Raw genomic sequence first — 72,089 nt, forward strand, 5'->3', positions numbered from 1 at the left:
AGACTTAGTTTTGTAAACTATAAAAAAAAACAGGCCTATTTTTTGTAAATAGCCCAAAATTAAATAAATACTTTAGTTGAAGATTCGTTTCTTCTCTTTTTTTTTATCGGTAAAAATAATTTTATATATAAAAATATTACATACAATAAGAATTTGTGCGCAACTCTCATACAAGCTAAGACTAACATAACTTACATAAATTTTAATTGAACACCCACCAACTATTTAATGGCCTAACAAGAAAATACCCACATGGAAGACCTAAACTAAATAGAAACCCTAACCCTAAAACAGAGCTAAAATTGAAAATGCATTCCGTCACCTGAGCCATGGATCCGCTGCTTCTAAAAAGCCCCAAATATGGTCCAAAATCCACAATAGCAAGCGCATCTTCTCAACCAAGCAACCATTAAGAAATCGCCGCTACTTTTTCTCCTTTTGAACAAGTACCTTTGGACGAAGAAATCAATCGTTTTCTGAATCTCACTTCAATCGCTTTCTTAAAAATCTTGATTCTGCCGGTAAGTATACTTTCCTGTTAGTGAATAACAACCCAGATTATGCATACAGACAATTTCATTATTTAGAATTTTATGATGATGAGAAGTCTTCTTCAGAGAAACCCACTCATCGAGTTACGAGAATGAGATTGAACCCTGATCCGTTTAGGTATTACAATTTTACCGGATCTTGTAATGGTTTAGTTTGTTTAAACGGAGGCCATGATAATGAGTGGGTCATTTATGAACCAGTTTTGATTGTATACAGAAAAACAAAAGATTTGATTTGCAAAAAAAACAAGAACAGAATCAGTATCACTTCAACAAAGAAAACGATTCTATCCAATACCATGATGAACTCTTTTATGTAAAAGAAGAGGAATCCCCAAGATGTCATCATATAAAGGCTTAAAAGAACAGACTGTCGTCACCCATTGTGGTAGAAGATTTGAAGTTGAAACCGATTTATTCTTGATCTTGAACGAAACAACAACTTAGAGACACCTCCAACGTCATATGCACCACCATATTCAAACCTCACAACGATCAACCACCATTGAAATCGCTCAAGAAGAGTTAGGAAAGTTTTACACAAGGTTTTGACTGATAATGATGTAGAAAAAATAGACAAATAAAGATGAAAAAGAAAAGGCATAACAGAATTAAGCTTGGGAGTTGGGATGGAAAGAAACCAACCATAGAAACCCTTATGAACCTAGATCTAAAGATGAAGCTTCAGAACCTAAGTGTAGAACCCCAAAACAAAAACAAAAATAAACATGGGGAACATTGGAGATAAATCCGAGATTGAATTCGGTCCATAAGGACCAAATTTGAGCTCAAAGAAAGGAGGCGGTGAAAAGACGAGGGTACCCAAATACACAATAATCTTTTATTTTCAACCTATAAGTCCTCTAACCGAAAGTGATCGTCTATAGACAGAGTCGAGATAATACAACAAATCGGTATTCACACTTCGTGTGATTGTCTATGGATACAAGATCGAGATAATACAACAACAAGATAACTTGTGTGATTGACTATGAATACAAGATTGAGACAATACGACAACGAAGTATGTTACTTGATAATAGGTTCGGACTTAACCAAACTCTATAGGATCACTATCAAGTAATACGGAGTTAACATAAAGCGCAATTTACTTTAAATTATATAAACAAATATAATTCCAAAAAACAAAAGTGAATCACACAGCAAGATTTTGTTAACGAGGAAAACTGCAAGTGCAGAAAAACCCCGGGACCTAGTCAAGAATTAAGCCGCTATACAAAATCTACACCAACTTCGTATAGCTGAGACCAAGCAACTACCCCTAGTTCACTTAGTTTCTATCCCTGCGCTTCCGACTTCAATGAGTGCATGCACTGGAACAATTCCTTTGGATCGTATTGCAAACAGTAAAGGAAAAACAAATCTGTTTGGTAACAACTCTTTCAATTCTTTCAAGATAAAGAAATCTCAAGTCATGCGCAAAGGCTCTTTCATTTAATCTAATAAATTCCTTTGCCTGGTTAGATCAATCTATCCAATAACTACCAAAGTAATTAAGTTTAGATTCGCAATCAATCAATATAGATTCCACCAAGAAACTATAAAGTGATGCCGATCTCACATAAAAAATCAATCCAATTCTAGTTGGATCCCAGCCGATCAAGGTTTGTGCACACACAAAGATATGAGAACTAATAAGAAATATTCTTCGTCTTCAAATCTTCTTTAATCTTCAATAAAAACCTGCACAACACAAACTTGAATCTCTTGTGATCAATCACACACATGACAGAGTCTATTAACAATGGATTATCACAAGATGTATTTAGATCTACAAACAGTTCTAAAGATCACGTCGATACTTCGATATAGTTTGAGTGAATCTTATATCAGAAGAGAAGATTCTCAAGAATAAAAAAACTAGGTGCAATCAAACTTTCAATAACCGTTAGTCAATCAAATCAATCGAAAACTAATAACACTGAAATTATCCAGTTTCCCACCAATGGTACTCGTAGAGCTTCTTGATCACACAGAAGTTTTTAAACGAGCGGTCGTAAGAGATTTCACCTAATTAGGATACTTTCCTCTCCGAATAGACGGCTCCACCAGAAACAACAAGATTGAAGTTTGTCTGGCTCTTGGGATAGTTTGCTAGAAATGCAAACTTAGGTATTTATAGACCAATGATGTTTGGACACCAAGGAATTTCCAAAACCGAAAATATTCTCAAAATATGCAATGAATAGCAAAATTCGGTTTTCCTAATTTCAATAAATGCTTGTCCAAAATTTCTGAAATCTCTCAATAGAAAATCTTTAATTAGTAAATGCACATTACTGATTTTAATTCTCTAGAGATATGCATTTAGTTGCTGGTAATTAAAGCATATAAAACTAAAAAACCTTAATTAAAAGATTCTCAATTTATTTCGGCATATGATCTCCTTGAGTACTAAGGAATATCTTTAAACAATAAATAATAATAATTATTGTACGTGTTCAAAGTATGCTGACATCTCTTCACTGTAAATCCTTATTCATATTTACATGGATTTACATTCTTGGAATCGGTTATACCACACTTCCAAACGAGTTTAGAATTGGTTCACTTGTATTCGAAGAATGCTATGTGATTAATCAAATATCAAATTCACATACATGGATTCAATCGGTTCTACCAATCACTAGGACCGGTTATACCTCAATATGGAAATACTTGTGATCGGTCACACAAGTTACCAGGACCGGTTACATCAGTTATCAGGATCGGTTACATCAATTACCCAGACCGTTACCATATTCGCATGGTATTGCTTGTGATCGGTCACACCAGTTACCAGGATCGGTAACACCAATTACCAGGATCGGTTACACCAGTTACCAGGACCAATTATCAATTACAAGGATCGATTACACAATACTCTGTGATCCGTCACACCAATTACTAAGATCGGTCACACCAATTACAAATATCGATCATACCATCTCATGGTGATTACTTAGGATCGGTTACACCAATTAATAAAAACTCGTCATACCAAATCATAATTCAGGCATTGTGATTAGTTATACCAAGATATATAACAAATTTATGATCGATTCTACCATCTAACAGATATTGTTAATCCAAAGAATTGCAATGAATAGCCGCACCAATAAGCCTAATAATATCCCTTTTGATTCATAAAACAAGTTCATGAATGTAGTTCCTTTAAACAAATGTAAAAAATTGTTTCCTATGATGAAATATTCACCATAAACCATTCACATAATCATAACAGCATATACAAGATTATATCGATGTCATATCTACGAAGTTCAAAAGATAAGCGTTATACTTCGTAGTCTAATTCCCTAATACTATGATCATACAAATATGACCATGTCACATCACTAGAGTATTATACAATATGTACAGTATATACAGATTCGTAGTTATGTTTTCAATATAGCACGACTTGAAAGATACGTTAGGAATGAAACAGTTCAAGTCAATATTACTAACCTCAAGAGGAAGGATGATGTTGTCGTTGTAGTTCGCTTCTTCTTCACATTCTTCATGTCTTTGGAGTAATACTTGTATGTCTCAACATTCCTATACTTTTTAGTTTAAACTAAGTTGACTCTAGTATATAATCAAGCGACTTTGGATGAGTTTTGATACACTAAAATATGACAACCAAACTTGACATACCAATGCTTGGTGAGTTCAACCGAGCTATGCTCTAACAGGAGGAAAGGGGAAGACAAGAGAGGGAGTATGTTAAAAATTCTCAACTTCCTCACTTCCTGCTGATTTCCTTGGGGTGGGAGTATGTTAAACGAAAATTGTTTAGTTCAGCAGTATTACTACTGCGGTGGGCGTTTGCAGTGGCAGGATTACTGTGTCACACGACGAAACCAACCCTGTGGAAGGGTATCCAATTTCGCCCCCTTGATTTTTAAAATGTTCTTTTTTCTTTTTTTGATGTAAAAGGTAAAAATTTATTGAGATAAAAGAAAAAAGTACACACAACATGCCCATATCAAGTACCACAATTGTCCTGGGCCCAATCAACTAATATTCTATCAATTCAGGCCTCCCAGTTTCTAACTGAATCTGATTGGAAGATAAGTCTTTTGGTTCATAATATATGGCTCTCTTTTATTTTTATTTTTTCTTTCCATGTAATGGTCCTTCTATTTCTCTCTAACCAAATAGCCCATGTAATAGCAAAGATAAATGTTTTTAGCAATAATCTTGTATTGATTTAGATCTATATTCTTCAAATTGAGCTCTGACATTGGTTTTATGTATCCAACTTGCATCCATTCTTGAGAAAAAGTATCTCCAAGTGGATTGGGAGAAGTTGTAGTTGATGAGGAGGTAATCCAGAGTTTCAACTTCACAATTGCATACACTTCACATAGCGTTGCCAACCAACATACTCTTTTGAGTAGATTATTAATCGTGCATATTGGATTGTGAATAGAAAACCATACCAACAGTTGTGCTTTAGAAGTGATATATTTTTTTTCCAGATATACTAAGAAGAAGTGCTTCTTGTTTGAAAATTTTGCATATGCCATTTGTAACCCCCCTTGGTAGAGTATCCTGTTGCTGAAGAGAATGATATGATATCCTCTCTGTCAATTAAAGTTAAAGGAAGTCCAATTACATTGAGTATGGTATTCAGTTCAGTTAAAACCTATGGAGAAGGACTCTCTCTTGGTTTGATTCTCCAAGAACCCCGATGTATTAAATCAGCTACTTTGGCTTTCTTTTGGTTTGTAGCTTTATAAGCTTTCCTGTGAGTTTCTTTGAACAGAATGGCTCCTTTCCATGCATATTGCCAGGACTTGACCTCTGTCTCTCTTCTAATAGAGAACTTGGAGTTCCATTGCACAATACCTCTACATTATGTATACCTTTTTAGAAACCTCCCTTATGAGTAGATTGGTAATCTTTAGGCCGAATATCATCCTCGTAGATCCAGCTTTTTGTTATATCACCTTTCTCCACAAGCTTTGTTTACCCTGTATGTACTTCTATTGAACGAGAACTATTAGAACCGACAAGATTATTACGCGATTTTAAGGCCGGGTTTTTTGGGTAAGCATACAAAACATTTTCTGGGTATGAATACTACATATGGGGTAGTTTTGGAGGCTTTTTTCCAATATTTGAACTGTTTCAATACGATGCATATAAGCTTGCAATTAGAAAAGAATACATGATCAAACAATTAATTAGCTAACATTTCACTTGTTATATATATTTTGTTGTTATGAAACACTATTAAGTGTTATGCAATCTTTTATGTGATATAGAAGAAAAGAAAATGGTTAGATCTTTTTTGTTGTAGTGTATTTTTTTGTTTGCAACCCCTCTCTTGGAATCCAGGCTCCCCCCCCCCCCCGAATGTATGCATGTTGGAGGCAATGTCCATAATTAGTTTTATTCTTTTTTTTCTTAATACATATGATAAAAGAACAAGTTATTGACTATAGGTTTCTATGTCGATTTTGCAATGGTTGTTGTTGTATTTTCAGAATAGCCTTGTACGTTAAGCTGACTGTGAAATTAGTAAAAGATCACCTGGTTCTATCTTCATGCTCGATTTTTTGTTTATGTTGTTGACTGAAGGTGGATTGCAACCTACTTCCATCCCAATGCTTGGTGTGAGGGTCTATAAGCTCATCCACTTTCATATTGACGTTGTTGTTGGAGTTGGTTCCTAAATTTTACATCTTTAGGAGTTATACCTCATATCCATTTGTAGTTAAAAGCTTCAACCGTTTTTTTATTTCCAATATGTCAAATATAAAACTAGCCCATTCAAGACCGCAACATATCTTGTTCAAGATCCAAATACCTTTGCGCGTAATTTCATCAAGCAGAAGATTACTGTCTTTGTAGTATCTTGATTTTTAGGACTTGAACCCGCATTGCTTCATTTTTATTAATCATTCTCCAAACAAGATTTATAAACATGGATTCATTGAGAATTCTAATATTTTAAATCACAAACCTCCCTTCTCTTTGGTAAGCATATATATTTCTAACCTTTGAAATAAAGACCTTTACTTGAGTTTTTTATTCCACCTGCAATTTTTCTTTAGATATTTTCAAACTTGTTAATAGATTGTTGTGTTGGGTTTCACATCTTATTGACCAAACACACCAGGTGTGTCCCTAGCCAATAGGGAGGAGGGGGGTAATTAGTAACAACCTAGTTAGGTTGTATATTTCATATTGAAACATCCAGGAGGGTCATCTTCTCAAGTCGCGAGAAAGAGTTATAGAGAGAAAGTGAGAGTAGGAGAGAAAAAGGGTGAAGCCACCATTATTTTTGGTCATATTTGAGTTGATCTTGAAGAGGAATGAGAAGGGTTCTTGTCTATAAGGTCCGTTTGGTTGTTGTGGTGAAGATTGATTGATCAATTTCCACATCTCTTCAAAGGAGGGAAATCTTGGGTTTGTTCAAACTCTAGTAGTAAGTATCTCTTACTCTTGCTATTGTCAATTGATAGTGAATCACATCTATTTAGGTGAAAGAATTGTGATTGATCCACCCTAGTAGTGAGTGTAATTAGGAAAATTTGATATCCAAGTGTTATATATACCTTGAATTGTCGTTATCCCAAAATTGGGAAAATTCTGTGTAACCCATTATTCATTATAATGGAAGATTTTCCCGTGGTTTTTTACCCTTCACCTTGGAGGGGGTTTTCCACGTAATCCTTAATGTTGTGTGATTGTTTTCTATATTGTTGTAGATGTGTATTTTCTGTATTTGTGTTTTCATCGCTTGTGTAGTTTTTCGTGTTGCGCAAAGCGGCTCGGATTTGTAAGTCTCTCCCAACATGTTGAGGCATTTTAAAACAACTCATATGTAATAGAGACATAGTACCAAGAGCTGCATGAATTTGAGATTCTCTTTCCTGCTTGGTTGATATTTACCTAACCGTTATTGGAGTTTGTTTTGCATCTTGTTATAAGTTTGCTGAAAAACTTTATTCTTATCTCTGCCAATGAAAAAGATGATGCCAATAAGGTTTTTTTTCTTTCTCTAATGGCATAACTTTTACACCTATGATTCTTTTAACATCTTTGTTAGCTTCTTCATTAAGATTTTTACTGAAATGTATATTGGATTTTACTAAGGATAACCATCTGACCATAGGATTTAGTAAATCGTTGAATGATTTTGATAAGGTTATTGAGAGAATTTTCTGAGGTTGAACTGAAAAGGATGCAATCATCTACGATGCTTGTGTTACATCATGCATGTCAAAACTCAATAACATATTGATAGTGTGTTGATATATTTTTAGTTTCTGCATTAGTATTAGCTAATTATAAAAGTGTGTTTTATATGTTAAAAATACAATGTCTCGTGTTGCAATTTTTCTTTTTTGCATATATTAATATTTGCAAATGAATGTCTTTATATATATAAGTATTGTTCTTCAACATATTTTTTTTTTGTTGCATATGAACACTTTCCTCCACATATGAAACGGTATTGAAAAACGAAAAAGAAACAAATAAAAATAAAAATGGTGGTATTGGTGGGTTAAACCTATGATTAATAAATCAAGTAGTTCTGAATAAATGGTGTTAGAACTTTGGTGGGAAATCGCAGTTGTCGTTCAAAATTTTACCGAATTCGTTAATTTTGAGTCTATATATTCACAATGTCAAATTGCAAAAAAGATCAAGCTTTAGTTAAGTAATTGGTGCAGAAAGAACCCCCACTTTATATTGTTAATGAATATCCATATCCCAAGAAAAGTTTCAAAAGGTATACTATTCTTTTGGGAGTTCCTAATTCAAGAAAACTAAGCCCTAAAGTCTTGGGGTTTCGTTTTTAGGTTTTACACTCGAGACTTGCATTCAGAGAAAAGACCAATAATGGTAGGTCGATCGTCTCAGTTTTTTTTATTACGATATAAGGATTGTTAGACCACTGCTCGGTTGAACCTGCAAGTATTGGCATATCAAGCTTGTTGTCAGTGTTAGATAACCAAAATTATGTCTTGATTTATTGTCTAGTAAAGTCAGTCTCTGACTAGAATTATACTTAGGTAGTAGAGTTTCAGAAATCACCAAATACCCTTGTAGACTGAAGATCACGAAGACATCAACGAGAAGTTCATCGAAAAATGTATGTGAAGAATGACTATCCTAGTTACTCATTGTTTTTACATATCTATCTTCTGAGATAAGGTCGTATAACTTCAGTAAATGAGATACAAAGAAGAAGTTTCGAGTTCAAAGTTATACTTGATTAATTTCGAAAGATGGATTTAGATAACGCATGTTCCAAGTACTAATCGCATTTGAGGTTAAAAAAACTTATTTGTTCAATAAAATATGCTTGCACAAGAGGTACCTTAAACTCAAAATTGCCTTGAAATTCGCGACCACTCTTGGAAATCCGCGAATTTTTTAATTTTAGATCTTTTCTATTTACATCCAAAATTGCCTAGAGTTTGCAAATCATCTTTCGGAGTTCACAAACTGAGCATTCAAGGAGTTTCATGTCTGACATATCAAAATTACCTAGAGTTCACGAACTATGCAATTCAAGATGTTTTCTGTTGACATGTATAGTAGTTGTAATATAGAAATGATGTTGTGACCACTCTTTGTAGTATCTAGACTCATCATTATCTAAGTAGAACTAGCAGCCAATATTCTTGCCCATTTTAACTCTTTCGTTGAACTGCAGGCAGCGATAAAGTCAGAATTGGGAAACAATCCTATTATCATTGTCATGTGATTCTCAAAGTGTATTTATGTATATTTTCATAATAAGTTGCTAAATTTATCTTTATTTGTCCATTACATATCTGATTTTTCCTCAACCCTAACATTGCCAGTCATCGACTCATTGGAAGGTGTACTAATTTCGACTTTCAACAAATAGATCTATAAGACGACCAACACTTAAGTGATTTGTACCATTTAAGTAGCTAGGCTCGTAAGGAAATGATGGAAGAATCTACAAGGCTGATCTACCTTACGTAATTGGATTTCATTATTGTGCTTTAGCTCTTTATAACCATTTCCTATTTTCAGTGTTTCCAAATACAGAAAACTATTTTTTTGAAATACAAACCAAACATCCTCTAAATTTCTTAGATGTTCTTGTATTAATATCAACAAAAATATAATAGTCATATCCACGACCATTTTGCAAAATATAATGTCACTAAACTCACCAAAATAGATGCATATCTCTGATTGTATTGTCAAGTTATCGGACCGTGATATTCACAATTTGAAGCATAACTTATCTACATCTTTTTGTAGCATATTAATAAAGTCACTGAGTGATGATACTAGTAACCTGAATTCGAAACTCATCAGTACCAAATTCGAAACTCGCATTTTACTTACACTACAAATGCATTAGCAACCGAATAATACAAATGATCTGAGTTTAAACTTATCGACACCAAATTATTTATCGATCAAAAAAAAAACTTAAAAAATAACTTTAATAATCATGAAAAATGTAAATACCGAAAATTGAATAAAAAAAAAACTAAGAGCTTGTTCGTTTGCAGCTGACTCGGCGTCTAGATCTGAGTCAATCCCTGACTCGGGCCAAGTCAGCAGTCGGACCGTTTGTTTTGCATTTTGATTCAGATCTGACTCGACCTCTGACTCAGACATAATCTCTGACTCAAACCCATTTGAGTCAGGTAATAAAATACCCCTGACTCAGGGGATCAAACCACTGATTCACGTTTATTAAGTCAGATCTGACTCAAAACAAACATATCGAGTCAGATCCAAATGAATAAGGTGATTTCAGTCAGATCCAGACGACTCAGATAAGTCAGGAGTAAACACACATGGTGTAAATAATTTTACCAACACATATCCGATTTTCCTCGATCCTAACTTTGCCGGTCATCTACTCGTCGGAAGGTGTACTAATTTCAGACTTTCAACAAATAGATCTATAAGACCACCATTTAAGTAGCTAGGCTGGTAAAGAAATGATGGAAGAATCTTTATTGTGCTTTATTAGCTCTTTATAAACCACTTGTCAACAACAATTGTTTTTTTTTTTGACTAAGAAAAAGAATACAAGTTGTTTTAGATGTTAGAAAGATTCCCAAGATAAAAACTAATGAGAGCTTTGATTAGGTTTTATAAGAATATAGGGGGTTGTTGTTACTTTTCCTCTGTCAACTCGACTAATCGGCTCTTCATTATAATTCTTGAAGGAGCATTTACATCTTCTCTGATAACGGATTAACTGAATACTACTAGAAAACATTGTGACTAGTTTGACCATTAGTTTATGCACCGAATTTCAGATTAACATTTATGCACTAATGGAGTTCTCAAAATTATGCCATGATTAGTCCGATCCAAGTCGGTCAACCGAGTCTTGGACGATTCAACTAGAGAATGGCGCACATCCAAATTAAATGATTTTTGTGGTGCAAAAATCCATCAAGAACATTCTGCGCTAAATCCATTTATGATCCAAGGACACGAATGTTAATACTAATAGTTTTGTTATATTCTCCTAACGTGTACAATAATTGCATGCCTAGTCTCTATGCTTATTGCACGTCGTCTCGTCTCTATGAATTAATTAATGGATATGACAACTTGTAATCCCATGTCAAAGTATAATACAGTTCCAACAACTAAAACCATATGATTAAAGACAAAACGAGATTAGTATATTGCATTTTCTTTTTCAAGAAATGACATCAGAAAAAGAGAGGGAGTCCTTTCAACCTGAAAAAGCAAAATGATAACAAAATAAAGAGACTTCCGTTTGAAATATGCAAAAGAAGAAAATGACATTTCATTCGGTAAAAATGAGAGACACTATGCCGTATCTTAGACGTGGTATATGGTTTTCTTTCTTTCTTTTGTCTTCGTTGCATTTCTCCTTTTTGTGTGTCCATCATTTCTCCGGGCTCAACAGTTAGAGCTGTTACAGAAATTACCAAATTATATAGTGTTTATCAAATTTGTCGTAGAAAAAATGGTTGAAAAGGAAACTGATAAACTTATAAAATTTGATAACCCTAGGTAGAAGTCTTACAAGTTTGCCATGCCATGTCTTTGTTAAAGAAACAACATTGCACGCTTTAGAGCAAGGGCTATGGAGTGAGGTCCTCACTCAATATGAATGAATATAACTAGATTTGATCAAATTAGATGCTATTATGGAGTGAGAGTACACACTTATTCATCAATAATCATTCATGCACTCTCTGGAACGAATGAGTGGGAGAAAGGGGAGAGACTAAGCGGCTGATTATTGGTCGTTTGGGAAAAAACCATATTGAGCGGCAGAAAATCTGCCTCCCAAACCTATTTCTAGAGTTTTATTAATTTAAAACTCTTGAACGCAGGACCCATAATTAGGTTTTGTTATTAAAAAAAAATGCTACCAGCAAGCATATGTTTAGCCGTTTTGGGAGAAAAATTCTCTCCAAACGGATAAAGATTAGCCGTTTAGTGTATAAAACGAAACTCTCGTAGTCAGAAAACTGTTTTTCACTCAGTCTCTGACTCAGTTTAGTAGGGAATGAGTGTAGCCCTTGCTCTTAGTCATGCTGATCCACACACGAACAACTGTCTTTGGTTGTAATTTTCCGCAGTAGGTATTTCTCTTTGTTTTCTTGTTTCCTGTCATTTTTCTTGTCACCATATTAACAAAGTCAAATCCATCCGTTAAAACAACAAATAAGGAGTTAACAGCTATTTGTCTAAATTCTAATGACAACCACTATCTCTTTCTTTCCCAAAACATCATCTTCTTCCTTAACCTTTTCTTTCTTTTTGTCTTCATTTTGTTGAAATTCTATGGACATGTTTAAAGATAGGGTATGCTATTCACAAACTAAAATGTCAATCCTACTACTAGACACTGGTATTAGATAGGTGGCATATTCTCGTTAGAAACCCCAAAAATGACCAAGTAGTTCGACAATCACCTCACAAATAGGAGGCCAGTTGTCCAATTCTTTCCAATAAGGAGGTCCATAGTCTTCGAGATTTATAAAGGGAATACCGGTCGTATTAGGAGTTAATACCACTTCATATAGGAAAAAATGAATATTAAGCAATCCTGATCGTTGGATTGATGAGATGGTATCAACCCCTAGTAGCATTGGTATCCCATATAAATCATGCATAGTCTTACTCTCTTCTAGAGATTAGTCAGGTTTTTTAGAAGGCTTGGATCCCTTAGCCAGTCAATTCCTCTCGATGGGCATGTCTATGGTCTTAACCTCTTCCAGGGATTAGTCAGGTGCTCTAAGAGGCCGGGATATCCTGGCCTGTCAATACATACAGGATAAAATTCTATAATTCATCTTTTAGGAATTAGTCATGTGCTCTAAGAGGCATGAATACCGTGGCCTTCCAAAAAAAAAAGAAAAATAAATAAAATTTTCGTCGATAAATAACATAATTACAAGCTCATACAAGAGCCAGAAAATACAGGTGGCATTCGATAACATTTGCATGAGACAGCGATGCCAAAACACCAACACAGTTTGTTGATCTCTTTCAACACTCTTCTATTCAAATCAATATTCCCTCTGTTTTAGAAAAAGAGATATTTTGATTTTTTCAATTTGACCTATTTTTAGGCAAAAATGAAAAAATAAACGTATCTCTTTTCGAAAAGGAGTATTACATACGTTGGAGTTTACTGTTCAAAAGTAAAACGCATACTTAGCCTAGTTCGAGGAATGAAACAAAAACAACGTGGTCCTGGAAACAAAAGCTAAGGATTGCCACGTTATTTCAGGCGCGACAACTATTCTGATGCCGCTGTACATTCTTTTATTTATCCTCTTTTCTTTATTTATTTCAGTACCAACTTTTTGACGAGAAAGTCATATATTCGGCCGATTATACCGCTGACAAGCCAACGATAACCTATTTATATCATCAGCACCGTTCATTTTTTGAAGTACTCTTTTTATTTGCGGCTTTCCGTAAACAACGCGATAAATAGAATCTTGACTGTCTGTCACGATTGTTTGGCTTTCAAAAATCTACCTTCACATGCTACACCTGGTGTTGGCTTTCAAAAATCTACCTTCAAAAATCTATCTTCCATTTTTAACCTAATATAACAATCAAATCACGTAACATAATGATAGGTTTGAGTTTAAACATCACTTATAGTCTTCTTTTCGCCGGTAGAGTCAACAATTTTTTTGAAAAATCAAACTTGAAGATTTTTACATGGCTTTGGCCGATGGAAGATGCCGAAGAAGAAGAGAAGATTAAGAGTTGTTTAGTATTTTAATTTTAGGGTCAATGAAATTAAAAATGCGTTTATTTTTAAGATTTAATTAGTTCAAGGTTATTAAAGTAAAATCACCTTTTTTTAACCTCCTCTTAGTAAGGACACTAGGTCCCCTTAAAATTGGGTATACCCCAATTAATCTGGATATACCCTAATCAAGCCATGTGAAAAATCACAAGGCCTAAACAATATCACCTAATACAATCATAACATTATTGGGTTATACTGTTGGTGATGATATAAGTTTGAAACCCGTCCATGGCATATTCTTTACCAATAAAAAGAAAAAGAAAGTTAAAAGGCATATTAAAACTATTTAAGAGGTTTGGTTGAGTTAATTTTAATCCAAAATAATTCGAACTTGTTCTGTTATTTATAGCACGTTCCCGACAGCAGAAATCAATCTATGAAATTAAAATTAGATACAAAAATGTTTTGCTTCGTAAAAAGTTAAATATCTTACTTTTAGAATCATTTTGAAAATGACATCGCCAAATTATTTCTCAGTGTACATCCATACACCTTATTACAGATCTGATGGAAATGCATGGTTAGTAGTCTGTTTTGATGCTATAAGTAATAAATGTTTTTGTTCCAATTCAGAAGCAAAATGTTTTTTGCTTCACACAAAAATGATTTTTTTTGTTTCTAAATATATTCTGAAATTGTGTACTCAAACTAATTTCTGATTTTCTGCTTCCAGAAGTCATAAACCAACTTCTGGAATGACATCCAAGCTGCCCATAGATGTCATATTGTGATTGCATTTCTATTGTCCGGTTGATCTTACCAAGTCTAATACAAAAACTTCCGAATTATCAATGTTAAAGTTTTGAGGCTCAGACTATCTTTTTTCCGGCAGTAACAATTTTTCATCGACCGTAAAATAAACACAAAATTGGTTAAAAAGACCAAAATCAACAATTTCTGGGTGAAAAGGACACTTAGATTTTGATGCTGTTTAAATGGACAAAAATGTAAAAATAGCCAGGATATGAACAATTTCTCCTACCCACTTTTAAATAATTTTTCTTATTTTTAATTTACATCAGGATGCATCCAGTTTCATCCTTGCTATTTTTTAAGTTTAAGTCGGGATGAATCCAGTTTCATCCTTGCTATTTTTTTGTGTCCATTTCACCCATAATAATTTTTACTCGTCCATTTGAACCATGATTTTAAAAATATTTGGACAAATCACCCATTTTCCGTAAAATAAACAAGAAACCAATTAATTTACCCCGAAGCCCCAACAGTATATGCCGATAATTACTACTGTACAAGACCAACCAACAAAATCAGAAGGGGGTCAAGAAAATCAGCATCTTGTTTTCATTTTTTACAACCCAACACAACACCTATGAAGAATATGTCAACGCCGCCATTATTAAACCCCCCCCCCCCCCCCCACCCACCCACAAAAAATAATTTAATTTCCAGTCACACTTTACTCACACCTCCCCACAAACAGCTCATTCATATAATCTCCTCCTGACTGAGTAAAATAAATCATATAATCTCCTCCTCCTCCATTATGGCAGGCAGAGCCTACAAAATTCATCATAGAATAACTGTCTGCACAAACTAACGTGCGCCATGGGCGACGGCAGCAACAACGACTCCGACGACAGAGTCACGGTTGCTAGGAAATTCCGATTACTCGTCGAGAAAGCAGATCGGAAATTCGTTCGAGTTCGTGATATACCAATAAACCCTAATAAATTCCCAAACCATTATTACCGTAAAGTGTTCAAAGTATATACACAGTTATGGAGATTTCAACAGGAGAATCGGGCGAAACTGGTTGAATCGGGTTTACAGAGATGGGAGATTGGTGAAATTGCGTCGAGGATTGGACAGCTTTACTTTAATCAGTATATGAGGAGTAGTGAGACGAGGTTTTTGCTAGAGTGTTATGTTTTTTATGAAGCTATTTTGAATAGAGCTTATTTTGATGATCAGAGTAAAGGAGTGATGAGGAGTGTGATGAAGAAGAAGGATTTGAGTTTGAAGTATAAGGAATTGAGGTTTTTTGCTAGGTATTTAGTTGTTGCTTTGATTTTGAATCGGGTGGATACTGTTAAGCTTCTGGTTGAGAGGTTTAAGGCTCTTGTTGATGACTGCAAATCTACTTTCAAGGTAATTCTTCTTCTTTTCCTTCCCGGAATTGGTGTGATAATGGTAAAGTCATCTGAATTTTTTTGTTGTTTTTTTTTTTTCATTTTCATAATTGCATAATTAGTAGTCAAATTTGATTGAGAATTTTGGGGAGTTTGGAATTGGGGATTTTGGGAATTTGGTGACAATTAAAGGTTGAATTTGGGGTTAATTTGTTCAATTTATGTTTTGCAGAATTAGATTGATTATGATTACTTTTTTATTACTGAAATTTGCGACGGTAGACAGAAGTGTAAGAAGCAGAAGCATATTTGGTTTTCGTGGATTGGTTCTAAAGAGCCTCAACTGATAAAGTTTTCTTACAGTAGGTTTAACAGCAAAGGAATGTCCCAATCAGAGATTTTATAAACTTTACTACCTACATCTTTAAGCAGCAAATTGAAATTCTATGTATTTACCATTTATCTGAGATGTAAAATGCCATGTGAGTCTGGCGCCGTGCTTACTGCAGTACCCAGAGTTCTAATAACCATTGACAGTACGTAGCAAACCACATTAGTCAGTACATAAGGGGGATATGCACATGACCAGTGTGCGATGGTTTTCTGTTTAGGTTCTTTAATATAATTTGTTCCATTTGTTGTATTAGTTGTTCAGTTTCTCTAAATGTGAGGTAGTGGATTCAATCCCTGTGTGACTGTCTTAGTAATGATGTTTTTTTCCTCCCAGGAGACTAATTTCAGAGAATGGAAACTAGTTTTGCAAGAAATTGTCCGCTTTTTGAAGGTTGATACTACTTTTATGGATGCCAAGCCTTTGAGATACTGTGCTAAATTTGACACTTATCCAGCCTCACTATCACATGTTGCTCGTTTTCATGCAAAGAGGATGCTAAAGTTAAATGATGCATTACTGACGAGTTATCATCGTAATGAGGTACTAATTTATGCTTACGCTGAATGTTAATGAACGACACATCAAGAAAAGAAAAATACTTATTGTTGTATGGATGAAACATTTCGTTTGTGCAGTAGAAAAGTTAACCGTTGACATTACATTTTCCACTTTCAGGTGAAGTTTACAGAACTTACCCTTGACACTTTCAGAATGCTGCAATGTTTAGAGTGGGAGCCTAGTGGAGCTTTCTTTCAGATGCGTACAACAGAACCAGACAATCATGTTAACTCAAACGGTCAGACTGAAGCCTCTGGTCTGATAGACATAAATCTTGCTATGGACATGACTGATCCAACTTTGCCATTGAATCCAAGGAAGGCAATTCTTTATCGCCCAACAGCAACACATCTGGTCTCTGTATGTTTCGCAAAACTTAGATTTGGTTTAGTATTCTGGTTGATGGGTTTGTGCCTACAGCCCGCTTTGTGCTAGACATCAATATTTTACTTCACCTCCTCATTGAACAGTTTGAACTTCCAATAGGAATCATCGGAACTTAGGGATTCCCTCCATATAATTCACCCATTTCACTAAAAGACTGAATCAATTTGTGTGATAGGATATCAAGTTTAAGTTTTATTTCTAGTTCTCCACTCACTTATCCGGAACAAACCCAAAGCGTTTTCTTCTTGTGAAACACATTTCTGTACCTATCCCAATCTTGAAAGTAATCATAGTGTTGTCCTACTGACAGTTCTTTAGGTGCATCAATTTACTTGGAAATAGCAAACAAAACAAACATCTATTTTATTCCTTCTGAGATTTCAGTTCTTATTGGAGTTCATTTTAAGATTTGATGCTCTATGGACAGGTCATTGCGACAATTTGCGAGGAGTTACCTCCAGATAGTGTTTTTCTAATTTACATATCAGCGTCAGGTTTGTTTTGCTTTCTCAGTATCCAATTTCACAATCTCTTAAAGTATTCGAGCAAGTTTTGTTGACTCCTTGGATGAGCTTCTTGTAGGAAAAACTGGAAAAACTACTACTTCTCACATTCAGACTGTTGGAGCTTCACGAAACTCGCTAAACAACAAAGTTGACTCTCAGTCCTTCCGTGGAAGTGATGAGGGAGACTCCTACGACTCTGGTGAAGATTACCTGTGGTTAGGTCCAAAAGGAAGTGCTGGTATGATTCCTATACTGTGTGTATGATTTTTTTTTCAAAACACGAAGTGCTTGGCTTTAGAGTATTTTCCCATGTTTCGTCTGGGTCATGCTAAGAAGAGACATTCCAAGATGAAACAAATCCTGAAGCTACATGTCTCATTTTCTTGCTTTTAATGTGCTTTTATGAAGATGATTTTTAATTTTCAGGTTCAAACAACCTCTATCCTGGTGATTTGATTCCATTTACTCGGCGGCCACTTTTCGTAGTAGTGGATAGTGATAATAGCCATGCATTCAAGGCAGGTTTGTTAAAACTTATTTTATTATTTTTTAGACTAGTTTGGCTGATTGTACATATTGATACATTATAAGCTTAAATAGGTTTTCTGACTTTTGCGAAATTAGACATGTTTTCCTTTCTATGCATCCAACTTGTACTTCGTCTTCTGTTGCCTTGTTGAAGATGTTATCATGTTTTTCCTGCATAATCTCTCATCTAATAGACCTATTCGAGAGGGATTAGTGATTTGATACTTGAAACTCCTTTTGGTGTTATCATGTTGTTACAAGTAAATGTGAGATTAAAATTTGAAATGCACCTTTATCTACAACTCATGGCAACTACTGTCCCAGCCACTGGGGAAAAACTAGGGGAAAAAAAGAGGGAGAAAGATGAGTTCACTAGGCAAATGTCGTTACTTCGAAGATCTCGATCACGACTTCTTTTCATATTTCTTGCATGTTCCTGATTCATTTTCCACAAAGATAAAATTTTGAAGGATTCTGAAAACCATAGAATATATATACGAATGTGTAAGTAACGAATCTCACGGATCCGACCTTTTCATTTATCGTGGTGATAATTTTCCAGGCTCTACATGGGGCAGAACGGGGAGAAACGGCTGCACTACTTCTGTCTCCCCGAAAACCGGCATTCTGGGGTTCATCGTCTGCTGGTGATCCTTCGAAGAATGGGAGTCAGTTTACATTGTTCTTGACTGCTCCTTTACAAGCGTTCTGCCAATTGGTTGGCCTCTCCTGTTTAGACATTGATAAGGTTAGAGCCTGGTGAACTCTCAAAGTTGTTACCCATTATTGTCTCCTGTTAGATCTGGAGTACTCATGTGATGTGGCATGTGTGGGTGATTGCAGGAGATCTACAGCCAGGCTGATGAGATACTCTCCTCTACATTCTCCGAGTGGGAAATAAAGCTCTGTAAGCCATATAGCCTGGATTTGGTTTGGGCTCAAGTGTTACCCGATCCTTTTCTGAGGAGGCTTATTCTTAGGTAAAAAAAAATTCACCCTTTAGAATCTTGCATATCAAAATTGTGGTCGATTAGCATGGTACGCACGACTGAGTATCATTAATTCTGTTTTAACATTGGTAGAGGAATCCTGTCCTACTAGGAGCCCATCCCAACTCTTTTTCGTATCCGGTTAGGTTCATATAGGGAAGTTTGGTAATGCCCTTTTCCCTAGTCAGTGAAGGGATATAAATTGGTCATTATCATGTACTTTAATGAACCAAATTTCCTTAACAGTTTCAGATAACCTAATTTTACTTGATGATACTCTTCAGGTTTATATTCTGTCGATCTTCCCTGTACCTATTTTGCCTTCGGGAAGACGGTGAAGAATATCTGCCCGATTGCCTACCCAAGCTTCCGGATGACGTTTCTCCAAGTTCTGAATACATGCAATCTAATATACTTCAACTTGCAGAATGCCTGGGGGTGACCAACCATTTTAACTTTGATATATGCTGATGTGTATTATACTCCGCAAGGGTGAGATTAGGAAGATTGTATAGATAAGATGGTGGTCCTTCAGAATCCTGTTTTTCTCGACTCAGTCTATTGATCCTGGTTCACGAAGCAAGTCTCATTATTCGCTTCTCGGAAGGCTCCAAATCGGGAACATAATCAGTGTACTTTGTGAGATATTCTTAGTTTTTCTCTTTCTTCTATTCTTATTTTTCTGGTTCCATGCTAGTTTGCTGGTAGATGGTTTATGTCGAAGCTATGATCTGCGTGTTAGTTACCTCTTAAGGAGCTTCTGCTGTATAATTAATCTGATTGCGACTGTACCGGGAAGGTAACCGCTGGTTGTAACAAAAATAGAGCTAATTTTATTTATTTTTATGTATACCCTTGTAAAAGAACTCAAATAATAATATAATGAAAAGTAATGAATTTTTTGTTGCCCAGTTTTCGCTATCACAGATGAAATTCAGTTCCCACATGTTTTTATAGGTCGGTGTTCTCGATCTTACTTTAGATTGTATTGTATCTTTTGGCTTTAATTGGACAACTCACAGGTATCATCACCGGGACAAGTTACTCCGGGTTCCACACGGTATGACAGTCAATGTCAAGTATGAAATGGAACACCTGTAATAGAAACAATCAATTTGCATATACAAGCATAGAGTAGACAAGTATAACATAAATGTCCCTCTGTTTCAGGAAAAGTGATGCTTTCACTTTCCCAAATTGGAAAAGAGCATCACTTTTTCTAGAGCAACATGTTATCTAACGCTAGATTGCAGAACAGCAAAACACTCAGAAACAACTTGCAAATAACATTGTGCACTTGCTCTAAGAGCAAGGGGGACTCAAACATCCAACCTCAAGTATATATGAGACTGAGGCCAGTGGCGTTACATTGTTGGCCTACCATCTATCAGTTTCGTCGAGCACGTCCATGCCGCATCTTTTGTAGTTCAGGATCATTTTCAATGTGGTCAAGTATTAGAAGTCTTGGTCCAGGAGGGAGTCCCACTTCTTTAAGTATACTTCCTGTAAGCAAAGGCATAGTAATGTCTGTTAACAAGCCTTTCTCAAAGTTTTTCTCGTAATTCTCAAGGCCAAGGTTCGATAACATGCATTTTGTTCTGGTATACTCCCCTGGCAACTGAGATTTTTTCTACCTAGCTGAAATATAACACCTCCAATAAGCGCACCGACGACCCCAAGTACAGCTTCATTAAGGATATCCCATTCGCGTAACCAATTTACCAGCGGCTCCAGCACCAAAACCTGCTGCCATTCGAGTGTAGACATCGTCTTTCCCTCTAATATTTCCCATAATAAAATATATACTGGAATGGGTGCCTAGCACAGCAGCAAACATACGAGCTTCTACCATGGAACTAGCAAATTTAGCCTTAATGGCAAGTGAACGCTTTGGAAAGACATGCGCAGCAACCTGAGCTACGCCTCCGACTAGACCACCGAGAGCAGCTCCGTGGATTGCAATGGCAGTAGTAACAACAGTAGCTTGAACAGGAAAAGGTTGTTTGGAAAACCAATTACAGATTGTTTGAAGCTGATTTATCACCATTTGATTATTATTGTCATGTTTACTAAAAACCCTAATAATAATCACTAAACTCTTCTTTCTTTCTGCCCTAGCGACAATATTGATCTCCGGAGGGCAGTGGTTTTTTGTTTCTTTTCTTTCATTCATCAAATGTTTGGGTCACCAAGTTGTTTTTGGGCCACAAAGCCCATTTCAAATCGCTAAACGGTATTAAGGCCATTGGCATATTTTAGGTTAAAAATCATGGGAAGCAGGCGATGTTATATAACCACGTGGCTAATTGAGGTCAGCCAAGGGGGTGTAGCTCATATGGTAGAGCGCTCGCTTCGCATGCGAGAGGCACGGGGTTCGATTCCCCGCACCTCCATTTTTTTTTTGTGGTAATTGAATATCTATCCCTAGTTTTGATAGGCTTCATAAATATCCCTATCATCAATATTTACATCCCTCCATCTTTAAGAAGAATATGATTTTATCAATAATCCCACAAATGCCCTCTATTCATTACTAAAGTTTATTCAACTCTCGTTACTTTTCAGTTTCAGATCTGAAACTTTCTCTCTTCTCCTCGTCATCACCTCCGCCATCACCGTCTTCTATACCCCTTTTCCGCCGGACTGAATAATGATGATGGTGACCACCACCACTACCATCGTTTCAGAGTCAAAGAAAAGATTTTAAAGAGAAGAGATTTAAGATACCACCATCGTTTCAGAGTGAAAGAAAAGATTTTAAAAAGAAGGTATTTAAGAGAGAGTGAGATCTTCAATTGAAAATCAAACCAAACCATCATCTTCATCCTCACCACCTTGGCCGCTGACAACTGATTATTAATTTTGTTCAATTGATTTTTGGTGAGACTCGCGATATGTTTCAGTGATTTGCAGTTTTTTTTTAATTTTCTTCAATTGATTTTTGGTCTGAATAGAATATATGTTTTAATAGATAGCAGATATAATCAACAGATTCAAAAAAAGTTCACGTTTTCTTTATTACTCCTTGATGTTACTGATTTTGGATCACAAATTTCATAGGTAGGAATAGATCTAGTGATCGATTTGATGTCTCACAATCTACAAACAAATAAGAAAGCATCTTTAAACGTAATTTGTATTTTATATGGTTCATAGTATTTTCATGATGTTTGTAAAGGTTATGCTGGTTTGTTTGTTCATTGTTATGGTTATTCGGTTGAATTGTGAAGTGAGTGGCCATATTCATTGTGAAAAAAGATCTCTGGACTTCGATTTTTATGGGATCAACTATGGTTGTTAATCCATTTATGGGCAACTCTTGTTGTTGACCCAATTTTTTACGGGATCAACTACTGTTGTTGATCCGATCAACTCCTGTAGTTGACCTCGTTTCCTTGGATTAGTATAATTATGCTTGTACTTTAAATGCTTGGATTTTATAGATGTAAATTCTTCAAATGTTGAATTTATGGTGCAATGGTAGCATGATTGACTCCATGTCAGATGATACGTGTTCGACTAACGCCAAATTCACTCCATTTACATGGATCAACTACTGTTGTTGATCCCTTAAATTGGATCAACAAAGAAAGTTGTTCCTTTTTTTTATCAACTATTGTTGTTGATACCCTAAATTGGATCAACTTCTACTGTTGATTCTATTTTTATTTGGATCAACTACTGTTGTTGATACAAAAATATCCGAACCAGTGGCGGCGTCGGTGGAGGTGGTGGCGGCGGTGACGGGTGGTGGTGGCAATGGCAGCGACGGTGACCGACTATTGGTGGCGGCGGAAGAGGACTAGTGGCGGTGTGGCGGCGACGGTGGACTATTGGTGGTGGCGGTAGCGGACTAGTGGTGGTGGCGGACAGGTGGTGGTGTAACGGTGGTGGTGACAGAGTGGTGATGGAATGTTAGTTGTGGTGGAGGTTGGTAGGTGATGGTCATTGAATGGTGGTGGTGGTGATGCTAGTGGTTCTGGAATTTTGGTGGTGGTGCGGGGAAGTGGTAGAGGAAGAAATTTGTTCCATTTTGAAATAAAGAAACATATTATATGGGTGAGGGTATTAAGGTAATCTAATTTTAAATAGATAAGGTTATTAAAAAGTAAGGATATATTTATTGTTGTATAAGGATATATTTGTAGGGTGTTAAAACTAGGGACATATAATTAATATACCTTTTTTTTATTATATGTAAGTAGATGTCTTGAAACACTACCGGAGCTTTCTGATTTTATGAACACCGCCTTTCTGTTGTTTTATTTTATTTTTCCTTCCAAGTTTTACAAAGAAAGGATTTTAGAATAATATCACTTTGTAACTTTAATTATAGGGTTATTTTGTTTTTGGTACTCAAGTTTTGTCCAATTTTTGAGTTTGGTCTAACATTTGTCCAGCTTGGTGTTTGGTACTTGGAAAACACGTTGAACCGCATTGACTCTGTTATATATTGAATTCTGTTAAAGTAATTAATAAATAATTTTAAAAAAATGGTAAAATGTAAATATTAAATGAGTTTACCATAATACCCTTCACTTTGCTAATATTTACATTAGATACGACGGCTTTAATAAACCCATTAGCCTACGGTCATGATCTAATATATTTTTCAACTACCAATAAACACACATCTCTCAACAGAAGCACTTCAATCATCTTCCCAAATCCCAGATGTCACAACCGTCAAGACCAAATATTACTGCTTCCTTGTTCCGTCCATCAACGCCACCGTCTGATTCAAAATACACAGAATTCATCTCCCAACTCCTTGCCAGAATCGAGCAAATACCATAACATACTGGTGACTCCTCTTCTTACAGTTTTTTCCATCCGTTTCTCCCAACTCCGGCCTACATATAAAGACTCTTCATCTTCGTTATTGCACTATGAACCAATCCCAGTTCAGACACATTCATATACGTACAACACCCACATTGCCTCTCTTGTTCTATGACCTTCTCTGCGCACTTCGAAAACTAATCACCATACCAGCTCCGGTCACTGCTCGTTTTAACACTCCCTGAACTTGAAGCCACCACCACTGGCATAAACACTTACTCCTTCTAACTTCCCTGGTATTCAAAGTGCATTGTCCTCTTCTCGTGTGCTAACTAAATGCAACCACTTCACACAAAACTCGACGACAACCAACACCATCTTCTTTGCATTTGTTCATTGGCAGCAACAACTCTTCACGATTTTCAGTATGTCCAAATCTCTTAAGTCAACTCCATTCTTTTGTCCGTCCCAGCCACTACCGATTGCACCAGTTCGTATATAATCCATCACTGCCAACTAATAATTCATCCAGCAAGTAAGAAAATCAACACACCACCATTCATACGAGAACTGTCAAATTCAATTGATGATGATGTTCATTGTTTCTCAGTTAAAAAATATCATTTAAACCCATTCGATATACCAGCAACACCACCACTGACTTTAATTGAATCATCTATCAGAAACAAACACTTTCAACCTAATATGTTTAATTAACTCAATACCCATATTTAATCTCATCCCCAAGAACCCTAATTTTTGTAATTTCGTCCCTAAGAACCCTAATTTCTATTTGGATAAGAACATATAGATGAATTCTGTGAACCTATAGTTTCTTCCTGGGTTTACAATAAACATACTAATTCAAAATCAAATAAACCTTACTTCTATTCTCTCTGATTTACCTTTTTCCCAAACTACCTGAGTTCAATCGATCTCGTCGCCATCATCAGTTGTTCGATATTCATCAACATGAATATCTTTACTCTCGGCTTGACTAATCTATTCTAGGCTTCAAAAAAAAAAACTCTCAGCATAATTCAACTCTCTGAATCGTCAGAGAGAAAGAAAGAAGAGAAAGGAAAGAAGATGAGTCGAGTGCTACTCCCTTTTGGTTTAAACGAAGGGTATAATAGTAAATTCAGTCAATTAATAATTTTTTTATTCATTTTAATAAATGTTAAGCAGAAGTCAAGAGTCAACGTGGGTCAACGTTATTTTCAAGTACCAAACACCAAGTTAAATGTTAGACCAAACTCAAAAGTTGGACAAAACCTGAGTACGAAAAACAAAATAACCCTTAATTATAAGATTATATCTGAAATTCTTGTGAATAGAATGAAACAACTTTTGATAGAACAATTTCAAATTTTCAAGCGACCTATGTGCCAAACATGCATATCTCTAATAATGTGATTGTCGGACATGAAATTGTTCAAACCATGAAGAGGAAGAAAGACTAAATGGGCATCATGGGCCTTAAACTTGACATGTCTAAGGCCTTTGATAAGATATAATGATATTTTTCATTAGTGTTCTAAAGCACTTCGGGTTTTTCAATGCCTTGTAAGAAAATAATAAACCTAGTAGAGGTACAAGTATTTCTAGCAATCTGATGTCTTTGATTGATGCTCTTAGTGCTTGTTCAGGTCAAGACATATTTTTTTTAAAAAAATATGCTTATTTAGTCAAGTCAAGAAAATATATGCTTGTTCGGGTCACCCTGAACTTGTTGTCTCTCTCATCAAATTCGTTAAAATCAAGAAAATTAACCTTAAAGATAGATATTTGGGTACTCCTCCTTTTATTGATACATCTAGGACTAAGTCTTTTGAACATTTACTTATTGAGTTTGGCAAAAGAGTCGTCGGATGGAAAGGAAAACAAGTTACTCAAGCTGATAGATCCATTTTGGTTGGCCAACATGTTCTGAAATCATCTTCAATCTATATCACGAATACATTATTTATCCCCGAAGAGATCATCCAAAAAATGGATATACATGAGGAAGTGGAACAATTTCAATATTCATGAAGTATCAAGGGGTCTTGATTCTAAAAATCTGAAAAGATTAATCACGCTTTGCTTTTTAAGTTGGCTTCGAATCTTGTTCACTCTCCCAATGACCTTTAGGTTGGATTCTTAAATGCGGATGTTTCAAAAATATTCATCCATTGCATTACAAGAACTCATAAAATTCATATTATGTTTGGAGAAGCATCTCTGTAAGTCTCTAGACATCACAAAAGATAATGCCACTAGAGAGTTTAGGAATGGCAAAACATAGATGCATTCAATGATAACTGACTTCATAAATTTTGACACTAAGAATTGAAAAGCGGATCTTATTGGTTATTTCTTCACAACTGAAAATACCCTGAACATCCTTAACACTAGGTTTCTTCTAGTTGGAGAAGACAGATTTATCCGGCCTCACTCCAATAAAGGCACTTTTTCTGTTAAGGCTTCTTACAAGCTCTTAAAAGGTGAAACTTATCATATTCATAACCCCGTTGTGTTAGAGCACTGCTCGGTCAAACTCGCAAGCGTTGCTATCTCAAGCTTGTTTGTCAATGTTAGTGATCAAAACTATAAGTCTTGATTTATAGTCTAGTTATAGTGATGCATCGGACTAGGATATATTGTGTAGTTGAGCATTAGACTTCACGACATTCATTATCTGAAGATGAAGAACTACTAAAGAGATCTTGTGGAACTTCATAAACAAAAGGTATGTGGAGACCAAAACTTATCTATCACTTGGAAAGTCTATTTCTACTCGATCTCCTATATTGAGACAAAAGTCGTATTACTATATAGTATTCGATTATGCACATTTGAGATTTCAAGCTGAGTTTAACTCGCTTACATATTTCTCGAAATATGTGTTGGTAAGCTTTCGCTTCAACCAAGTTCATTTTATATTCTTGACGAAAGTCAAAAGATGATCATGTGAAAATCACCGAGTAACATCTTACACGGTTTGTGTGATACAATCATTTGGTGTAGACTTGGAATGTTTCGTAATGATTATTTCAATAACTTGAAAATTTCTTTGATGCTAATAGTTCGTGAAAAAAACTATGGTCATCCTCTAATAGTTCGTGAAATAGAGTTTAGAATACTTAACCATCATTGGATTATGAACATAGTATGTGTTCTTTCATATATGTGATCCATGTCCGGAACTATAGTATGCATACCCGTATGCGTACCTGTTAGTTGTGAAATTCCGGGAGCCTAAATACACATACCCGTACGCGTACTGGCGAAGGGTTTGGATCGGGGAATTTCTGTTGTGTTTGGAAGTATGCGCACCTGTTTGCATACTGGGAAACCCAAACTCATTCCGGCTACTTAAGTATGCGTACCCGTTTGCGTACTTGAGTGGTTAAAGTTCTAAAACCGGCTTCTATTATCTTGATTGATTATTATCTTTGCTAATATTTTCTTGAGATTTATCTCCGATAGGTAAGATTAAAAGTAGTCAGAAACATCTTCGTCTCATCGTTTGTGATTCCACAATATCTTGTTTCGCTACCATACGATTAAGATTATTGTGAGATGATTGATAATACTAGGTTGTTCTTCGGGAATATGAGTCCGGTTTATCAATTGGTTCATGTGCACCTTGATTTATCAAAAGACGGAACAAAACTCATAGGTATTTCTGTGGGAGACAGATTTATCTATTCCACTAGACTTTTATGTGTGAGACATATTTGTTTATCAAGTTTTCGACTTTGGGTAGTAGCAACTCTTGGTTGTGGGTGAGATCAGCTAAGGGAATCAAGTGCATCGAATCCTGCTGGGATTCAGAGACGTAAGGAGCGCAACTGTACCTTGGTCAGTGTGAGAATGATTAGAGCTCAACTACATTCTAGTCCGAAGTTCATTGGTAGTAGGCTAGTGTCTGTATCAGCTTAATACAATGTGGTGTTCAAAGCTGGACTAGGTCCCGAGGTTTTTTCTGCATTTGCGGTTTTCCTCGTTAACAAAATTCTGGTGTCTGTGTTATTTCTTTTCCGTATTATATTTTGTTATATAATTGAAATATCACAGGTTGTGCGTTGAATTGATCAATTGGTAAATCCAACCTTTGGTTGTTGATTGAAATTGATTGATCCTTGAACATTGGTCTTTGGTACCGTTCGAGTTACTTCTCTTATATTCAATTTGGCTCGCAAATTCCTACTTGTTGATTGCAGATTGAATTGAGAGATAGAGATATCAAACTCTTTGATATACTTTTATCTAGATTGAGTTTTACTGTCAAGTTGATTCTCTTGAAAGTATATTGGAGTTTGTCTATTCAGATTGCCAAACGAAATATTGGGTGTGGTTGTTGTACCCCCCGATTTTTCAATTGGTATCGGAGCAGGCAAACACTATAAACCTAATATGTTTGTGTTTGACTGATCCTTAAAGTTTTTTCTCATGGGAAATTTCTTTGGGAAACTTGCCCTTGGCGTCTGTAACGCACTCCATAATTCTTTAAAGATTGTTCGGAGACTATTATGGACCAGAACTTTGGTTTCTCGTGATAATCTCATTCCATCTAAGACTTTGCAAAACTTAGATGATGTGAAACAATCTAGAGGAAAAAATAAAAGTTCTTATAAGAAAGGAAGGTTGAGAAAAAGTTGTCTATGCTCAAGGATATGGAATTTCACTAGATTAACTCTTAATCTATTTGAGGAATACTCTCGTGATGGATCAATTTACAAAGATCTATTTAGAGCATTTGAAAACGTTTTTAGATTCTTAGAAAAACTTAATTCGATTAAGAATAAGAATTATTCTGATAAAATTTCTGTACCTATCAAATCATGTATATTCATGATATACGAACTACGCTTACTACCAACTCATGTGAGATCGATAAAAAGATGTCTGATGAGTTCGGTGTAGGTTCTAATTGTCGGAAAAAGTCTTTTCTTGCTCGTAAGAAAATAAATTCAAAAAATTCTATTAACCCCGAGTATCATCATTATTTTGATTATACTACCGGTATAGTTCACAAATATCAACCGGAAAAGTTGCATGAGAATCTCTTTGCACAAGTCGCCTCTTGGTAACAAGCTTGGCTCTACCCCATTTGTATATCACTTGAGATGAGGCAAGTAACAGTTGAGTTTTTTTCTTGTGCTTGGGTTAATTTGTTTGTTCTTTTGTTTTTTTTTTCTCTTCTTTCCAAGGGAAATTAAGGTGTTGAAATTCTTCCTACTTTCCTTTACTGCACGGTAGTGATCCTCTCAGTGTGCGAACCTTGGATTAAGAAATATTGTTTTTTTTTGTGGGTCACGGTTCAGGAACGGGTCCAAGCCCATCAGCTGGTATATAAAGGTAGTAGTACGCGTACCCTTCTTCTACCTCCCTTCTTGTCCGCGTTCATGAACTTTTCAAGGGTTCATGATTTTCTCCATTAAATCACCTTTGGAGATCAAAAAATAAAATGGTTTTCAATAAACATACCAAGTAAGTCTTCTCCTTCTCTAATCTCTCTCAATTTCTAGATCTCATGAGGAATTTCAAGGTTTCAAAAGAGGTTTCAAAAAACTTGGGTTCTTCATCTTCTTCTATCATGAATATATCAAAATTCCATTAGGATTATATTTGTCAATGATTCTTGTACAAGATGTTTGAAAGGATTTCATCTAATGAGTTTATTCTAGAAAAGAAATTGGATTTTGTTAGTAGTCATAAAGAAGATTTGGTATGTTTTGAAAAATTTAATCTTGGGAATGTCTTTGATGGTCTTGGTGAAGGTTTTGACACTCTTACAAGAATTAATCTTCTATGCTAACATTCATGATGTTAATGACGAAACCATGGAATTGAAGACCATGATAAATAGCTAGAGATAGGATTCTTGTTAACAGAGTGTTGATTTCAAGGATTACCAAAGTTCCCTCAGGGAGTTTTCGCCTTCCAAGACCTAGTCGTGAAAGACCATCTTATGAAACCATTTCCAATGGTCTTTGTGGTAACAGTGTTGATTGGAATGAAGGAAAATTTCCTACTAATCATCTTAGTCTTGCCTTGATGTCTTTTGGAAAACTTGGTATATCTAATCTTTGTCCCTCCAAGGTTGAGAATTCTCGTTGGAGTCGTGAGTTTGCGGAGTTGGTCGATTTCCTTGAGTTGGGAACTCAAAGTCTCGACATTTGTGGATTTATCATTTATCAAATGTTGTCGATGACGTCTTCCGACAAGAATTTAGGCTATCCTTGCTTGATTGAGCGAATTTGTGACAAGTGACCAACGATCTTCTGAGAAAGGGCAAGCTTATGAGTTTGTTATTATGTAAATGAAAATGAGATTTCCTTTAACTAACTGGACATAATCATAACAAAATCAATGAAGCATTCAATGGAAATTTAGTTCCTAACTTCTCATGTGCTGCTATCTAATGACCTTCGCATACAATGTCTGGCATAATTGGAACTTTATAATAAAACATTTCGGCAGTTTATCTAAGAAACAAACGGATAACCCCAGTAGCTAGAGTGCAACAGTGCATCCTAATTCACTCATTCGTTAGGTATATTGCATTTTATCATATTTAACATACAACCACTTGGATGAGTGGGTACAAGAAAACTTAAATATCGAATCCAGTGTTTCATCGCTAAAACTAAAGGATAATACTTAATACTACTCATCTAGTCAGTACAACCAATGAAATGCTATATTTCATCAACACCAGACACAATATACACAGGCATTCATTTGAGATTAGACCAAAACCCCTTTGTGTACTTCCTTCAATGTGTCTCATTTCCAAGCATACTTCGACACAGGCCAGTTTCAAAACATGATGCATACGGAGCTCAGATTGAATTGACATGTAAGTCTTTGATATACTTTTCTATAGATTGAGTTTGACTGTTTAGTTGATTCTTTCGAAAATATATTGGAGTTTGTCTATTTAGATTGCCGAACGAAATATTGGGTGTGGTTGTTAGACCCCCACTTTTTCACGTTGCATCTCAGACTACTTACAAAGCCGGTTGGAACCTACATGTTTTACCAAAAGTCCATCTTTTTATTTGGAAATATGCTACCTACTAGGTTTAAGCTGAACCAATTTGGTAGAACCCCTATAAACCGCGATAAATTAGTAACCATGATAAATTAATAGATTTCACCGGTCCCGAACCGATCGAGGACAACGTGCTAAACTAATATTTCGTTTAATCTATAAATTAATTAGAAAATTAGACTTTCTCTAGGTCCCTTACGATATATAAATTAATAACTCCCTAATTTACAAAAAAAAATAGTTTTACATTTATGTTAGCTTGGTAAAGAGTGATTCAATTGTGACCAAGTTTTCTCGTAAATTGATGTTATATTGAACATCATCTTGGATTTTTCTTCACATTAAAAAGTTTTGTGGTTTAGTCGTGTGGTGATGCAATAAAACGTTATTCAATGACTTCACAGCTTAGATAACTACTTATGTGAAGGTGGCTCTATAACTACAATTTCATCTTCGCTTCCATGTTATTATTGTACTTGCTTCCCATGATACTCTTAATTATCTCCTTGTCAGTTAAAAATTCGAAATATTATTCTTTTGAAGGTAGTTCAAAAGGTATTTAACGTCCATTCCAGTGCGTTAATTCAGTCCTTTGATTAAATTTTGTAGTTCTTTGGTGCCTTCATTATTTAACATTTCACTTGAATTGGTTGACGCAGTGTCATCCACTGAACGAACACATATTTTCCAATGCAGAATGGCAAGGTTTATCGTGTCTAAAACATTTATATTCTCGTGATTTATTTCTTTTGCTTCATAACCCTCCAAATACTACGATATAACCATCGACGATAATGCATCTACAAAGCTCTTATAATATATGGGTCTCAAAGGCTGAATCTTTGATGTAGTGGTTGGTGGAAAGAATATTATATTTTTATACATTAACATATAAATTAATTATTATTATTTTATCCATGATTTGGTATCGCGATAAATTGATAAGTTTTACCGGTCCCAACACCATTATTTTATATACGTTATATATACATAAATTTCGAAGAACCATGCTTCTTATGTGATAAAAATGCCCTTGAAACCACAAAGCAGCTGGTATTACATTGTCCTTGCGCCAGTGCTGTCTGGTCTTCTTTTTCTATGAACCAAGGTATTCTTAAGTGATTCTGACTCTAATAACTCTATCAAGGACTGGATTATCAAGTGGTCGAATATAAACCATAATTCCCATTCTTAACGGATTGTCTTCACAACAGCATAGTGCATAACGGATGCACCGAGATGTCGAAGAAAGAAAAAATAATGGTGAGCTAGTCGCTCGACGATTAATTTGTTTGAATCAGATTTGTAAGTTCGATACCGAACCAAAATTATTTGAATCGGACTTGAACTCATGTTGGGTTTTGTTGAATGTCGATAAATATGTCTGTCCGTGTCTCTGCATTTTTGACACAACTTGTCTCATCTTGTACATAATGGTGAGCTAGTCGCTCGAGGATTCATTTCCCGGATGTCTAATTTGTTTGAATCGGATTTGTAAGTGTGATACCGAGCCAAAGTTATTTGAATCGGACTTGAACCCAGTTTGATGATGTTGGGTTTTGTTGAACGTCGATACATATGTTTTGTCATCAGGAAAAATAATGTCGGTATATGCATGAAGATATTTCTAAAATAACATTACCCCAAGACTCAAGTTATAACACCTCGCAAATATCGTTGGAAGGAGACTAGGACATTTCCACTAAACGTCACACCACGGTCAAGATTGACGTGTTAATTTGGTGAACCGGAATATAGGATTTCTGGTTGACGTTTTCTCATAACAAGAATGACTGAAACTTGTGGATTCGACTATTTTTGTTGTGTTGAATCTTGATTTTGGTGATCGTTTTCTATTATATCATACATACACCTACTATCTATTTTAGCCTAGTCAATGAATTTGTTTCTTCATAATTTTCTAAATATGCATGAAGAGATTAGTCTTCCAAACTATGACCTAGTGTGTTAAGCCTACTAGCAACAGTTTTTTGGAATTGTTCCCTACTACTAAAAGGAGTAACATGCTGTCCAGGGCAATCTCTAGATGTTTTGTTTCTTTTCGGTGGTAATTCATCAATTGTTTCGGCGACCAAGATGTTTTTGGGCCACAAAGCCCATTTAGGTCATGGATTTTTTTTAGGCAACCGGATATTTAGAGGCAGGTGGCTAACTCAGGTCGGTAATGGGGGTGTAGCTCATATGGTAGAGCGCTCGCTTCGCATGCGAGAGGCACGGGGTTCGATTCCCCGCACCTCCATCTTAAAGCTTTTTGATTTATGAGCCACATCTTTCGGTCTCTTATTCCTTATTGTAATTAGAAAGATTTAGATTTTTCCAAAGAAAATCTTAATCTCCTCGGAGTAAATGTCTTGAATACTATTAAAAGACCAAAGTTTTTTTTATTTTATGAGCCACACCTTTCAGTCTCTTATTCCTTTTTGTAATTAGAGAGATTTCAGAACACATATATCGGGTTTTCGAGTCATTGATGTGATCTTTTTTAAGACGCGTAAGAACTAATCTAATTAGAGAGATTTAGATTTTTCCAAAGAAAATCTTAATCTCCTCGGAGTAAATGTCTTGAATACTATTAAAAGACCAAAGTTTTTTTACTTTATGAGCCACACCTTTCGGTCTCTTATTCCTTATTGTAATTAGAGAGATTTCAGAACACATATGTCGGGTTTTCGAGTCATTGATGTGATCTTTTTTAAGACGCGTAAGAACTACAAGTATTTTTGTTTTATTAAATAGTTTGGCTTGTAATACATATAAACCTAGTAGAGGTGTCAGGAAAGGAGATCCCTTAATGTTCATCTTACGTATGGAATATTTTTCGAGATTTCTCGTTCAAGTTCAAGCTAAACATGTCATCCATGGTATCAAAGTCACCAAAGATCCTCCAAGCGTCTCATACTTACTCTTTGCTAACGACCACTTTTTTTTATAACCAAAGCTTCATATTTTTCAATCTTATTTACGATTAAGTAATGAGTTCCATTTTTGTTCAGGTCCAGCTTTAAATTTTGAAAAATATGGACGCTTATTTAGTAAAAATGTTCACCCTGAACTTGATATCTCTCTCATCAGATTCCTGAAAGTCAAGAAATTTACCTTAAGATAGATACTTGGGAATCCCCCTTTTTATTGATAAACATATGACTAAGTTTTTTGACCATTTACTTAGTGAGTTCAACAAAATAATCGTCAAATGGAAAGGAAAACAACTTACTCAAGATGGTAAATCCACTATGGAACAACATGTTCTGAAATCATCTCCAACTTATCACATGAACGAATTCTTAATCCCTGATGAGACCATCCAAAAACTGGATATACATGAGAAATTGGAACAAAATTAGTTCTTATAAAGTATCAAGGGTGTTTTAAAAAATTGAAAAAATTAATCATGCTTTGCTTCCTAAGTTATCTTGGAGTCTTGTTCACTCTCCCAATAGCCTTTGGATTATCATTCTTAAATGCAAATGTTTCAAAAATACTCATCCATTCAATTACAAGAACCCGTATGATTCATTTTATATTTAGTGAAGCATCTGTATAGGCCTAGGACTCTAGACATCATAAAAGAAAATCCCACTTGGAAGGTTAGGAATAGGAAAAACATAGATGCATTCAGTGATAACTGATACCCATTCGTGTAAACCAATTAAAATATACACTTCCTAATTCAATTAGTTTTCTTTAAATTGTTTGAAGATGATTTACCATTTGATTATTATTGTTTATTTTAGGTATCCTCATCACCTCTCGTCCTCCTTTTTTGTCGATCCATCATCCTTCACTACTGCAACCCTTATAATTATCACTTAACTCTTTTTTCTATTTTCCCTAGTAGTGGTAGATAATATTGATCTCCAGAACTAAGGAACTAATAAATTTCTCTGTTGAGAACATTTCGTAGCCAGGTTGAACATCTTTCCTCAAATCTCTATATGGATAACTTGTCTTACTGGTATCTCATCGACTTTGATCGATTATCATATTATGCAAAATGATGCAGCTGAACTTTTCTTTTTGATTAAACGAACGATATGGTCCACATATTATATGGATTTTTTTTTTCAGTATTCGAAATGCTCTTTCGACATCTTTATACACTTCATCTTTTTCTGGTTAAAATACCTTTATTATGGTTAATCTCGTATTTGGGTATCTCAATGTATGCTTGAACTACAACTGACCATCCTGGTGTTTGTGGGTGAAAACAGTTTCTGCTGATTTTGGTAAATTTGTGTATGGGTGAGAAACGAGTCTAAACCCTAAACAATGTACTGCACGGGAGTATTTTTGATTCGAGAGATCAATCTGTACAAACCTGGCCTAAACCAAGAAATGGCCATTCCAGGCTTGCTTCGGTTACAAAGTGAAGGAGAAAGGTTGGTCTTAGGGAGGGAAGCGAAGAAAGTGTTGAGACCAGAACAGTTGATTCTGAAGGTGTGGTTTTTTTACGACTTGTATCAGAAAGTAGAGATGGATAGCAGAATGGAAAGCTACCAGGTGATTTCAGGTGATTTCTGAATACTATGTTGTTCTCCGACCAACAAACTTGTTGTTTGGTAGAAATAGGTGAGACCTATTTATACAAGTCGCAACAAAACGTACGCTGGTCTCGTAGGAAGTGGAAACGATTGAGTGATGGAAGAGTAACGTGTAACGTTGGGATTTATGCTTCCATAATGAAGGAGTGGATACACTCATGCCATTACTCCTTGCCATTACTAACCACCCTGCTTTATGACACTTTATTGTAACGGGCGTTTTGCACGCCGCACGTTGTAAACCGCCAGACCAATATCCTGATGAGTATCCCCCAGTTTGTGACATGTTTTGATGTCTCGAGTGTTTTCATGGAAACACATGTAGCATTTTTCTACGTGTGACAAGTTAAGGACCGAGAGGCTTGCCGCAGGAAAATAGCATGTAATGCTATTTGGCTCGTCCTCGGCTGGTCGCCTGCAACTTTCCACAAGCCTTCCAGCTCGGCGGCGAACTTGGATGACTGAGATTGCATCTCAGGAGGAAGGGTAGACGTTAATTATGGCTACCTTCTATGGGCGCCTAGTGATGGCACAGTGACGCTTTTGTGGCATGCAAGCGGCATTGCGACATGGCTGGCATGGCTTGTGCATGCCAGTGGCACGGTGGTGCAAGTGGCGCCTGGCGTAGCCATGGCCACGGGATTTAGGCGGCTGGCCGCTTGCAACTTGCCACAAGCCTGCAGTCTGGGTGGCGAACTTGGATGGCTGAGATTGCATCTCAGGAGGAAGGGTAGCCGTTGATTACTGCTACCTTCCATGGGCGCCTAGTGATGGCGCAGTGGCGCTTTTGTGACATACCAGCGGCATTGTGGCATGGCTGGCATGGCTCGTGCATGCCAGTGGGACGGTGGTGCAAGTGGCGTCTGCCGTAGCCATGGGCACTGGATCTAGGCGGTTGGTCGCCTGCAACTTGCCACAAGCCTGTCAGTTTAGTAGAAAAATTGGATGGCTGAGATTGCATCTGGCTACCTTCTGTAAGCAGTGGAGCCTTTAACGCGCGCCAGTGGTTTTGCAGCATGGCTGGCACGGTTCGTGCATGCCATTGGCACGGTGGCGCCTGGCGTAGATATGGCCATTGGCACATTGGTGTGGAAATTCTGTCTAAATTAGGGTTTGGAATGTCGAAACCCTAATTAACATATATGGTATGCCGCATGAGGTAAGTGGCCGCGTCTGGCATGTTTTCGCATGCACGTTTGGCATGTGCGCCTTGTATGCGCGTCTGGCATGTTTTCGCATGCGCGTTTGGCATGTGCGCCTTGTATGCGCGTCTGGCATGTTTTTGGCATGTGTGTTTGTCATGTGCGCCTTGTATTTTGTCTGGCATGTTTTTGGCATGCGTGTCTGGCATGTGTGCCTTGTATACGCGTCTGGCATGTTTTTGGCATGCGTGTCTGGCATGTGCGCCTGGTATGCGCGTCCTGCATGTTTTGGCATGACCAAAAGTTGGTATTTGGTGTCGTGACCAAGTTAGGGTTTTGGCGGCATGGCAAAGGATTTGGTGTCATGGCCAAAATTAGGGTTTGGCGGCATGGCTGGCATGGCTCGTGCATGCCAGTGGTGCAGTGATGCGAGTGGCGCCTGGCGTATCCATGGCCACTGGTCGCCTGAAAGTTGCCACAAGTCTGTCAGTTAGGTGGAAAACTTGGATGGCTGATTATAACTACCTTCTATTTTGTGTTAACTCATGAAATTTCGTAATCAGAAAATTCAGATGTGGGACCCTCACTAAAATCGTTGTAGAATTCTCGTATGAAATCGGATTTCGACGGTCCGCCCCTTCATTGTTATAGGAAAAAAATTTCCTATATCCTCCCTCAGGAATATCTAGGTTTTGAGATCGTTTAGGAGGTGAAAACAGACCGATAGTAAAACTCAGGAAGAATTCAGGAGGGATTCTGTCAGTTTTCAGCCATGACCTAGCTCGCCTTTTATGTTGTGTCTTTTAACTCGTTGCTCGGATTGATTTTAATTTTTAGTATGTTATGCTAGACATCCATACGAAACTTTTGGAATGTAGCTCATACTAAAATTGTTACCAAACGTTCCCAGTTGTTTATACAATCTTTGTGAAGCCGATTTGGCATGGTGACCACTTGACGCAATTTCCACCTCTTTCAGTATTGTGGAAGGTCTAGAGCAACCTGATTGGTCGATAAAAGGAGGGGCCGGCCAAGCACGGGCATGGCCACCTTTTGGTGTGCGTGGCAAGTTTAATGCGACCTGATTGGTCGATGGGAAATAGGGCTGCAAGTATGGGCCCAGCCACAACTCATTGGGAGTGTGGCGGGTTTAAAACGGCCTGATTGGTCGACGAGGAATAAGGGACGGTTGGGTAGTATGGAGGGTGGCCAAGTGGCGCACGCTTTCCTCGTTGTTTCTCCTACTCCGCGGCTCTGTTTATTCTTTTCTTTCTGACTGAGTATTTTGTGCAAGGGACTTAACCTTGGTACTTGGAGGTCTGTGCTACTCTGCTGCGAGTGAACACAAATCTGTCATGCCATACCAATATTAAGGGTTCCTCCAGGGAACATAAGCACAAGAAAATTACTCAGCAGGCTCCGGGATTTGTGAGTAATGCAGCTAGGAGCTTATACACTCGTTAGGCTCTATACTAGTGAACAATTCATCTAGGAGGTTGAGTTTCAATATAATATTAAGAGAGACATAGGCATATATTCTCCAAATTCCCTGTGGAATATATTAATATCAATGTCTACTACATCTGATGTCGATTCAGGTAGATAGACTTTTACAAATTTAGCCCTGAACTAAAAACCACCATCAACATTAAGTCCTTTTCTTAGCTCGTAAGAGTGGCATTGTTGCGGGGTAAGCATAATGTGGTGACATACAAGGATAAAAATCAAAAGGGAAAGTCATGAAGAGATTGCCAGGAAGAATTTGGCTAACCTTTGGTAGGAGTCATGAGGAATCCGTGATCCTTGCATTGGCGGTTTTGCGTAATTTCGGCTTGGCCATAGGGTGTTGGCGTTCTGGAGAGTTGGCTTGACCACGGAGTGCTGGGACCATAGAGCATTGCAGGTTGAGGGACTGGTGTTCCTCGTGCTGGTGCGCTTCTATCAAGTCTTCAAGAACTTCGTTCCAAGAGATATCCTTTGAACCATCTTCTGAATCTTGGACTATTGCATGGAACGGGATGCTGTGAGCAGTCCCCGGTTATACTTCTGTTAGATCCGATCGCGTGGCCGGATATGTGAATGTGTCTCGGTGGCTTTCTTTTGGAGTCTTTGATGGTTGCCGGGATGGACTGCAATGAGAAGTCCCCAGTCGCACTTCTCTTTAGTTTCTGAAGTTGCTTTCTCCGAGCATACTTGGGATCCGCCACAGACTCGTAAAGTGTTGCAGGCGCCTTTTATACAGAGGGGTGATGATATTCTTACGCTGCACCCTTGAAGAGTAGATGACCTTGTCGTGGTTATGACCTTTCGGTTGACCCTTTCTTTTGAGATTTGACAGTGAAGGGATCCCGTGTAGATCCTCAATCCCCAAGTGTGGTTTACATGTTTCTATATTGTATGGTCGGTGAGTTTACCATGATAAATATATCGTCATCCTGCATCCGTAATGGTGACTTTGTTATTTCTTTCATGTGAAACTAAAAATGGAAGAGTACGGATTACCTTTGTAGTGGTTGTTGTTATGGTAAACCTCTGGCTGGTATCAACAAACGAGAAGCAATAGTTCTTGGCAGTAGATGTGATCCGAAGAGACTACATTGTCGTGGAAACAAAATAGGTTGGCAGGAATTGCATGGGAGTCCATTGAAGCAAAGGGATTTGCTGGATGCGTAAGCGAGTAAACTGTCCACGCCCACGAGCTTTTTAGAGAAAAAGTTGCCACAACTACGAACCTTAGTTGGTTGTGATCACGATCCTTGACATGGAGGAGTGGCGACTTTTGGAGAGAACGTTGAAGCGGCTTCTGGAGAGAATGTTGAAGCGGATACTTTTGAGTTGTGTCCATGTCCGTATGAGTCTTGTAAAGAACTTCCTGTCTCTCATCAAATCGATAATGGTATTGGGAAAGATTGGTTTCCTCTGGCTCCTCCAGCCTCGCGTCCTTAAGAAGAAGTAGTAGCATCCCTGGTAATGATTGGAGGCGTCATGCTCAAAGAAATATTAGGATTAGCGGCGGCTCTGGCTCCTGGACGCGAGAAGTCCCCAGTCGTCATTTATTGTCTATGTAACATCTTTATGCCGATCCGCGAAAATACAGAGGATCTCCAGTCCCCAGGCGCAATACCCCTGAATCTATCTTTTCTTGGAAGATGCGTTTTAGAGAATTGCATTCACTAGTAGGATGATTGAAGAACCTGTGGTAATGCTAATACTTGGGATTTTCCATTTGTTCTTCAGTTGGTAGGCGCCTAGCAGGCGGTAGTTTGATGTCATCGACTTGAATCCATACTTCCAGTAGTTCGATTATCTTCTCGATCGGGAACGGGAAGTTTGGAGAAGCATATCCGATTTCTTGTTGTCGCGTAGGAACCTTAGCCGCGACCTTCTTTGGTGAATCCATCTGATGCGCTAGTGCTGCACGTTTGGGTTGTTGTTCCGCTGCTGAAGTTTTTCTCTTTCTTCCTTCATTAGCGATTGACTGGAGGCTGGATATTTTATTAGGAAGACTCCTGCTTTCTTGAACATCTTTACGAGCTTCTTCATTCCGGAGCGGTTCGGATCGACTGAGTAAAAAAGCAACAGATCTCTTAACAGCTTCTGATGCAATATGGGAATTGATATCTTCCAGGAAGTATGCACATAATGAAATCACCTTTTCATTGCGAGGACTCTGATGAGAACGTGATAAATCCCACGAGTCTCGTTTCTGATCTTGAGGAAACATCTTTTGATCTTTAGGAGCAGAAAAGTTAGCTTGGTGGATACCTTTCCATTTAGCGTGACCATAGGCTTCATCCTCCCCACTAGGAGTAGGAATATGAATCTTGGAAAAGGGACTACCACCATCATCATTGATCCAAAATGAATGGTTGATAGTGTTTCCTACTGAATGAATACGCGTTGTTTCCTTTGACAGTTGATCAGTGAGCGCTTTCAGAAGCGTAAATCTCCGTCCTGCGTCTTGACAATAGTAGCTTGATTCTCGACAATATCATTCAGAATTTTCATCAAATCATGAACAGTTGTTAAATATCGAGACTCCATAGCGTCGACAATGGTTTTGAATGAAAGAACGGATTCAGGAATAATATGTGGAGTATTTTCGGTGCTAGGAGAAGTAAAATTGGGATTGAGGGTTTCTGAAGCATTCCTAAGATCAACCATCTTGAGAAATTTAGGAAATTGAAAATGGGTTTGGATTTGGCCTAAGATCAATTGGAGTAGAAATAAAATTGGGAATTGAAAATTGATATTGTAACCGAGAGATTAATCTACCACTGTGGTCGCCAATTGTTTGTGGGTGAAAACAGTTTCTGCTGATTTTGGTAAATTCGTGTGTGGGTGAGAAACGATTCTAAACCCTAAACAATGTACTGCACGGGAGTACTTTTGATTCGAGAGATCAATCTGTATAAACCTGGCCTAAACCAAGAAATGGTCGTTCCAGGCTTGGTTCGGTCACAAAGTGAATGAGAAGGGTTGGTCTTAGGGAGGGAAGCTAAGAAAGTGTTGAGACCAGAATAGTTGATTCTGAATGTGTGGTTGTTTTACGACTTGTATCAGAAAGTAGAGATGGCTAGCATAATGGAAAGCTACCAGGTGATTTCAGGTGATTTCTCAATACTGTGTTGTTCTCCGACCAAAAAACTTGTTGTTTGGTGGAAATAGGTGAGACCTATTTATACAAGTCGCAACAAAACGTACCCTGGTCTCGTAGGAAGTGGAAACGATTGAGTGATGGAAGAGTAACGTGTAATGTTGGGATTTATGTTTCCATAATGAGAGGGTGGATACGCTCACGCCATTACTCCTTGCCACTACTAACCGCCCTACTTTATGACACTTTCTTGTAATGGGCGTTTTGCACGCCGCACGCTGTAAAGCGCCATACCGATACCCTGATCAGTATCCCCCAGTTTGTGACATGTTTTGATGTCTCGAGTGTTTTCGTAGAAAACATGTAGCATTTTTCTACGTGTGGAAAGTTAAGGACCGAGAGGCTTGCCGCAGGAAAATATCATATGATGCTATTTGGCTCGTCCTCGGCTGGTCGCCTGCAACTTGCCACAAGCCTGCCAGCTCGGTGGCGAACTTGGATGGCTGAAACTGCATCTCACGAGGAAGGGTAGCAGTTGATTATGGCTACCTTCTATGGGCGCCTAGTGATGGCGCAGTGGCGCTTTTGTGGCATGCTAGTAGCATTGAGGAATTGCTGGCATGGCTCGTGCACGCCAGTGGCACGGTGGTGCAAGTGGCGCCTGGCGTAGCCATGGCCACTAGATTTAGGCGGCTGGTCGCCTGCAACTTGCCACAAGCCTTCCAGCTCGGTGGCGAACTTGGATGGCTGAGATTGCATCTCAGGAGGAAGGGTAGCCGTTGATTATGGCTACCTTCCATGGGCGCCTAGTGATGGCGCAGTTGTGCTTTTGTGACATGCCAGCGGCATGGATGGCAAGGATCGTGCATGCCAGTGGCACGATGGTGAAAGTGGCGCCTGGCGTAGCCATGGGCACTGGATTTAGGCGGCTGGTCGCCTGCAACTTGCCACAAGCCTGTCAGTTTGGTAGTAAACTTGGATGGCTGAGATTGCATCTGGATACCTTCTGTAGGCAGTGGCGCCTTTAACGAGCGTCAGTGGTTTTGCGGCATGGCTGGCACGGTTCGTGCATGCCATTGGAACAGTGGCGCCTGGCGTAGCCATGGCCATTGGCACGTTGGTGTGGAAATTTTGTCTAAATTAGGGTTTGGCATGTCGAAACCCTAATTAGCATACATGGTATGCCGCATGAGGTGAGTGGCCACCTCTGGCATGTTTTGGAATGCGTGTTTTGCATGTGCGTCTTGTATGCGCGTCTGGCATGTTTTTGGCATGTGCGCCTTATATACGCGTCTGGCATGTTTTTGGCATGCGCGTCTGGCATGTTTTGGCATGACCAAAAGTTGGGGTTTGGTGTCGTGACCAAATTAGGGTTTTGGCGGCATGGCCAAAGGATTTGGCGTCGTGGCCAAATTTCGGGTTTGGCAGGATGGATGGCATGGCTCGTGCATGCCAGTGGCGTAGTGATGCGAGTGGTGCCTGGCGTAGCCATGGCCACTGGTCGCCTAAAAGTTTCCACAAGTCTGTTAGTTCGGTGGCAAACTTGGATGGTTGAGATCGTATCTGATGAGGCAGGGTAGCCGTTGATTATGACTACCTTCTGTTTTGTGTTAACTCATGAAATTTCGTAATCAGAAAATTCATATGTGGGACCCTCACTAAAATCGTTGTAAAATTCTCGTACGAACTCGGATTTTGACTGTCCAGTCCTTCATTTTTATCGGAAAGGAATTTCTTATCTCCCTAAGCGGGAATATCTAGGTTTTGAGCTCGTTTAGGAGGTGAAAACAGACCGACAATAAAACTCAGGAAGAATTAATGAGTTTCTGCCAGTTTTCAGGCATGACCTAGCTCGCCTTTTATGCTGTATCTTTTATCTCGTTGATCCGATTGATTTGAATATTTAGTATGTTATGATAGACATTTATACGAAACTTTTGGCATGTAGCTCATACTAAAATTGTTTACCAAACGTTCCCAGTTGTTTGTACAATCTTTGGGAAGCCGATTTGGTATGGTGACCAATTGATGCAATTTCCACCTCTTTCATTGTTGTGCCAGGTTTAGAGCAACCTGATTGGTCAATAAAAAAAGGGGCCTTTCAAGCACGGGATTGGCCACCTTTTGGTGCGCGTGTCAAGTTTAATGCGATGTAACACCCCGTGTTTTAAGCACGCCGCATGCTAAAAGATGCGTTATGGCCCGAGATGAAGCTTCATCCAAAGCTTCTGTTGCGTAGGAAAAGGAACATTGGCCCTTGGACAATGCGTTGAAAATGGACGGCCAACATGGCTGGACATCGGGTTGGCAGTGAATAGCCAACATGGATGGAGATCGGGTTGGCAGCGGACAACCAACATGGTCGGGTATATGGCAACGACCATGAATAGTAAAAGTGGGGAGTTGATGAATGATTTTTCCTCTCCTAATCAAAGTTGTAAAAATTTTAAGTTAACATATATAGGGAGGGGTACTTGGTTGAAGGTGCATATACAGACCATGCACCAAGTGAGATAACCTTAGAGATGTACAAGCATCATGGCTGGACATTGGAGTGGCCTATGGTCCAAATCCGGAAGTACAGCCATCACGGATCTTCACGTGACCTGGCTCAGGAAATGTTCAGCCGTCATGGCCGGACCTTGAAACTGGCCTGTGAGCCAGAACTGAATGTACAGCCATTACGGTCGTACATCGCAGTTGGCCAGAATGGAAAGGTGCAGCCATCATGGCCTGGGGAGTTGATGAATGATTTTAGCTCCCCCAATTTGAGTTGTAAAAATGTCAAATTAACATATATAGGGAGGAGTAGTTGGTTGATAGTGCATATGCGTACTATGCACCAAGTAAGTTTCATAGCTTAGCCGGAAGAGTATAAATGATGCTTAAGGCTCATTTATAGTTGCATAGCATCGCGAAAAGGAAATTTTATGCTTAGGCATCATTATGCCATATTGCGGACCAAACATGCATCACTTGGATGTATTTTGACGGAACGGCCTATACGAACTAGGCAATTACCTTTATTGCTTGGCCAAGGACTCGTAAACGAGTTGGTTTAAGTTTCTGTCCCTTCGAGGATGAACTACGGTTTGTACTTGATCCCTTTATAGTAGGAAAGGGTACGTAGTCAGCCGCAATGAGTTGCAGCATTGCCGGTCCAACACGTTGGCCCCTCATATCATCTAATCTCGGTAGTTCGATGTAAGAGATGATTGTGGCCATGCTTGATGAGGCTTAGTTGCATGTCATCAAGTTGATTCTCATACTTCCTATCTATCTACGTAGAGTTAGTAATCGAGATAAGGTAGGGAATGGCAAGGGCTTGATGCGGCCTTTGCCAAAGTCCAAGGCTTACGCCTGGATAAGACTTGGCGGTATGACGGTTGGTCAGCTAGATAGGAAATTCAGTGATGAACTTTCTACGTAGAAGCAAATCCAGTGATGCATGCAAACTGCATTGGCGTTGGCCTTATGGCCTTACACCCTTTAGCGGACAAGGGTGAGTTGGAACAGTTTGGAAGCTAAATTGGCTGCATCATGCTCCACCAGCATGCTTGCAAAGGCGAATGAACGTGAATTTTCCTATATTGAAGGCCCGGATCGTAGCTTCATCATGGCGCATCGAGGAAGTTACGGCCTGCGGAGCAACGCGCCAAAGGCGTAATTTTTCGATCTGTCACAGTTGGTATCAGAGCAAGTTCTAAGAAAACACTAGGGATTGTGCGGAGTGAACTCATTGGCGAGTATTTTTCTCGAAAGGAAAACCTAAATTTGGAGAGTAGGCCAACTTTTGCGCGGGAAAGAGTTTGTAATTGCTACGTCAGTTACTTGCGAATCGAGTTGATCTTGTTCAAGTGCTATGAGTTTTCCTGGCCTAAGTGGCACCCCACTTACGAGTGGATATCCGGAAGACCGTTTGGTACGGTTGGTAGACAATGGGACTGATCATCTCCACACGTTGGAAACTTTCCACGGGTGTGTGTTGTCAGGCCCGGATAGCATCCCACTTACGAGTGGCAACCTGGATGACCGTCAGGATGGTTGGAAACTGCAAACTGTTTCACACAGTACTGTGTTAAAATCTTATCATCTCAATGACACCTTTAAACTTGTGAACCTTAGGGATTCCGGGATGGTAGTGGGGGATGCCATCAAGGATACCTGGTCGAGATATCCTCTTGGTACTGGCCAATTGCGATTCTTCGTATTGTTATGGACACTTTTGGATTCCTGGGAAGGAGGTATAGGACGGTGATGTATCTTCAAATGTTGTTGTAGATAGTGGTGAAAACTGGGTTCTTTTCGAACTTGTGAAGGTAACTTTTTTCTAGATTTAAATAAATAAAATTATAGGCACAATATTAACAAAATATGGGAGAGAATTTTTACTGGGGGTCAGGATTCCACCATCCACCAAAATTTATGTGATTCAATAACAATTCTTATCATGCAATTCTAGACAATATAACTCCAATCAAAGGGAATTGTGATTCTAATCATTGCCTAAATTAGATTTTGAAAAAATCCATTGTTAATCACGAGCATGAAGTATCAAAAGCAATTTACTAAGCATACTCCATCAAGAGAAAACACAATTGATTAATAAAAATCATTTACTCCATATTTATTCAGTGCAATTAATCATAAAAGAGTTGCATAAATAAATTTAAATAAATTTTACCACATAACTTTTGGAAGAACGGCTTCCTCCGTCACCCCTGGGATTGGATTTAGCTACTCATGATGAAAAACCTCTCAAAATGATTCATTGATACTCAAAAGTTGTTTACAATCAAGAGAAAATGGAGAAAAAATGGTTTACAACACTGTTTGCAACGCATAAAAACGTTACAAACAGCTGTTAGAACAGCGACAAAAGGGAAGTGTCGTTTCCTGGTTGAATACGTCCCTCACTTGAGCGTCGTAGACGCTTGGGTAAAACGACTGCTTCTACGCGTCTGTTCTTCGCGTTCTTCAGTTTACACCAGCAGAAAACTCTTCACTGCGTGTTCTTCTTTTTGATTTTTTTCGATTCCTAAACTATCCCCCAGACTCTCCAACTCTTCTCAACTCTTTATCCTTGTATTTATAGTGTTTTAGAACAAAACTATCCGACCATAACACCGTATAATCTCCCATTAATCCCGTCATTGCTCGCTGCCCATATTTAACAATAATTTCCATTTTTGGCTTCTACACACGTAAACTTTGATCCTGCACGCTCTAGTTAACCTTCCCCACGCCTACAAAGTCATCGAACTCCTCCAAAACACTCCATGCATGGCAAACACACAATCAAACTCGTGTTACAGGACACGTTGCTCTGTTTTGAGCTCGTGACTCAAACCAGGATTTCCAGCCAATTCCGATCAAATCCGATGCCCACAATGTGTTCCTTAAGCTATATCACATCTTCCTACCAAGTTTGAGCCATTGAATCGCAACACAACACCTTCATTTTGTCGATTTAAAATCTGCCAGTTGATGAACCAATTTTCCCGCCAAAAAGTTTATTTGAATTTGAGAAGAAGGTGCCCCTTACCCATAGTGCTGGGGTGCGAATAGTAATTTGGGTGGAAATAGTAATTTTTCTGGGATCCTCCGGTACATTTCTTGGGACGTTTCCGGTGCATTTCTGGGGTGCCTTTCAGTGCATTTCTCCGGGGTGTAAAACATTACTTATTGAGCAACTCTTTCTACACAAGGGGTATTTCCCCAAAAACACCTAAACAAACATAAAAACACCACAATAAGCAAAAATGGGTACTAAAAAAATACACAAAAGAGATGAAAATAGACACATAAATGCGTCTATCAGACGGTTGCTCAGAAGGTCTAAACTGATGTCCGTGACAACTTGAAGAAACCTGTGATTTCTGAGCATCCGGTATGGGACTTTTGCTAAGGAAATCCAAACCGAAGAGATTGTCCACAATAGTTTTGGTTTGGAATTTCGGGGACGAAATTCTTTAAAGGGGTGAATAATGTAACACCCCGTGTTTTTAGCATGGCGCATGCTAAAATATGCGTCATGGCCCGAGATGAAGCTTCATCCAAAGCTTCTGTTGCGTAGGAAAAGGAACATTGTCCCTTGGCCAATGCGTTGACAATGGACGGCCAACATGGCTGGACATTGGGTTGACAGTGAATATCCAACATGGATGGAGATCGGGTTGGCAGCGGACAGCCAACATGGCCGGGTATATGGCAACGACCATGAATAGTAAAAGTGGGGAGTTGATGAATGATTTTTCCTCCCCTAATCAAAGTTATAAAATTTTTAAGTTAACATATATAGGGAGGGGTACTTGGTTGAAGGTGCATATACAGACCATGCACCAAGTGAGATAACCTTAGAGATGTACAGTCATCAGGCTGGACATTGGAGTGGCCTATGGTCCAAAACCGGAAGTACACCCATCACGGCTCTTCACATGACCTGGCTCAGGAAATGTTCAGCCGTCATGGCCGGACATTGAAACTAGCATGTGAGCCAGAACTGAATGTACGGCCGTATATCACAGTTGGTCAGAATGGTAAGGTGCATCCATCATGGCCTGGGGAGTTGATGAATGATTTTAGCTCACCCAATTTGAGTTGTAAAAATGTCAAATTAACATATATAGGGAGGGGTAGTTGGTTGATGGTGCATATGTGGACTATGCACCAAGTAAGCTTCATAGCTTAGCCGGAAGAGTATAAATAATGCCTAAGGCTCATTTATAGTTGCATAGCATCGCGAAGAGGGAATTTTATTCTTAGGCATCATTATGCCATATTGCGGACCAAATATGCATCACTTGGATGTATTTTGACGGAACGGCCTATACGAACTAGGCCATTACTTTTATTGCTTGGCCACGTCCTCGCAAACGAGTTGGTTTAAGTTTCTGTCCCTTCGAGGATGAACTACGGTATGTGCTTGATCCCTTTAGAGTAGGGAAGGGTACGTAGGGAGACGCAATGAGTTGCAGCATTGCCGGTCCAGCACGTTGTCCCCTCATGTCATCTAAGCTCGGTAGTTCGATGCAAGAGGTGATTACGGCCGTGCTTGATGAGGCTTAGTTGCATGACTGCAAGTGGATGCTCATACTTCTTATCAAGCTACGTAGAGTTGGTAATCGAGATAAGGTAGGGAATGGCAAGGGATTGGTGCGGCCTTTGCCAAAGTCCAAGGCTTACGCCTGGATAAGACTTGACGGTATGACGGATGGTGATAGACGGATTTATGTGTCTGTTTTCATCTCATTTCTGTATAATGTTAGTACCCATTTTTTTACTTATCATGGTGTTTTATTTATTTGTAGGTGTTTTTGGAAGAATAAGGTTTTGCGGCAAAATTGGCTAAAAATGTGGCTTTTGGAGCTCCGTACAGTGTACCGGAAGTACCCCAAAAGTATGCCGGAAGTACCACAGAAGTATGCCGGAAGTACCCCAGAAATACCCCGGAGGGACCCCGAAAAAGTGCGGAAGACACCCAGAAAAATCGCTAAAGGCACTCAAGAAAATCGCTAAAGACACCCATCATTTGGATAAGGGCACCCCTGGACACCCCAGCTGCTAAAGGCGTCCAACTTTTGGATTAAGGGAACTCCTTTTCTTATTCAAATTTTCAAACTCAAAAATTGGCGGGAAAATGCATGCAGACGGTTACAGATTTTGGACTTCGAATTTAAGCAGCTTTGAGCGAGATTCAATCGTTGAAAACCATTGGACTGGTCTTGAATGGAGTTAACAGGCCTTGTACGTATGTTTTGATCGATGAATTTGGGCTAGAATAGCCGGACTTAGCTAAACAGAGTGGAAGAATATCTTTGCGAGAATATCGGGTCCTGTTGGAAGATTACATGCGTGATATTGGAGGAGAATATCTTCTCATGATTCTTTTCTATCTTTAGAATAGTACGCAGTAAACAGGGAGAGATTTTTGGATGAAGCATTGATGCGTAAAGAGAGTTTAACAGGAAAATAAATACCAGACTTTATGTGAAGAATTAAAAAAAAAATATTGGGAGATAAAAGAGATTCTTGGTAAGGATTTGGTGGATCTAGATGGTATAAAAGGAGTTGTTTGAGTCTCATATAAGGGTATTAAGAGTTTGGGGTCGAGCCAGAGCCGAGAGGAGCGAGAAATCAGGACTTGCAGGATTGTTCACCTGCTGCTGAAGAAGAAGGAGGAGCTCAAGAACACGAAGAACGGACGGCCAAAGACCGTCGTTCTTCAACAGTTCCAGCAGCAGTGGAGAAGTGTCGCAGTTTAGATGCAGTTTTCTGGTATCGTTTCTTTCTGGACGTGTTTTGTGAGTCTCAGAACCACTGTTTTATAACTTTTGACTCTTTTAATCATACTTTGAGCATCAATTATATATTTTGAGAATATGATTATTATGATTAGCTAAACCCCAACACTGGGATGATGGAGGAAGCCGTTCTTTACGCATATGATAATCATATTAATTCTTTTTTTGACTACTTGCACTTTTTATTAATCGATTTATGATTTTTCTTAATTGGTTGTGATATCGTATGATGATGTATGCTTGGTCGTAGTGCTTTTGATACGTCATGCTAGTGATATACAATAAATATTCTAAAAATCTACCTTGGCAAGAATGAGAGTCCTTATGATTTGAGCTATAATTGTTTCGAATAAATATATGAATTGTGTGAATGATTAATGGTGGAATCCTGTGTCCTAGTGTCTCTTGATCCTGTGACAAATATTGTGTATATATTTTTATTTATAAATCTTTTCAAGTCCGAGCAACGAATTCTTATTTACCGCAAAATTAATACTACATCAAAAAAATGGCGCCGCCGACGCGGACTTATGTATAGATTTATTTTTATTTTTTTTAATTATTTTTGTTCTTCTTTACGTTTCTGGGTTTTTTGTCTTTTTCTTTCAGATTTTGGAAGTTGGAGCGAAAGAAAATTTTGCCAAAGTTTTTGGTGAATACTTAAAGACTGGAGTAAAAGGCAAAGCGAAAGGGGCGAAAGAAGAAGATTTTTTTATTTATTTTTTGATAAAAAAAAGAGAAAAAAAAGAGAGATATTTTTTTTATTATTTTTTTTTTAGACTTTATTTTTCTTTTGCACTTTATTCTTTTTATGGACTTTGGACTTTAAATTTTGGGACATTATTTTTTTATATCCTACGGAAGGGTACCCTTAAATATAAATTGTGTGCAGGGAAGGACGACGATTACAATATCGTCTCGGCCCCTCGGATTCGCACACTGACATCGGAGTCAGTGGCCCGAGTCGACTTCAGCGGTTCTGCGCCCGTCTGGTACGGGAAGTAAGCTTTCAAAATACCCGCGAATCCCCTGTCAGCGGGTTTACTGTATTCCTTAAGGTGATTCATTGATTGAGGACGAATTTGGATTGTTTTTAAATTCCTAGTAAAGGGAAAGGCCTGGCCAATATAAGATAAGGGTTCGTATTTCATCACCGCTCCCTTCTTGCCCGCCTCAGGAAAACGAAACCTAACGCGAACCCAAGCTTAAAACTTGACTAGAACGAGACCGATAGGGTATCGCGCTTATCAGGAAAAAATTTCGAAGGATATTGGTTACTTTCTTAAGCACACCTCGAAGTTCATGATGGTTTCTGTGAGTTGAATGCGTGACTGCGCCGCCTTGTGATAGCGGTGAGGCCTTGGGTATCAAAGCTCCACTGAGCTTCCCTCGCCTCAATTCAACTTACTTTGACTCGAATTGATTCCAGAGGGGTTTGCTTAAATTGTAACGAATTCCCTTTCGAAGGATTAGAAGCTGGTCTAGAAACAATCTAAGTGGAGCCATCATGCTTTTTGTTTACTAGAAATCAGTAGGTTTGATTTGGTCGAGTCATCCTTGTTTGTGATTGTATAGAATTCCCTTGTAATTAAGAATGTCGAATTCGTATGACAGAAGCCAATACAATGAGTATCGATCTGAATTTAAATATGGACATCATCATTTTTATGACCATGGTGGGAATAGTAGTTGGGAACGCCAACCTTTTCAAGGTTATGGTTCATACCATGGTGAGCCCAATTACTATCCACACGCGAATTGGTCTTACGAGCAAGAAAATCAGGAACACTGTAGTACTGGTTACTCGTTTTTGGAAACTAGTCCTGATTATGATATTTCTGAACCTGTTCCATCTCTAGAAGAGACCCAACAACGGATTGAAAGGACGTATAAACGTTTAGTTGCAATGAATAGTTCAAAGGAAGAGTGTACACGATATTCTGAGATGATAAACGAGAGTGTTGAACGTATAAGTGTTATGCTCAGTGAAATCCAGGCTCGTCTAGAGGCAGAAAATGAACAGTTGGCTAATGCTGCTCGAAATAATCTAAATTTCCAAAATAGGGTTTCTAATTCTACCCTTGATATCAATAGTGAATATTTGCCTAATTTAGAGGACGAGGCTAGAATAAAAGACACTACTTATTTAGATAAGGTTCAATCATGTTTGTACTATTATGATGATGAGGATAGTAGTAATGAAGAATCTGAAATATGTAGGCATAGTGATCAGGAATCTATTAATCCAATTGAGCTTTATAATGATTATATTATTTCTAGTTCAAATCCAAATAATTTTTATGATTATTAACCTATTCAAAAGGACGAGGATTTGATTAGGGATACCAACGTTTTAAACGATGTAGTTTTTCCTTTTGATTACGAAGTCGATAGTGGTTTAGCGGAACGGGTTTATTCCGAAAATGTTGTTTTAGAGTCTAGCGACTTAGAAACAATAGTATTAGATGAAGAAGATATACCCGTAGAGATGAGTAAAGATGCACTACCTGATAATAAATTAGAAGAATCAATTGACCATTTTCAAGAATCTAATGATCCAGAAATTAGGGAGATTGTAACTTTTATCTAGAGACACTGAAAACTCTAAGTTTGGGGGTGATTATCACCTTCCTAGTGCCTTACCTTTAACTCTCATAAAGTCCCTTCACTTAGGACTTGATATCTCTGCCTCGACAATTTTACAAGATTACCTTCATACTCGTTTTCCCGAACCTAATGATGTCCAGGAAGAAGTTTAGTCGTTAGAAATCCATCCTATGGTTGATGCGGTTTTCCCAGGCTATGATTCCCAGATTGACTTTGTTTTCCCACCAAATAGTTTTCTTCCAACTGTGGGAACGTTTATATTCCAAATGTGTCGAATATTAAGTTGTGAGACTAAACCTAAATGCTTTAGGAAATTAGAATCGAGACATTTGCTTAAGAATGACCACTACTCTCATTGTGGTCAATTATGTAAGTCAAATCTTATTGACTTAGAGGATCTTCAGTTATTTAGGTTATTATTGTGCCCTTCTAAGATCATATTTGAGTTTTTCCAGACTCTAGAATCTAATGATTCAGATCCCACCTATGAAGAAACGCAGCCAATGAAAATTTTCTATTTAGACCCTTTCATAGAACCTGAACCTGAACCACAATTAGATATAAATTTCTTAATCAAGAAACTAAGTAAGGGCATGCTAGTATTGTTCACTTTCTTGGTTCATTGCAGTTTCCTTTGGTCAGCTCTATTTAGTTTTGAAGACCCACAATTATTTCGACTGTTACTTTATGGTTCGAGTTGACTAATCCTTTCCTAAGTCTGGCTGAAGACTTTAAACTTAGCACTTCTTGGGAGGTATCCCATGCTCATGCAACACGGTAATATCTTTCTTTAACTCTTTCGCTTCAAATGGTAACAGTTTCTCCTTGTTCATGCTTTTAGTTTCATCTTTAGAACATTGAGGACAATGTTAGATTTAAGTTTGGGGGTGTGGGAGAAAAACTTTTTAGTTGCAATTATTAAACTCCAGAGCCTAGAAATTTATGCCTATTAAGGTTTGCACTAACTAATCTAAGTGGATGGAAGCATTTTGGTTGTAGGATTTGAGGAACCAATCTGATTAGATGGAAACATCTAAAGAGTCTATTCATAAAAGCACAGAGCTCAGGTGTTAGAAAAAGAAAACATGGTAGTTTCGCCATATCCTCGTGATGGAAACATCGAAAGAATCCGATCACTTTTTTTTTCTTTTAGCTTTACCATTACTAGGGTGAAATAGAGTGACTGAGATGCCAAAAAAAAAATTGAGACCATACCAGCAGACCAACCGGAATAAATACAATAAAGTCGACCACTGGTACCCTTGTATATGCCAGCTGAGTTGACCTAGAGTTAGGATTATCGACCACTGGTTCCCTTGTATTTGCCAGTGTGTTGATATTAGTCCAGACCAGTATCTCAGTCCATTAGTATAGGTTCACCTTAGTCAACATCATCCACATTTTTCTTTACATCCATCTTCTTAATCTATCCATGTGATTGGTTGACTCCGGTTTATGATGTCCAGAAACTATCTGAGTAGAGCTCTGTCACTTTATATGAATTTTAGTATGCTTGAGTGCAAACTCGTGTACAGCAATTGGAATTTCGCATCAGCGTACTTCCTCCTGTAGTCAATAAGTATGCCAACCAAGGAGATTCTTTAGTGCCTTCCAAGGTTCTGCATAGATAGCTAGGGTCTGGAGTAATGGTTTTGTGAGCACACCTCTGGTAAACCCTCCCGAGATTAACTCGGTCATTAGGGACACCTAGTGAGTTAGGATTTTATTTTGTAGTTTTGATTTGCTTGGGACTAGCAAATAATAAGTTTGGGGGTATTTGATAGACAGATTTATGTGTCTGTTTTCATCTCATTTATGTATAATGTTAGTACCCATTTTTTTACTTATCATGGTGTTTTATTTATTTGTAGGTGTTTTTGGAAGAATAAGGTTTTGCCGCGAAATTGGCTAAAAATGTGTCTTTTGGAGCTCCGTACAGTGTACCGGAAGTACCCCAGAAGTATGCCGGAAGTACCCCAGAAGTATGCCGGAAGTACCCCAGAAGTATGCCGGAAGTACCTCAGAAATACCCCGGAGGAACCCCGAAAAAGTGCGGAAGACACCCAGAAAAATCGCTAAAGGCACCCAAGAAAATCGCTAAAGGCACCCATCATTTGGATAAGGGCACCCCTGGACACCCCAGCTGCTAAAGGCGTCCAACTTTTGGATTAAGGGAACTCCTTTTCTTATTCAAATTTTCAAACTCAAAAATTGGCGGGAAAATGCATGCAGACGGTTACAGATTTTGGACTTCGAATTTGAGCAGCTTTGAGCGAGATTCAATCGCTGGAAACCATTGGGCTGGTCTTGAATGGAGTTAACAGGCCTTGTAAGTCTGTTTTGATCGATGAATTTGGGATAGAATAGCCGGACTTAGCTAAACAGAGAGGAAGAATATCTTTGCGAGAATATCGGGTCCTGTTGGAGGATTACATGTGTGATATTGGAGGAGAATATCTTCTCATGATTCTTTTCTATATTTAGAATAGTACGCAGTAAACAGGGAGAGATTTTTGTATGAAGCATTGACACGTAAAGAGAGTTTAACAGGGAAAGAAATACCAGACTTTACGTGAAGAATAAAAAAAATATTGGGAGATAAAAGAGATTCTTGGTGAGGATTTGGTGGAGCTAGATGGTATAAAAGGAGTTGTTCGAGTCTCATATAAGGGGATTAAGAGTTTGGGGTCGAGCCAGAGCCGAGAGGAGCGAGAAATCGGGACTTGCAGGATTGTTCACCTGCTGCTGCTGAAGAAGAAGGAGGAGCTCAAGAACACGAAGAAGTGTCGCAGCAGTGGAGAAGTGTCGCAGTTTAGCTGCAGTTTTCTGGTATCGTTTCTTTCTGGACGTGTTTTGTGAGTCTCAGAACCATTGTTTTATAACTTTTGACTCTTTTAATCATACTTTGAGCATCAAATATATATTTTGAGAACATGATTATTATGATTAGCTAAACCCCAACACTGGGATGATGGAGGAAGCCGTTCTTTACGCATATGATAATTATATTAATTCTTTTTTTGACTACTTGCAGTTTTTATTAATCAATTTATGATTTTTCTTAATTGGTTGTGATATCGTATGATGATGTATGCTTGGTCGTAGTGCTTTTGATGCGTCATGCTAGTGATATACAATAAATATTCTAAAAATCTACCTTGGCAAGAATGTGAGTCCTTATGATTTGAGCTATAATTGTTTCGAATAAATATACGAATTGTGTGAATGATTAATGGTGGAATCATGTGTCCTAGTGTCTCTTGACCCTGTGACAAATATTGTGTATATATTTTTATTTATAAATTTGTTCAAGTCCGAGCAACGGATTCTTATTTACCGCAAAATTAATACTACATCAGTTGGTCATCTAGATAGGAAATTTAGTGATGAACTTCCTAAGTAGAGGGAAAGTCAGTGATTCATGCAAAATGCATTGGCGTTGGCCTTATGGCCTTACACCCTTTAGCGGACAAGGGTGAGTTGGAACGGTATGGAAGCTAAATTGGCTGCATCATGCTCCACGAGCATGCTTGAAAAGGCAAATGAACATGAAATTTCCTAGCTTGAAGGCCCGGATCATAGCTTCATCATGGCGCATCGGGGAAGTTACGGCCTGCTGGGCAACGCGCCAAAGGCGTTATTTTCCGGTCCGTCACATGCGACCTGATTGGTTGATGGGAAATAGGGCCGACAAGTATGGGCCCAGCCACAACTCATTGGTAGTGTGGAGGGATTAAAGAACCTGATTGGTTGACGATGAATAAGGGTCGGTTGGGTAGCATAGGGGTGGCCAAGTGGAGAACGCTTTCCTCGTTGTTGCTCCTACTCCGCGACTTTGTTTATTCTTTGCTTTCTGACTGAGTATTTTGTGCAAGGGACTTAACCTTGGTACTTGGAGGTCTGTGCTACTCTGCTGCGAGTGAACACAAATGCGTCATGCCATACCAATATTAAGGGTTCCGCCGGGGAACATAAGCATAATAAAAGTACTCAGCAGGCTCCGGCATTTGTGAGTAATGCAGGTAGGAGCTTATACACTCGTTAGACTCTATACTAGTGAATAATTCATCTAGGAGCTTGAGTTTTAATAGAATATGAAGAGAGACATAGGCATATATTCTCCAAATTCCCTGCGGAATATAGAAATATCAATGTCTACTACATCTGATGTCGAGTCAGGTAGATAGACTTTTACAAATTTAACCCTGAACTAAAAACCACCATCAACACCTGGGTAATTAAATTCCTTCCGCTAGAAGATACCATGTTATAGTTATTTCCCTTTTTTAGAGCATCCCAAGCTCAATGTTATATGTACAAAAGTATATCTTGATTTCGTGAAGCCTGGTCAGATTATCGTTTTACCTGATAGTTCTTGTATCTGAATCTTCTTTTGCTGGTTATTTAAGTTCACGGACTGTAGATCAGGAACAAGATAGATAAAAATCACAAGGTTCTCTTCGTGTCAGTGATGTGATATGTAGATAGTGGTAAAAGTGGCTCGATTCTCAGACTTGTGAAGGATATTAATTAGACTTAAATTCTAATATTAAAATAGAAAATTCACTAAAAATTATAGCAAACTCAATCAAAGATGATATCAATACTAAAAGAAACACTGAGGCTAAGATTCCACTATTTTCCAAGTTCAAAGTGATTAAACCAATACTTATATTTATGCAATTTTCTTGTTTAATTTGATTCTAAAATATTGCAACAAGTAGATTTTCAAAAGTAATAATTGTAAATACCAAGTATGAAGCATCAAAAGTCTTAAAACTAAGCATACTCCATCAAAATAGATCACAATCACTCAAATAAAAATCATATTCAATAATAGTTCAAGGCAAATAATCATATAATTATTGCAAATAAAAAGATAAAATAGAATATACCACTTTTTGTTGGAAAAATAGCTTCCTCTATCGCCTCAGCAATGGGGTTTAGCTCCTCATATTAATCATGATCTCAAAATATGTGTTTGTTGCTCAAAAGATGATTAAAAGAGTGAAAAGTAATAACACAGACTGTTTGCAACAGTGTATTGGTGTTGCAAAACAGCTGTTACAATGGAACTGTTACAGAAAAACTGTTGCTTTGTCGCTGATTTTAAGACCCTAGAATAAGACTGCCCTGAACAGCTTAATGTTCTTCAGCTGTTAAACAACGACACTTTCTGCGACTGTTACCGAGGTCAATGTTCTTCGCGTTCTTCTTCTTCAGCAGCAGCAGCAGCAGAAACAGAGTTTGGTAAAGCTCTGATTTCTTCTTCTCTGGCTCTCCTTAGGTTCCCAAACTCTCGACACCTCTTCTATATGACCCAAGACATCTATTTATATCAAAAATACCGATTAAATCTCTCCCAAATCTTCCAAAATCTCTTTCCTTCTCTTCACGGCCAAGTTGCGACAATTTCTTGTTTTAGGATTTCTACGCGTTTCTGAGCTTTCCTTTTTATTCTAAACTCTTCCTTAGATAGATACAAATCTTTGGGAAGGTTTACAGCGTTTTAATCTCTCTAAAATTCCCTAAAACAGGTCACACACGTGACTTTCCATATTTTCTTGTTGTGAGAAAAATCCGTCGATTGAGCCCATCTAATCGATTTAAACACCCATATCAGATTCCTAGACCCATAAGGAGTCTATCCTATGAAAATCAGAGGTTTAATCGACCTCAAACTCCTCCAAATCACGATTGCCAAAACTGTCTTTAACTGCACTTTTTCCCGCCAAAATCCTTTTTTGAATGTTGAAGATGGTTGCCCCTTATCCAGAGTAGGGGTGCGATTAGCAACTGCCTGGAAATGGGATGCCCCTTAGTAATTAGGTTACCCCTTATCCAAAGTGAGAGTCCGAATAGCAAATGTCCTCCGGGTGCTTTCCGACAACTTTTCGAGCCAATTTTTTCCAAAAATGTTTATTAGCCAAAAACCTACAAATAAATAAAACACCATAATAAGTACAAAAATGAGCCCTAACAATATAGAATCGAGACAAATCGGACACAAAAATGTGTCTATCAAATACCCCCAAACCTATTATTTGCTAGTCCTCGAGCAAAAATAAAATAGAAATAAAATCCTAACTCACTGTCGCAGGCATCGTCGATTGCATTTAGCGTATGCAATAAGCCTTTAAACCCCTAGGTGTCCCTAGTGGCGGAGTGTTGTCTCCGGAGGGCTTACCAGAGGTATACCCACAAAACCTTTTACTCCAGACCCTAGCTATCTACACAGAACCTTGGAAGGCACTAAAGAATCTCCTTGGTTGGCATACTTATTGACTACAGGAGGAAGTACCCTGATGCGAAATTCCAATTGTTGTACACGAGTTTGCACTCAAGCATACTAAAATTCATATGAAGTGACAGAGCTCTACTCAGATAGTCGCACTATGGACATCAATATCCGGAGTCAAAACTAATCACATGGATAGATCAAGAAGATGGATATAGAAAAACATAGATGGTTTTGATGTTTACTAGGTGAACGGTGTTTCTCATATCTGTCTGAAGGCCTCCGCCAAAATGAACCTATCCTAATGGACTGAGATACTAGTCTGACTAATATCAACACACTGGCATATACAAGGGAACCAGTGATTGATAATCCTAACTCTAGGTCAACACAACTGGCATATACAAGGGTTCCAGTGGTCGACTTTATTGAATTTATTCCAGTTGGTCTGATGGTCTGGTCTCTTTTTTTTTTTTTGTATCTCAATCACTCTAATTCACCCTAGCATTGGTAACAACTTGAATCGTGAGCCCCACCTAATCACTTAGAGAAACATAGTTTAAAAACAAAACAAAATAAAAAGAAGTGAAAAGGACTCAACGAGATATGGTGAAACTATCATGTTATTTCTAACACCTGAGCTCTGTGCTTTTATGAATAGACTCTTTAGATGTTGCCATCTAGTCAGATTGGTTCCTCAACTCCTACAACCAAAATGCTTCCATCCACTTAGATTGGTTAGTGCCATCCTTAATAGGGATAAATTTCTAGGCTCTGGAGTTTATTTATTGCAACGAAAAGGTAACAAAAAGTTCTACCCCACCCCCAAACTTAAATCTAACATTGTCCTCAATGTTTCTAATCAAAGAACACCAAAAATATAAGTAACATGAGGAAATAGTAAAGAGAGAAGTCGGAAAGATAGTACCTGGGTGAAGTGTAACCAAAAACCTACAAAAATATTATACAACATACAAAATCGCCTCGATGGTCAATCAAGGTAAACAGGGTCCTCCAGAGGGACCTCCTCAACATCACCTGTAGGAAAAGGCTCTAAAAAGGGCTTCAATCGCTGACCGTTAACCTTCGAAGAACTACTACCATCTGGTGTCTCAATCTCAACAGCGCCATGAGGAAAAACAGTACGGACCACAAAAGGACCGGTCCACCGAGAGCGCAACTTCCCGGGGAATAGATGCAAACGAGTGTCATACAGAAGAACTTTTTGACCTGGAGAAAATGACTTTCGTAAAATATTCCTATCATGCACAAGTTTCATTTTGTTCTTATACTCCTTAGCACTATCGTATGCATCTCTACGAATCTCGTCCAACTCATTGAGCTGGAGCTTTCTTTGAGCTCCTGCCTTGTCAAGTGAAAAGTTTAAGTTCTTAATAGCCCAATAGGCTCGATGCTCTAACTCAACAGGTGACATGCCTTGCCAAACACTAAACGATAAGGTGACATTCCAATGGGTGTCTTAAACGCAGTACGGTAAGCCCATAAGGCATCAGTAAGCCTCGACGACCAGTCTTTCCTATTTGGATTAACTGTTTTCTCTAGAATACGTTTAATTTCCCTATTGGAAACCTCTACCTGACCACTAGTCTGAGGGTGATATGGGGTTGCTACTTTATGGGTAATACCGTATTGTTTCATTAAAAGAGAAAACGGTCTATTACAAAAGTGTGAACCTCCATCACTAATTATAGCTCGCGGCGTACCAAAACGTGTAAGTATATTCTCTTTCAAAAACTGGACTACGACCCTGTGGTCATTCGTTCTACACGGAACCGCCTCAACCCACTTAGACACATAGTCTACAGCGACAAGTATGTAAAGATAACCAAACGAAATAGGAAATGGACCCATAAAATCAATGCCCCACACATCAAAGACCTCAATCACTAAAATAGGGTTCAAAGGCATCATATTTCTACGGGAAATGGTTCCTAACTTCTGGCAACGCTCACAAGAAACACAATGACTATGGGAATCTTTAAACAACGAAGGCCAGTAAAATCCACACTGCAAAATCTTAGCAGCAGTCTTCTTAGCACTAAAATGACCCCCACATGCATGTTCATGACAAAAGGAGATAATACTAGACTGGTCACTCTCAGATACACATCTCCTAATAATCTGGTCCGGACAATACTTAAACAGATAAGGATCGTCCCAAAAAAATGCTTAACCTCGGCTAAAAACCTAGAACGATCTTGCTTACCCCAATGTTGAGGGGTTCGACCAGTAACAAGATAATTCACTATATTTGCATACCAAGGTGATTGGGAAACAGAGAACAATTGTTCATCAGGAAAGCTATCCCTTATAGGAAGGGAATCACTAGGGGAACTAACAACTAGCCTAGACAAGTGATCTGCTACTACATTTTCTGCACCCTTTTTGTCTCTAATGTCTGGGGAAAATTCCTGTAACAATAGGATCCATCTAATCAATCTAGGTTTGGTATCCTTCTTAGATAAAAGGTATTTCAAAGCAGCATGATCTGTATAGATTATGATCTTAGAACCTAATAGGTAGGACCTAAACTTATCCAAGGCAAACACGATGGCTAAAAGTTCCTTCTCGGTAGTTGTGTAGTTCATTTGGGCATCATTCAGAGTTTTGCTAGCATAATAAATCACATGAAGTAATTTGTTTTCTCGTTGTCCTAAAGACGCCTATAGCATAATCTGAAGAATCACACATAATCTCAAAGGGTAGGTTCCAGTTAGGTGCCTGGACTATCGGGGCAGTAGTGAGTAAAGTTTTAAGCTTCTCAAAAGCCTCTAAACAAGCATCATCAAAGACAAACTTAACATCTTTTGCAAGCAAATTGCAAAGAGGTCTAGAAATCAAGCTAAAATCCTTAATGAATCGACGGTAAAAACCTGCATGCCCTAGGAATGACCTAATATCTTTTACGGTTTTTGGGACCTGTAAAGTCTTAATAAGGTCAACTTTGGCTTTGTCTACCTCTATACCCTTTGAAGAGACGATGTGCCCTAATACAATTCCTGATTTAACCATGAAATGGCATTTTTCCCAATTAAGCACTAAATTTTTTTCCTTACACCTAGTCAACACTAATGTCAAATGATGCAAGCACTCATCGAAAGATGAACCAAACACTGAAAAATCATCCATAAAGACCTCTAAGAACCGTTCTACTACACATATCAGAAAATATGCTCATCATACAACGCTGAAAAGTTGCAGGGGCATTACATAGCCCGAAAGGCATGCGTCTATACGCAAAGGTACCAAAGGGACAGGTAAAAGTGGTTTTCTCTTGGTCTTCTGGGGCAATAACGATCTGATTATAACCGGAGTAGCCATCTAAGAAGCAATAGTGACTATGTCCAGCTAATCGCTCTAGCATTTGGTCGATAAAAGGAAGGGGAAAGTGATCCTTCCTTGTGACCTTGTTCAATTTCCTATAGTCAATACACACACGCCATCCCGTGGTCACTCGGGTTGGGATTAATTCATTATTATCATTCTGGACTACAGTGATACCTGATTTCTTGGGGACAACCTGAACAGGGCTGACCCACTTACTGTCTGAAATTGGGTAAATAATACCCGCATCTAACAACTTAAGCACCTCTTTTCGAACTACCTCTTTCATCTTAGGGTTCAGTCGACGTTGCATCTCCCTAGAAGGTTTGGAGTCTTCCTCTAAATGAATCTGATGCATACACACAGTAGGACTTATACCCTTAATGTCTGCTATAGTCCACCCTAAAGCTTCCTTATTGTCTTGAAGTACATTTACTAGCCTACTTTCCTGATCACTATCCAAATTGGAAGCTACAATCACAGGTAAAGTCTCAGATGGGCCTAAAAACACATACTTTAGAGTATCGGGTAGTGGTTTAAGGTCCAACTTTGGGGGCTCTTCTAAAGAAGGAATTAGGGTAGTCTCAGAAACTGGTAACGGTTCGAACCTAGCTTTCCATCTATCAGTGTCTAACACAGGGGTAGAATCTAATAGAGCATTCACCTGTTCAATAGTGCTATCGTCGTCAAAATCTAAACCAAAATGGGATAGACAACTTTCTAATGGGTCTTCAGACAAGATGTTTGGTAATGACTCCTGAACTAAGGCTTCTATCATGTTCACCTCCTCAACACATGTGTCATCTAGCTCATGAGGTTGCTTACTGACATTAAAAATGTTCATCTCCATAGTCATATTACCAAAAGATAAACTCATCACACCATTTCGACAGTTAATGATCGCATTAGACGTAGCTAAAAATGGGCGACCTAAAATCACAGGTATCTGGTTCTCTGGGTCAGGGACAGGTTGGGTATCTAGGACCACGAAATCCACTGGATAAATAAACTTGTCGACCTCAATAAGAACATCCTCGATAACACCTCGAGGGATTTTAACAGACCTATCAGCTAACTGCAGTGTCATCTGAGTAGGTTTCATTTCACCAAGTCCTAGCTGTAAGTATACATGGAATGGCAGTAAGTTCACACTGGCTCCTAAGTCAAGTAAAGTTTTTCTACCCGGAAGTTACCTATTGTGCAAGCAATGGTAGGAGAACCTGGGTCTTTGTACTTTGGAGTTGTGGTGTTCTGAATGATTGAACTTACGTGACTAGCTAAAAAGGCTTTCTTATGGACGCTAAGTTTTCGCTTTCGCGTACACATATCCTTAAGGAACTTGGCATAAGCAGGAATTTGCCTAATTGCATCTAATAAGGGAAGGTTTATGGTAACTTGCTTAAAAACCTCCACTATGTCATTAAAGTTCGATTCCTTCTTTGTTGGTACTAATAGCTGAGGAAATGGGGCTCTAGGCCTGAAATCAGACCTTTCAGGAACCGAATTCACATCATTAGAAACTTTATCAGTCTCTTCAGCTACTGGTCCTGAGAGGTGAGATCCTGAGGGGTGAACTACAGTATGTTCACTATCGGGCATGGTTACCTTATTGTCTACAACTCTACCACTTCTAAGGGTTCTAACAACATTCAATTGATTCGATGGTTTTGCACCAATTCATGAACTCCTCTAGGGTTGGGTTGTGTTTGACTAGGAAACTTACCTTTTTCTCTCAAAGAATCACTTATCAGACCAACCTGGGTTTTTAACTCGGAAATAGCCTGACTATTTTCTTGTCCTATCCTGTTACTAGCTTGTAGACTCTGTTCTACGGATAACTGGAATTTTGCAGTTTGCTGAGTTAACAAGGCGAGAGATTCCTCTAAACTTAGGATTTTCTTATCTGACTGATTCTGAAACTGAGCTAGTCCTGAAGGATTCTTAGTATAGCCAAAACCTGGGGGAGCATTAGAATTACTAAACTGACCTTGACTTTGGCCCTTAGACCACGAAAGGTTCGGATGGTTTCTCCAACCAGGATTATAGGTTTCTGAATATGGGTCAATCTTTTGACGGTTATCAAATCTAGTGTTATTATAAAGAGCATTGGCCTGCTCTTCAATATTCTGGCCTTCCCAAAAAGGCTCCACTCTACCACTAGTCTGGCCCACTTCTAAGGCTTCTAACCTTTTTGCTATACAGCAATTTTGGCATCTGATTCATAGCCTCCTTCTACCTACCCTATTAACGTTTCCTCTACTTAAAAGAATTTTTTGGGGTGCCCTACTATTTTCCCATTGCTGGGTTTTTTCGGCGATTTCATTAAAAAATTCCATCGCCGCATCAACAGTTTGGTTTTCAAATCCACCAGTGCATAGAGACTCAACCATGGTCGTTGTGGAATAATCTAAACCCTCATAAAGGATCTGAACTAGCCTAACCTTTTCTAAACCATGATGAGGACACTGGGATAATAAATCATTGAACCTTTCCAAATACCTATATAAAGATTCTCCCTCTTGTTGTGAAAATGTGCATATTTGCGTCCTAATAGACGATGTTTTGTGCCTAGGGAAAAACTTATTGAAAAAGGCAGATGTAAGTTGTTCATATGTCTCAATTGACTCGGAGTCCAAACTATACAGCCACGACTTGGCCTTATCTTTCAGGGAAAATGGGAATAACCTAAGTTTCAAAGCATCATCATCTAAGCCTCTAATTAGAGTACTACAAATTTCCTCAAAATCCCTAACATGGTAATAAGGGTTTTCATTTTCTTTCCCTAAAAAGATTGGGAGCATCTGTAAGGTCCCAGGTTTCAGTTCATAGGGTGCCTCCGTTTCAGCTAACTTAATACACGAAGGACGGGTAGTCCTAGTTGGATTCAACAAAGCTTTCAAAGTTGCCATTTCTGGCGCTATCGGAGCAACAGGGATTCTCTCCTCAGTCAAAGAACGTTCAAAAACAGACTCTTCAAAAGCCGGACTTTCTAGATTAAGGTAATCGAGACGCTTCGAACTACTAGGTTTCTCTTTAACAAATCTACCTAGTGCGTCTCTTTTACGTTCAGGCATACAATAGAATTTTCTAAATTGGAAGGGTAAGCAAACACAGATCAAGGCCGACTCAACCAAATCAAACCTATTGATTTCTAGCAAACAAAAAGCATGATGGCTCCACTTAGATTGTTTCTAGACCAGATTCTAATCCTTCGAACGGGAATTCGTTACAATTTAAGCAAACCCCTCTGGAATCAATCCGAGTTAACGTAAGTTGAATAGAGGCGAGGGAAGCTCGGTGTTGCTTTGATACCCAAGGCCTCACCGGTACTACAAGGCGGCGCAGTCACGCATTCAACTTACAGAAACCGTCAAGAACTTCGAAGTATGCTTAAAAGAGTAACCAATATTTTTCGAATGACTTTCCTGTTAAGCTCGTTACCCTATCGGTCTCGTTCTAGTCAAAATTTTAGGCTTAGGTTCGCGTAGGTTACGTGTTCCTAAAGCGGGCAAGAAGAGAACTGTGATGAAATCCGAACCCTTATCTTGTATGGTCAGGCCTTTCCCTTTACTAGAAAAATAAATGTATGTATTCAGTCCTCAACATATATGCATACGAAGGAGTCCAGTAACTCGCTGACAGGGGATTCGCGAGTGTTTAGAATCTTACCTCCCGTTCCAGACGGGGGATGAATCGGTTGTAGTCGACTCGGGCCACTGACTCCGATATCTAGTGTACGAACCCAAGGTGCAGAGACAATATCGTAATTGTCCTCCTTCTCTGCAAACAGTTTATATTTAAAGTACCCTTCCGTAGGGTAATAAAAAAAAATGTCCCAAAGTCCAAAAGTCCAAAAAAATAATGAAAAATTACAAAAATAATAAACCCTAATATAATTTTTTTTTTAAATAAAATAAACAAACCCTAAACTAAAATTGTCTAAAAAAAATTGTCTTCTTTTCTGTTCTTTTTGCTTTAATCTTTAGCTCCAAGTCTTTATGAAATTACCAAACTCCTTGGCTCAATTTTCTTTATGATCCAGAACCTGTAGACACAAGATAAATACCCAAAAACATTAAAAAAAAAAGACAAAAATAATAAAAACAAAAAAATAAAAAAATAAATCTAAAACCCTAAAAACAAGTCCCCGTCGGACCAACAATTGATGTGATATGTAGATAGTGGTAAAAGTGGTTCGATTCTCAGACTTGTGAAGGATATTAATTAGACTTAAATCCTAATATTAAAATAGAAAACTCACTAAAAATTATAGCAAACTCAATCAAAGATAATATCAATACTAAAAGAAACACTGAGGCTAAGATTCCACTATTTTCCAAGTTCAAAGTGATTAAACCAATACTTATATTTATGCAATTTTCTTGTTTAATTTGATTCTAAAATATTGCAACAAGTAGATTTTCAAAAGTAATAATTGTAAATACCAAGTATGAAGCATCAAAAGTCTTAAAACTAAGCAGACTCCATCAAAATAGATCACAATCACTCAAATAAAAATCATATTCAATAATATTTCAAGGAAAATAATCATATAATTATTGCAAACAAAAAGATAAAATAGAATATACCACTTTTTGTTGGGAAAATGGCTTCTTCTATCGCCTCAGCAATGGGGTTTAGCTCCTCATATTAATCATGATCTCAAAATATGTGTTTGTTGCTCAAAAGATGATTAAAAGAGTGAAAAGTAATAACACAGACTGTTTGCAACAGTGTATTGGTGTTGCAAAACAGTTGTTACAATGGAACTGTTACAGAAAAACTGTTGCTTTCTCGCTGATTTTAAGACCCTAGAATAAGACTGCCCTGAACAGCTTAATGTTCTTCAGTTGTTAAACATCGACACTTTTCTGCGACTGTCTACCGAGGGTCAATGTTTTTCGCATTCTTCTTCTTCAACAGCAGCAGCAGCAGAAACAGAGTTTGGTAAAGCTCTGATTTCTTCTTCTCTGCTTCTCCTTAGGTTCCCAAACTCTCGACACCTCTTCTATATGACCCAAGACATCTATTTATATCAAAAATACCAATTAAATCTCTCCCAAATCTTCCAAAATCTTTTTCCTTCTCTTCACGGCCAAGTTGCGACAATTTCTTATTTTAGGATTTCTACGCGTTTCTGAGCTTTCCTTTTTATTCTAAACTCTTCCTTAGATAGATACAAATCTTTGGGAATGTTTACAGCATTTTAATCACTCTCAAATTCCCTAAAATAGGTCACACACGTGACTTTCCATATTTTCTTGTTGTGAGAAAAATCCGTCGTTTGAACCCATTCTAATCGATTTAAACACCCATATCATATTCCTAGACCCATAAGGAGTCTATCCTATGAAAATCAGAGGTTTAATCGACCTCAAACTCCTTCAAATCACGATTGCCAAAACTCCTCTTTAACTGCATTTCTTTTCCCGCCAAAATCCTTTTTTTTTTGAATGTTGAAGATGGTTTCCTCTTATCCAGAGTAGGTGTGCGATTAGAAATTGCCTGGAAATGGGATGCCCCTTAGTAATTAGGTTACTCCTTATCCAAAGTGAGAGTCTGAATAGCAAATGTCCTCCGGGTGCTTTCCGACAACTTTTCGAGCCAATTTTTTCCAAAAATGTTTATTAGTCAAAAATACCTACAAATAAATAAAACACCATAATAAGTACAAAAATGAGCCCTAACAATATATAGAATCGAGACAAATCGGACACAAAAATGTGTCTATCAGTCAGACTTTATGATTTCTCAAGATAGATATCTAAACTCTTCTTTGATTTCTTTGGATTGTTCTTGAGAGGTGGTTAGTAGTCCAGGCTTACCCGATAACAAAGTGTAAATGTTCTGTATTCATGATGAGGTTTGATGGACATCCAAACTTAGATTAAAACATATCAAAAAGGAAATCAAATAGAATTGTTTGTTAGAGACATATAGGTATGAAAGGTCTTTAGTGAGGTTCAGGCAACTCTCATGTAAAGGACGTCAGCTAAGGGAACCGTGCGTAGAATCTTGCGAGATTCAATAGATGTAAGGAAGACGATTGCATGCAACTGAATTTCCTGAAGGGTTAATTCAGTATCAACTATATTTATACCTAAGTCATTAACATAATGTGGTGTTCAAAGTTATACGAGATCCCAGGGATTTTCTGTAGGTGCAGTTTACCTCGTTAACAAAATTTCTAGTGTCTTCCGCATTACATTGTTATCTTTATAATATTAATAACACGAGTAATATGTAATCAAGATAGTTTAGATCCTTATTATTTGAGATCAAAAAAAAGACTCATTCTTGTTTAATTCATATCCTGAAAGATAGATTGCAAGCACTTGTTAGCATTCGGACACGACTAGATTGGATCTCGGATATCGATTTTTGAGATCGTCCAAAAAATATTCTACACGATCAGGTACATAGACCTTTGGTCTATACATATTTATTGTGTAAGAGAAAGAGAAAAACTATATATACAATCTTCTTCAAGGGTCTTTGATTTGACCTACTTGTGATTGTATTAGGTTTTGTCCATACATGTTTCCAAACAAAAAAGTTGGTGGTGTACTTGGTACCTTCTCACTTTCATTCGTTGATAGTGAAATTTGCAGTTGGATCAATTCCATACTTCATTTAATCAAACAAATGCGATATATGCAAGATATTGATGTTGTTATTTGATCCCGTAAATTCAAAAAAATCAATGTCATATCCAACAATCATAATAAGCAACTTATTCCAAAACAACAATTGATTTTGTGCAATGGCCCTTATACTGACCTTTCTAAGTATAAGGACATCCATGTCACACCCAATGCATGTAATCAATACTACCCAGCATTCTGGAAAAGCTCCTCTTCACATTTTCAACTACTAGTCATTCCACATCATCTTGCATTGGTTGTCATAAAAAAGCAAGAACCAAAATGATTGACTAGTGTTTCGGAATACACACGTATGTGATGTGATTTGTAGATAGTGATAAAAAGATTCGTTCAACTCGGGCTTGTAAAGGTTTGATTTAAGACTTAAAAATAGAAAACACCAAAAGTAAAGAAAATATGTATACACGGTTGTCACAAAATATCGAGAGAACTGGGACTCGGGTTTCCACCATTAATCACATTCAATTGGTTTGTATATTGATTCATAACAATTCTAGCTCTTCTATGGACTCTATTTCTTTTCCAAAGGTAGATTTTGTAAAATATTAATTGTAAATCATAAGCATGACGCATCAAAAGCTCTAAGTCTAAGCATACGTCATCAGACAAAATCACAACAAATTAATAAAAATCATAAAACAATTAAATCAATGCAAAAAGTCATGAAGAATCATTATAGTTACCAAGCAATTGTGAAACATGGCTTCCCCATCATCCCAGTGTTGGAGTTTAGCTCCTAATATTATTCACGTTCTCAAAATAGGTTTTATAGCTCAAAAGTGTGAAAAACAAGAGAAAACTAATAAAGCAGACAGTTTGCAACGCTAGAAAGACGCTACAAACAGACTGTTACAATGGGTTTTGAACTTTTACAGAGAAAAGATGACAAGCTTGTGATATATGGGATCTGTTGAACATCGATACTTTTGTTGTGTTGTTTGAATAAGACTGCCTCTGAGACTGTCCTCCTCTGTCCAATGTTCTCCAGCTTCTCTTCTTCACCAGCAGCAGGTGAATATTCCTGCAACTTCACCTGCGCTTCTCTGCTCCGATTCTATCGACCCCCCAAACTATCTCCGATTCTCGGCCACCCTATTTATACAAACAGGGCTAACAATATCTTCGTGAAATCTATGGTTTCTCTTTTTATTTTCTTACTCAGAAAGCTACGGTATTTTCCTTGTTTATCTCTTCTATTACGTGGATTTTATAGTAGTCAAACACTTTCCAAATCTTGCAGAATAAATCTAACGACAATCTTTCCTTTATCTTGCACGTTACTTCCTTCTAAACCACCAGAAAATATGAGACTATCCCTCGTTCCCTGTTTAACTGAAATCGCCAAATATAACGAGATTTCTTTCTTCCATTTGGTTCCAAAACACGTACGCATGTTGTTTATGTGATACGAACATTAACCTAACGAAATCCCTCGAAAATATCCTCCTACTAGTAACTCGTGATTCTTTGTGTCCCTGTTTTGTTCTGTGTAAATTTCTTCCCCTGTTTATGTGAACTAATACTTTACCAACCTTGATTCGGTGTGGTAAGTCCATATAGTCAAGCCCAATGAGAATCTACGACGAAAAATAGCCCAAATCCGATTTAGAAGTGTACGCAGATGAACATATCTTTTGTACGTGACATTTCCCGCCAAATTTCATTTCTCACGTAAAGAAGGTGGAGTCCCCCTAACAGAAATGGGGTGCAAATAACAAATGGATACTCCTTAGAAAATGAGGTTCCCCTTATCCAAACTGAGAGTCCGAATAGTAATTTTCTCCCACGAGCGCAAATATCGCTTTTCGAGCCAATTTTCCTAGAAAAACTTATTTCTCCAAAAACACCTACAAAAACATAAAATAATCAAATAAGTATAAAATGGAGCACTAACAATACACATAATTGAAATCAAAATAGACACATAAATGCGTCTATCAAATACCCCCAAACTTATTATTTGCTAGTCCTCGAGCAAAACTGAAATAAATAAAATCCTAACTCACTATCGCAGGCATCGTCGGTTGCCTTTAGCGTATGCAACAATCCTTTAAACCCCTAGGTGCCCCTAGTGGCCGAGTTATAGTCTCGGGAGGGCTTACAAGAGATATACCCACAAAACCTTTACTCCAGACCCTAGCTATCTGCGCAGAACCTTGGAAGGCACTAAAGAATCTCCTTGGTTGGCATACTTATTGACTACACGAGGAAGTACCCTGATGCGAAATTCCAATTGTTGTACACGAGTTCGCACTCAAGCATACTAAAATTTATATAAAGTGACAGAGCTCTACTCAGATAGTCGCATCCAAACTCAGAATCAAACAAATCACATGGATAGATTAAGAAGATGGATATAGAAAAACATATATGGTTTTGATGTTGACTAAGGTGAACGGTGTTTCTCATATCTGTCTGAAGGCCACTGCCATAATGAACCTATCCTAATGGAATGAGATACAGATCTGACTAATATCAACACACTGGCATATACAAGGGTACCAGTGGTCGACTTTATTGAATTTATTCCAGTTGGTCTGATGGTATGGTCTCAATTTCTCTTCTTCTTTTTTTTTCTTTTTTTCTTTTTTTGTTTTGTATCTCAATCACTCTAATTCATCCTAGTATTGGTAACAACTTAAATCGTGAGCCCCACCTAATCACATAGAGAAACATAGTTTAAAAACAAAATAAAATAAAAACAGAAGTGAGAAGGACTCAACGAGATATGGTGAAACTATCATGTTATTTCTAACACCTGAGCTCTGTGCTTTTATGAATAGACTCTTTAGATGTTGCCATCTAGTCAGATTGGTTCCTCAACTCCTAAAACCAAAATGCTTCCATTCACTTAGATTGGTTAGTGCCATCCTTAATAGGCATAAATTTCTAGGCTCTGGAGTTTAATTATGCAACTAAAAAGTTTCTCCTATACCCCCAAACTTAAATCTAACATTGTCCTCAATGTTCTAAAGATCAAATTAAAAACATGAACAAGGATAAACTGTTACCATTTGAAGCAAAAGAGATAAGGAAAGATATTACCGTGTTGCATGAGAATGGGTTACCTCCCAAGAAGTGCTAAGTTTAACGTCTTCAGCAAGACTAAGAAAGGATTAGTCACCTTATAAAATCATAAATTAATAGCCGAAATATTTGTGGGTCATCAAAACCAAATAGAGCTATCACAAGTAAAATGAATCTGCAACATGCCAAGAAATGAACAAATAAAGCACACCCTTGTCTAGTTTCCTGTTTAAGACAACTACATCTAGTTGTGGTTCAGGTTCAGAATTTATAACTGGTCCAAATAAAATATTTGCATGGGTTGCATTTCCTCATAGGTTAGATCCAAATGTTCAGGTTCTAGAGTCTAGAAAAACTCAAATAAAAAATTAGAAGCACATAATAATAACCTGAATAATTGAGGGTCCTCTAAGTCAATCAGATTTGACTTACACAGCTGACCACAATGAGAGTGGTGATCTTCCTTAAACAAGTATGTCGACCCTAAT

The 72,089-nt window shown here is 38.0% G+C and overlaps 2 protein-coding genes, 2 non-coding genes and 1 pseudogene across 5 annotated transcripts; 4 read left to right on the forward strand and 1 right to left on the reverse strand.

Annotated features, from left to right (window-relative positions):
* The first annotated feature begins 15,269 nt into the window (after positions 1 to 15,269).
* On the forward strand, positions 15,270 to 20,199 carry LOC113286737 (protein SCAI-like). 2 transcript variants are annotated; one of them, XM_026535336.1, is made up of 9 exons: positions 15,270 to 15,945; positions 16,654 to 16,860; positions 16,996 to 17,232; positions 17,693 to 17,759; positions 17,848 to 18,009; positions 18,198 to 18,289; positions 18,862 to 19,047; positions 19,143 to 19,279; positions 19,573 to 20,199. In XM_026535336.1, the coding sequence occupies exons 1-9, from the start codon at positions 15,403 to 15,405 to the stop codon at positions 19,757 to 19,759; spliced, it is 1,818 nt and encodes a 605-aa protein (XP_026391121.1). In that variant the 5' UTR covers positions 15,270 to 15,402; the 3' UTR covers positions 19,760 to 20,199. The 2 variants fall into 2 exon arrangements, with proteins under 2 accessions (XP_026391121.1, XP_026391120.1); XM_026535335.1 differs by having other exon boundaries at positions 15,271 to 15,945; positions 16,996 to 17,238.
* Positions 20,200 to 20,675: 476 nt separating this feature from the next.
* Positions 20,676 to 21,335, reverse strand: LOC113290359 (chloroplastic import inner membrane translocase subunit HP30-2-like). Its single transcript, XM_026539968.1, has 2 exons — positions 21,011 to 21,335; positions 20,676 to 20,791 (listed from the first exon to the last, which is right to left on the reverse strand). The coding sequence occupies exons 1-2, from the start codon at positions 21,333 to 21,335 to the stop codon at positions 20,676 to 20,678; spliced, it is 441 nt and encodes a 146-aa protein (XP_026395753.1).
* A 273-nt stretch (positions 21,336 to 21,608) lies between these two features.
* On the forward strand, positions 21,609 to 21,681 carry TRNAA-CGC. The gene has a single exon. It is a non-coding gene; the product is annotated as a tRNA-Ala (tRNA).
* Positions 21,682 to 33,302: 11,621 nt separating this feature from the next.
* On the forward strand, positions 33,303 to 33,375 carry TRNAA-CGC. The gene has a single exon. It is a non-coding gene; the product is annotated as a tRNA-Ala (tRNA).
* Positions 33,376 to 64,357: 30,982 nt separating this feature from the next.
* Positions 64,358 to 64,457, forward strand: LOC113292079 (annotated as a pseudogene).
* Positions 64,458 to 72,089: the final 7,632 nt, after the last annotated feature.

Source organism: Papaver somniferum, chromosome 6 (assembly GCF_003573695.1).
Source record: "Papaver somniferum cultivar HN1 chromosome 6, ASM357369v1, whole genome shotgun sequence".
In the NCBI taxonomy this organism is placed as follows: domain Eukaryota; kingdom Viridiplantae; phylum Streptophyta; class Magnoliopsida; order Ranunculales; family Papaveraceae; genus Papaver; species Papaver somniferum.

What these genes read in the sequence shown, in the direction of transcription:
- LOC113286737 (XM_026535335.1), top strand. Translation starts at nt 15,403, where the DNA reads ATGGGCGACGGCAGCAACAACGACTCCGACGACAGAGTCACGGTTGCT. An exon ending in CGAGTTATCATCGTAATGAG is followed by an intron (nt 16,861 to 16,995) that starts GTACTAATTTAT and finishes TTCCACTTTCAG; the next exon opens with GTGAAGTTTACAGAACTTAC. An exon ending in ATAATAGCCATGCATTCAAG is followed by an intron (nt 18,290 to 18,861) that starts GCAGGTTTGTTA and finishes ATAATTTTCCAG; the next exon opens with GCTCTACATGGGGCAGAACG.
- LOC113290359 (XM_026539968.1), bottom strand. Translation starts at nt 21,335, where the DNA reads ATGGTGATAAATCAGCTTCAAACAATCTGTAATTGGTTTTCCAAACAA. An exon ending in TTTTGGTGCTGGAGCCGCTG is followed by an intron (nt 20,792 to 21,010) that starts GTAAATTGGTTA and finishes CTTTGCTTACAG; the next exon opens with GAAGTATACTTAAAGAAGTG.